Source organism: Catharus ustulatus, chromosome Z (assembly GCF_009819885.2).
Source record: "Catharus ustulatus isolate bCatUst1 chromosome Z, bCatUst1.pri.v2, whole genome shotgun sequence".
In the NCBI taxonomy this organism is placed as follows: domain Eukaryota; kingdom Metazoa; phylum Chordata; class Aves; order Passeriformes; family Turdidae; genus Catharus; species Catharus ustulatus.
Window position 1 is genome coordinate 17,697,175 of NC_046262.2, and position 65,762 is coordinate 17,762,936.

The window sequence follows — 65,762 nt, forward strand, 5'->3', positions numbered from 1 at the left end:
GACAACCTCCCCCAGCCCACAGCCCCTTTATAATCAGAAGTGGAGAAACCTCTAAAGCAATTGCAGCAAGATCTAGATAACAACCCTGGAAGCAAGCAGGGGCTGGTGTCTTTGTTAGCCTCTAGGAAAGGACAGTCTTGTGCAATGTTTAGTCAAAGGCTTACACCTTGTCAGGAACTTTTACAAGTTCTTGACTAAACAGCAGTCTAGTTAAATTTCCTCCAGTTCAGTGATCAAAGTGAAATAATGCCTGAAAACTCAGGACTCTGCAATCCTTGTTTTATGAAGATAACAGTACATAATGGCATTTTTGTCACTGAGGAGTATGAAGAATTAAATAAGACATAAATCTGTCAGTGAAATGAACAGTTTTGAACAGTGCATGCTAAAGGTCTATCTGTTCCACAGGAATTAGTGTTTCATTGTACATTTTACCTTGTTGAATTCACAAAACCCACAAATGTACAATTTGGAAAATGTGTGAAAAACAGAAACAAAAGACCTCAATTGCTAAAGTAGCCTTTGATTTTGAGTTTATTTTCTTAATCTTGAAAAGATTTTTTTTTTATGGCACACAGCATCAGAATCAGCACCTTTGCATTTACAAACTACAGAGAAGCCATGTCAATTTGTTTCTCTAGTTCCAACTTTTAAACATGCAGAAAACTTTACTCTTTATTCCTTTTTTCTATGAAAAGCTTAACAGCACATTGCTGCAACAAAATCATGTTATGAGGGTTCCATTCACAAAATTAATTTACTGCACATTAAATGTTTCATCTTAAATTAAAATTATAATGTAAATGCCTATATATATATATATATATATATATATATATATATATATATACACACACAGTGCAGCTTTTGTGATGTGCTATCTTGGTTTCTGTTATGCTCCAGTTCACAAGAGTATCAGTGGAAATTAATGAGATTTAATGTACAGTTATCTTTTAATAACCACTTAGACATATTTCAACTCATTTAGGCCAGTGTACTGAGTTAATTTTCAGTATCTGATTTGGTGAGTGATTTCTCAAGCTCCTCTACAGGATTAGATTTCTTCTGGTTTGGGATAGCAGGCAGGACATAGCTTGGTTTCAGATTCTCTCCTGATAGACCAGGCAAGAGAGAATAGAGGATATGACTCTGAGAATGTCCTGTTTTCAGAGGTCGGGAGATTGGAGCTGGTGGGAGAATAACTGCACCGGTTCGTAGGGATTTAAACTTCTTAGCATCCTGAGATGGTAGCTGAACTAGAGGAAATAGAAAAAAAAGAGAAGGTGCACAGAAAGTGAAAAGCATGGTGTTTTTACAAATGATTTCGCTTGAAAAATATGATCAAAATATTAATAAAAAATTGTATAGCCCTGGCAAGGCTTATCTTCATCTGAAGAAAACAACTCCCATGTTGTGATTTACTTTTGGTTTAGTGACCAGTAAGTCTTCAAAAGTTCAAAGATTTACTTTTGATAAGCAGAGAACCCATAGTTTGCCTGGAGGAGATTTGGTCTGTTTGGAAAAATTTTCACAATATATTTTTTCATCAGAAACCACAGGCTGACTATAACAGAAGTGTTCCAAAAATGCTCTATTGCTGAAGATAAATGCTGATCAAAATCTAAGGAAGAGGAAATGGAAAAATGTATGCTGTGTCTGGGTTTCTCTAGGCAATCATAAAGATAGATCCACACATGCTCTACTATTCACAGGCCACAAAACTAGCCCATTACCCTGCAGCACACCAAGATACACACCAAAAGACCTGAGAGGCACATCTGTTATGTATCTCTATTGTTGTCTTGCAAGAAACTGTGGATTTAGATCATCCTTAATTTCTACCTCACCAATGTAACACTGTTTGTGCTTTAAAGCTAATATTGTTCTGTATTTTCTCTGAATTGAAATCCTTAGTCTCCCTTATCCAGACAACTTTTTCCTGATTTTTTAAAAGGAGAATCAAAACCTTAATTGTAGACCTACTTTTCTGTGCTGTCAATTTATCGTGAATTGCATTACCTTCTTTTCATTTTATCTCCATTTTATTCACAAACTCTTTGTATGCAATCAATATGATTTTCTACAGTTTAAGCATATGAAGTGTTCTTTCTGGAGTTACACTATCTCTGTTTTGGCTACAGAATCTCATTGCAATTTTTTACATTAATTTTTTCTTTGTTGTGTTCTTATTGCATTTGTGATTTCCTTCCATCTGCATATTTGTGATTAATTATCTGAGAGGCTATTAACACTTTCCTCTGAAGTGTTCTAGATGGAAATTTTGTGCTTTATTTAATTTGCCCCATTGAAAACAAATGTTACCTTTCTACTGTCTGCAGTAGGCCCTCACTGCATATATTTGTCCATTCATATCTTTATCTATCTATTTTAACTATACACATGGTGCAAAAGAGGTTAAAGTTCTTGTCATAATCCCCTGTAGCATACACCTTATACTAATTTAATTATTGATTATTTATTTTTCAGGACCAGTACTTTTCTAAAGCTTACCAGGTAAGCTTGCGATTAAGCTTACCTTACGATTTAGGGCAAAGTGGGATCTTTTTAGAGAGGATTTAGAAACTTGGTAGATTATTTTATTTTTAAGCTAATTTCAATTACTATTCAAGTTATGATTACCTGAGCAGACAGTGTTTACCACAATGGTCTGGCCTCTAGCAGTGTACTGTAATTCATGGATCATATTTAAGATTCATTCATGTTCAGAAATTCAGGAAATCACTTTGCCTTTTCATGAAAAAACCCCAAACCATTAGCAATTTGCTCTAGTTGTTGTTGAATTTGTGTGAATCTGAGAGGGCTGTATACTACAAATGGGCCCATTTGCTTTCTGGCACATGGTAAAATGCTTTGAGTTCACTGAAATTTTGGTGTGCAAACCAAATATTGAGAGGCTCACTTGTGTCCCTCTTTGGAACATACTCATATGTTAATATATTCAAAGTTCATGTCTGTGTGAAAAATATCCATAAAGCTTTATGCACTTCATGTACACCATTAAAAGCCTTAAATGATGGATTTAAGTAGGCCAAAAGTGCTGCATCTTAACTACACCCCCATGACAGAGCATCCATCACAAACTCATGCTCATTCAAGGAACCCAAACATCAGTGCTTTCCACATTGTCCCACATGCTGTGCTCAGTTTAGGATATTCAATTCAGGATTTCAGGACTGGTACATGGATGGCTCTGAAACAATGCATAAAATGACTAGTATTAGTACATGTATTGAAACACATGAGCCTGGACCCAGAGCCAGGATCTGTGGGACGCAGAGCCCTTAAGGCCCCAGGAGCTACATTCAGCAAAAGCACCGTTAATAATTCACATGCAGAGGGCAGAGTTGACCACTGAAGACCCAGTGGTACAATAGGAGCTACTGGTTCAGGAATCCTTTTCTACTAAGCAGGCTCTGGAGTGACTGCTATTGCAAACTGCAGAGGCAAAAAATAAGGCTGTCAGAAAGGCATTGCTCAAGGATTATGGAGTCCAGCAGAAGAATGGGTATTAGACTCCCCTCCTTTGCAAGCAGTGGACCACAGTGGCCTTGTGCAGAGATGTGGCTTCTTCATGGAATGCTTTGCTGTTAACTTGGGAAAGAAGAAACTTTAAATCATGATGAATAATGGCAAAAACAACCACAGATCTCCAGAAAATATTGTTAAATGACCTGTAGAAATAAGAGTTAAAATTTGCTTTTAAAATTTGGTTGTTGTGGGGTTTTTCCAGCAAGTAACTATGTCACTTTTTTGTGCATCAGACATATGTTGCCTCCTCTGATGTCTCCAGAAACATCAGACCTTCTTAACTATATGAAGAAATGAGCAGCAGAGAGTTATCTAGAAGTCCCATATTTGTTTGAAAAATTATTCTGGCATTTTGTAAGGAGTGTGTTTTTCAGGGTTGTTGGAAGTGTTGCATGATGAGATAGAAAGAGTGTGGGGGATGACAAAGCAGCAGCATGCAGAATAGAAGATGCAGTCTGTGCTGAGGCTATTCAGGAAGATATGTGAAGGATCTCTGGCCCTGGGGATATCTGAAGGGTGAGAATTTATGGCTTAAAGTCACACAAGTACATACTCTTCCCAGCCTACTGTTTCATTCCTATTTTCCTCCTTCTAATGTGTATTTTAAAATGTTTTTACTGAGAAAATTTCTTCCTTCTTTTTTTTTATTGCCCTTCCTTTTTTGGGGGAGATACTTCTTCTTTCTGTTAGTCTCTGGGTAGTTTCAGTTCTCATTCTAGTTTTTGCTTATTTTATTGTTCCAGCTTCTTGGTATATTATTTTTTTCTTAGCATATTTTTAAAACACATATTGTGTATTAAAAATAGTAGAGAAACACAAATATTTATACTCAGTCTTCATTACTGGAGCACTTTGCCTCTATAAAGGCTATGTCCAACAGGGTAATATTTTAGGGCTAGATGGAGGATGAGTGAAATCTCATACTGGATGAGACTCTGGAACAGTTATTTAGAAAGCTTCAGGAGCAAATATGTCATTTGTGTTAACAAAAAATACAGTATATTTCGCAAATAATTTTGCTTTTCTCTTACTGGCTTGAACTAATGTTCAAGCGTAATGACACCTGGATAAATGTGCTGTGTTAGTTAATGAAACCATGGTTCTTAATTGTGACAATTATGTCTTATTTGTAAGGTAGTTTTTAGTATGAGATTAGAACTAAATTCTTGACCATTTGTATGAACTAAGGCAAGAACAACAATTATTATGAAAGAATTTTTGAAGGATCTTGCTTACAGCTATAATTTAGCTAGAAGACACAGAGAACATGAGTAGAAAGCTTAAAAAACAGAACACTTGGACCTGGGGTTTTAAAAGCAATTAAAAGCAATTAAATTATTTTCTTCCTTCTGAGCAGACAGAGAACACCACCTCAGTAATTCAAACACCTTTTATTCTTCCTGTCTGATGTAGAAAACAGCAGCAGTGCAGGATTCTGTCTATATCCCTACCCAATTTGATGGTCCCTGTAAGGCTCCCTCTGCCTCATTCCTAGTAATATTGTCATCACTGCAGAATTCCTTCTGACCTTCAGATTATACACAGCAGGAAATCTTAAATTTAGGTCTGCATGTTTTAGGACCTGGCTTATCCACAGAATGACAATCAGTAAACTGCAAATCCAGTATACAATGGAGATTTGCGTGTTGTGGAGCACAAGAATGTGGGGTTAGGACACTGCTGGGAGTAGGGCTGGTGTCTATGAAGAATACTTCAGTTGCTGGCTTGATCCAGCCTGGAACAACCACAGTCTTGACACTTTCTGGGACTCTGGGAGTGGGATGAAGCTCTCCTGTTCTTTAGGATCACTGCTTCCCCAAGCTGAATGAGACCAGCAATGTGCCCTTGCAGAAATACAGCCAACAATGTCCAGGGCTGCATCAGGAAGAGCACTGCCAGCAGATTGTGACAGGTGATTCTTCCCCTCTACTCAGCCTGGGTGAAACACATCTGAAGTTCTGAGCCCAGTTCTGAGGCTTGCAGTACAAGAGGGAGGGGGAAGCAAGTCCAATGGAGGGCAATGGAGATGATTAAAGGATTGGAGTGTCAGCCTTAATGGGGAGGCTGAAAGAGCTGGGACTGTTCAGCCTCAAGGAGAGAAGGCAGCCCAAAGGATCTTGTCAATATGCATATATGTTTGATTGTGGGGAATAATGGAGAAGGGGACAGACTCTTCTCAGTGGAGTCCTGCAGAGGGAAAAGAATCAATGGACACAAATAAGTAATAAGAAACTTTTTCCTCTCAGTGTAGTCAAACACTGCAAGAGAAGGCCCAGATAAACTGTGTAGTCTCAATAGCCATTCCTAGAGATATTTAAAACAAAACTAGGTGTGATTTCAGGCAATGTGCTGTAGGTGACTTCTCTGTGGAAAGAGGGGTGGACAGACAGTCTCCAATGGTGTCTTCCTACATCTGCCATTCTGTGATGCTATGAAAAAGCAAACATGAAACCTCTTTCAAGCCCTCAGACACCAGTAATTAGGGCATGCAATATGATACTGTAACTGACACTTGCCTGTACTTACTTTTGTGGGCACTGTGGTTGGGAATTGGAGCTAGGCTGTTTTGTACAGGAATAACATTTTTCATTTTGTGTTGGCCTATGGACATCCGCTGAAAACTTCTACCTGTGAAAGAAAAAGAAAATTATTATGGGAATAATTATAACTAGTGTGGTGCAGTGTGCATTTCTGGCTTCTAGAAAAGAACACTTACTTAGTATTTCTCAGAAATATGTAATAACAAGAAACCACCGGCTGAAAAAAAAGACGCTGTTGCTTAGTTCACTTTACACTCATAAAAAGGACTGATTGATTTAGTATAACCTCCACATACACCCTTATCACTTCCTCTCGGATAATATAGCAATAGATCTTAAAATGGGCACAGTTTATTAGGTCTCAGTAAGAATATTTAGACTATAAATCTGTAAAATTATTCAAATAGATTATTTGATTTCAGAATAGAAGATTTAGTTTGCAAAATGCTTCAGTCTTGTAAGTATTAAAACACAAAGTTCAACTGTTGGTTGGAAAAGAACATTGAAGGCTATTAGTAGTAAAGATGAGCTTTGAGAAGGGTTTTTTTTGCAGATGAAAGCATATCACAACTGATAGAAGGCCATACTGATCCTTATTAAACTATGTTTATGGCAGTATCATTTTCAGCAAGAAGAATATATGCTGGAAAAGGAAAGGTTAATTGGTTAATTCTGGTATGTCACTAGTTAAGATTAAAGTTAACTTAGGTTTAATACTATTGAAAAACAGTATGTTAGATGATGGATTTCATGACATAAAGGACATGTCTAATACTGAAAAAAGTAGAAACTCAAGCACCAAGTCAATGTTTTCACCAGATCTTTTTCCTGAGCTAATCTTACTCTGTGATGCTTGAGTCCCTCAAATTACTTTTCTTATCACCAAATCTGTGATGAGCTGTGTAATTAGTTGTCTTGGCAAGCAGCTGCTCATCCAACATGGCTTTGCAACATAGCTCACTGAAGAGCAGACATATGCTCTGTCAGCACACAGAGAAAAGGGGAGACATGGGGTGCATGTAGCAGGACATCCTAAGCAGGAGGAAGAGAGGGAGTCATATTAATTGCCTTTGTAGTTTTGCAGTTGCTGCTTGAAAATACCTATGTCTTGTTTGGCTTTGCAAGATAAAGCTGTAGAAAAATAGTTGTAGAGCAGTTTTCTACAGCTGCACTGAAGCAGCTGTCATGACTGCTGTAAATATGTTGCTGACTAAACCGATTCTGTGTGGAAGGAGTTACAGTGGTGTTTGTCAGACAATCCATCATGTCTGTGCAGCCTTCAGCTCAGCGTGGAGCAAGGTTCTGGTCCAAAAGCCACAACAGTAGATAGACATTGGATGCTGGATCCTGTGGTTAAGCTGATGTGTTTGAGCTACAGCATGAAGAATATCTTATGGGTGAGCTCTGCCTAATAGTAACAGACTTCAGTTTGCTTTTCCCGTGTTTTACTCGTTATCATCTCTAGTGTCTAGTTGGTAAATTTCTTCTATAGACTCTGCATCTACTTTGCACAAAGAACTAAATATATCAATTCCAATATAGAAGAGAATCGTTTGTTGCTCTCATTAGAACAATTCAATTTGTATTGGTTTCTGTGATGCTTATGCTGAGAACTAACGGCTTATTGTGTATGTACCATTATGGCTTTGATGATGGGAGGCTGTTGTTGCTATCAAGAGATATGTTCATTTCATAAATGGGGTATCTGTCAGAAAACAACACTACAAAACTTATCAGGTTTGCAAGAATGATATGACTACTTGGAAAAAAAATCCTTGTTAAAAGTTTTGGCATCAAATGGAAATATTCTACTTTTCCTTTCTATCTGTTATAACATCTGGAAAAATAATTTTTCTCTCTTTGAGACATCATCTTTGCTGTCCCCAAGAGCGCATTTATGATTGCAGTTATTTTTGAATAAATGAAAGGAAGCAATTTCATTCTTACAAAATGCAGGACTGCATTTGGATTTTTTTACAGCTTGTTTTTAAAATTTTTTCTTTGCGTTTAGGAAAGTGAACCACATAGTGCTGCACTTTGTGTAAAAGTTGGTAATGTTATGATGAATGTTTCAGAGTAAATTGGTTCTTAAATTTGAGAAAAATCAGCTGATCAGCTTTGCTCTGCTTTCCTAGCCAAAAAATTCTTCCTGTTGAACTACACCATACTGCTTATACTATTACAAACTTAATAATGACCCATTTTTCACGTTACCTATTCAAGCAAATAGAAAGTACTGGTCTTCTGCAATAAAACCTGTAATAAAGTATCAACTTACATCTGGAAATTCAGTAACCCAAAAGAGGAGTGGTTGATAGGCATGTCAGAGCTGTCTTAATACTTGAGACAGGCTTCTTGTTACCAGTATCACCTGTAATTTCTCTATTTCTACTATTATTCCCTGTAGAATGCAGATGACAAAATTATACAAAAAGCGATGATTGCAAAGCTTGTAAATACAAAATTTTTCAGATTTTTGATGGTAGCTCAATACTGCGGCTGGCAAACACTCTTGAAATTTTTAAAGTTTTTAGTATAGGCTGTCTTTGCTTTTTTCAGTGGAGGGCAGTAATTCCAGAGAAACCAATGATGCCATTGGTAGTAGTAAGGTAATTACCTTCCTCAATGCTACGCACAGCAACCTCCCCCCTTTGTGTGTTACTGCTCAGCTGGTAAATTGACTCATCTTTCAATCCCAGGAGCAGAGAAAATAGAACAAAAAACCTTCAAAGGCTTTGTGCCAGCTGCCTTTGTAGCAAGTGAGCACAAAAATTAGCTTTGACTTTGACAATAGACATTGTCATGCAAGACAATCAACACTGAGTGTCAACAGAGAAAATAATTTTCAATTTGAGTTTCCTTAGATTATTGATACCCAGAATCCTGGTGTAGGTATTCAGTGATTAGGAAATTACATCTAGTCCCCCCCCAGGCATGAAATGAGAAATGAAGTATTAACATTTCAGTGTTTTAAAAAACCAGATGTTTTTTCACCCTCAGCTAAGTCTCCTGCAGAAAGAAAGAAAAATCGATTTGAAAAAAAGACTCCCCAAAACCAAACCAAACCAAACCAAACCAAAAACCTAAACAAAAACTAACAAAAGATACTTTTCCTTAGAGAGAGGGCTGCCTGCACAGCATTGTTGGCTGTAATCCTGGGCTGGAACTAGACTTTGCTTCTGATCCCTGTAAGTCCTGCAGGCACAGCAGACTGGAGACCTGGAAGCCCCGGAGCTCATACAGTAAATGCAGTTCTAACTCACAGAAGGTCAGGTGGCTTCAATTACAGGGGCCAACAGATTTAAACCACGCACATAGGCATGAAGAGGAAAAAGCAGATCTTTTTATCACAAAGAAATGTGAGACAATATCTGTGTTGTGCAGTGCATTCCTGCCACAGTGCACTTCTCTTCCTCCTTAGAGGATTTTAATTCACATGTTTCAGAGGAAGGTTCTTTTTGCCAGCTACAGGAATAATTTTATTGCTGGAAAATGTTTCTAAAGGGAGTTAATACAAAGAAAACTGGGCTTAAAGAAGACTCAGGTTTTTTATTTTCTGAGAGAGACAGTAAACTGCCAGAAATAAGACGACTTACTTTCCCTTTGGGCATGCAAAGACGGCTCCCATTATAACATCTAGGTTTTTGTCATAGGATGTTTGCAGAAAGAGTTTTTCTATAAAACCACCTATCCTTCTGTCCAGAGCAGATGAGGATTTAACCATTTTCTTAGGACTGTAGTTAGGACTGTACTACAATATTAAGAAAAATCTGTAATCATATTTTAAACAACATGGTAGTTACTTCCACATCAAGTGTATTAACAGTCTATCAAATTCCAACAAGAAACTCTTCCTAGAAATAGTTGTCCTTCAGTTTGGTTTATCCAGTGTGAGCTCATTCCTTCTACTGCTGTCAAGGTCAGTGATCTCAAATATCTTAGCCTCACTGTACTGTATTATAGGGAGTTTGTAAAGTAGCCCTGCAGGTATTCTTGTGTTCCACATATGAGCTGAACCTTGCAGAATTTAGTGTAGAAGGAGTTGTGCAGAAGCAATCATTGCTGGGCGTATGGAGTCTGGGGCTCCTATGGTGAGTGAGTAGCTGAAGAGCGGATAGTAAAAAAGTAGTGACACCTATGGAGCAATTCTATTAAGCCTTCAGGAATGTGGCCTGATGTTCAGGAAGCAGCACTTTTAAAATAGTTCCTTTTTACACCAAAAAGCTATTTCCAGCCTTTATTTGCGCAATATATGTATAATGGCCTGTCATTCTGAAATTGCTGACTCTGCTCTAGTTGTCAGATGTGCAAAGATTTGCTTTTTTATAGTTTACTTCACTTATATTTCAGTACAGTTTACACTATCATGCAGCTAACTGGGGGCTCTTCTTAGGGTTTCTCACTCTTCTTTCCACTGAAGGGTAATGGCCCATGTCTCTTGGGTAAGTGTAGATTGACTTACTGTAAAAGTTTTACTCCTTTTAATAGTATACTGGAAAGTTTAGGGTTTGCTTTTGCTTGCTTCATTTTCAGTTAGGTATTGCAGTGGTTGGAAGGCATGCTAGATGTGTTTAATTTTGGCATGGGACTAATCCCAAAGGAGATGAATTTGGAGACACTGATATGTTAAAGTAAACTCCAGAATGCAGGCCAGCCAGGCAGATTCATTTAAACATGGACATGAGTCAAACAAAATACTAGATCTCAAATCCAGCCAGACTCTGTTCACCTTAGAATTCTAACACTCTGCTTCATTACTGCTGTATTACAATTTCCAGACCACAGCATAAAAGCATTTGTCCTGTCTGTGTAAATTTAGCAACCTGTATTCAGCTTTGGAGAAACCATAAGAACAGCACATCAGACCAAAGAGCTGGGACTCAGGGTGGCATTCACGGTGGGAAGGAATGCCACGGCAGCCTGGAGTCAGAATATACCTGTAGGGGTAAAGTGGCATGGCATAAAGCTGTCCAGTGTGTCCCTGGATCTGCCTGGATCCAGAAGCAGCTCTCAGCACAGTTACAGATTCGAGGGCAAGTCTGTTCCCTTGCACATCCACATCCAGGACTAACTGTGAACACAAGGCAGCAGGTGTGGTAATGGGTGTTAATGTGCAATTCACAAAGCACAAATATGACCTGGAGGCACTAATTGCTCAGGTGTCTTACTTGCTTCCTGGATACCTGCATTTTTGCTTGCTCATCAAATCTACTTAAATCTCCTATTTCCCACATCTTAGCACCTTGCTTCGTCTTTCAACTGATGTCCCACTCACATGCTGTCTGTGATGGCCACATAAAGAAACCAAAATAATTTTTAAAAAATTGAAATGTTATTGGTCCCTACTTTTTTCCTGATTCAGCTTGCCACATTGGTAGGTATTATAAGATTTAGGATATAGAGAAGGAAAAAATTACCTGATGGAGAACTGGAAAGTGAGGGAAGGCAGGGCGGGCACAAAAGCACGTGGTGAGATCTATCAGAGTTAAAGCCATTCATCAATTTGTCTGAAGAAGTCCTAGTACAGACTTTGTAAGACAGTCTTTGGTTAGAGTCTGTGTTCCAGGAATCATCCAGCAAAGCCTGGTAGCTGCCTGTGTTGTCCAGCAAGCTGTGTTCACTCCTACTCTTTTGAGATTTGTGTGGATAGCTACTGGAGCTGGAGGAGAAGCTTGACATCTTGCTCTGGGCAGCAGTTAGGAAGGAATTGCCTGCAGTGATTGAGGGGAAGCTCTGGGTGGTGATGGGTGGGAATCCCTGCCATGCTGATTGCTTCTTTTCTGCTATAAGGTACTTAGTGTCTGTGCTCTTTCTTTTAAAGTCAGGAGTGGTCTTACACTCTTCTGAAATGTCTTTGCAATTTTTATTCATAATGCAATCAAAACGGGTGATGATGGTATCAACTTCTGAGGTGTCTTCTCCAGGATATTGATCCCTGCTTCTCTCCTGACTGGTTTTTGGATCATCTTTCTTCTTTTTGCAAGAGAAGATCTGGTTCAGCATACTGAATCGTCCTTCTTTCTTTATAAGTCTGCTTTTCTGGGAGGGAAACTGATGAACTGACTCAGATCTACTGGAAATACAAAACAAAAGGTGATGTCAATATTACCAAACAATGAGAAAATACCAACTGTGTTACTCAATGAAAGAAGCAATATTCTGTCCAGATAAATTTGCATAGACGGTTCAAGAAAATTAGGATCCCAAATTGATAATTAACAAAACCTGAAAATGCTACTGTGCTACTTCACTCCTTCACTCTTTCTTATTGGTGAACTGCCATACAATCATCTTAATGTAACTTAGCACAGCTATCTGGGAAATAACAAACAAATTTTTCTGGCTTCAGCATCTACCAGATGTGAAGATCTAATGATAACGAGACGAATGTGCTGTGATCTTTCAAATCAGGTCGTCCTTGTATTATGTCAGATTTGGAAAAAGATATTTCCAGTCATTGCAAACATTGTAAAAAAAGGCACTAGTTTACCATTCCTATAATTCCTTTCCCCTTCCTGCTTTCCTATTTCCCATTTGCCCTTTCCCTTCTAGCCCCTTCCCTTGCCTTGCTTGTGCTAAAGAGGTCTGGCACAGTTTCAGATTGGTCAAGATAATTACCTACACTGGTATTGTTGCCTTTTCCAAACTACAAATAAAACCCAAGATAATTTTAATATGGGAGGTAATATAAAAGTGGATCTCCATTGAAGGCCCTCAGTTATGAGAAGGCAGTTATGAAAAGGTGTCCACAAAAGTCCACCCCCCATAAAGGTGAGTACATGTTTATAGGTTTTAGGAAATTACCATAATTGATAAAAGAGCATCAGTTAGGAGGACAAGTCATGATGGGATTCTCCCCCAGGTCTAGGTCTCCTTCTCTGGAGTTCCTCCCCTGGTACCAGCTGTACTTTGTCCATGAGAATGTATCTGGAAGAGTTGTTCTCAATCTTGGTTCCCAGGAAGAACCAGGATAGGATAGGACCCTTGTACCCCCCGGGGCTTGGAGCTATGGAATTTGTTTTGTCTGTCTTCCTAGAAAAACGCCATGGAAAATTACTGGGAAAACTGGCCACTACTACCATAGGCTGCAGAGATACAAATGTATGTGCAAAGAATACAGAGAGCATATAAAAGAGAAAAAAGCAAAACCAAAAATGGTATATAGTATTGCTGTAGTGGTTTTGAGATGAAATTTTGGCTCATCTCTGACCTTCTCTAATAGTTTCTGGAATGCAGGACAAATGGGAGAGGTAATATTACCTGTGTTTCACATTTGGAACATAGGACATAATACTAACTTCTGACTGGAAAGGAGGGGAAAGAACAAAGAAATTGGGATATAAATACAAGTGCATCCTTGAAGTAGAAGAACAGAAACTAATTACATAACAGCTGCTAAATAGGAAGAATACAAAGAAAGGAAGATTGCCACCAGTAAGTCTTTTGTTATACTTTTTTAAAGACAAGAACTCAGAAAAAAAATCAAGGTAGAGACCTAAAGAAGGCCAGGATAATACTACCAAACCCTTATTCTGAGGATGAAAACTTGAGATTTATTTTATTGTCTGTCACAACTGCTCTTGTGTTCAGTCTATCTGTCTGACTGGTTACATGAGCACACAGATAGTACACAGAGATTTCAAAGAAGTGGAAATTATATACATCTGAGGGCTGAAATTATTCTGTTCTAAGAGTTTTCCACATGGAGGTGTTTGAGTAAGAGCTATATGTGCATCTTCAGAAACCTCTGCTGCTTGGTAGACTAATACTGCAACTTCAGTGAAGAGTCTTCAGAAGAGAACTGATTGTTGCAACGTTGGTGAAACATAAAATGAGTATTGCTTGTGAATCAAGGAAACACCACCAAGGGCTCAAATGCTTCAGTAGCATTCAAAAAGCAATAAATTTGTTTTCTAGTCAGTGGCAACATGTGAACAAGGTGTGAACTTTTCTTTTACCTGCTCTCCTGAGATAGCAGCTTGATGCATGCTGTGTGCCCACAGTATATTGCATATGTCAGAGGAGTGTTTTCATTGATGTCTCGGGGGTTGCTGTCTATCCCCAGTTCTAGCAGTGTCTGCACACAGTCAGCTTTCCCTGCTGCTGCAGCCCAGTGCAACGGAGTCCTACAGGAATGGGGGAGTATCATTAAAATGGATGAACAGATTTACAATTGAAACCATTTATGACACAGTGAGGTGTGCACAGGTTATGCTACTTGCCCAGACTCATAACATACAATTTAAGAAATTCTCCAGCCAACTTATTCCACACCATTGTAGCTGCATTTATTTAGCTGCAGATAAAGTAGATATGGGGCTGCAGAATGCCTTTACATTATATAATAGCATCTCTTCCACAGCTGGAATTGTGAGTAGAAGTGGCTGAAGTTTTCGGAGCAGAATTTGAAAAAATCTTTCTAGTGTCCATTGCACAGAGAAAAACTCATCTTTACACCAACAACAGTTAGCAACAGTTGGCACAGGGCTCTCCATGAAGGTAGGTAAAAGAAGCCTCTCCCTGATGAATGACAAGGACTGAACACACCTACCAGACAGAAACTTTGCCAGTTTCTGAGTTCTATGATAGGCACAGAACAGAGCACATGTAATTGTTCTGAATCTCTGCAGGAGAATCAAACTGATTTTGTGCTTGGCAGAAAATTTGCATCTTGTATTTGGAAACTTTTGTCTAGTTTCCAAATTGTAGTATTTTGCACACAGAAAGCACAGCGAACACTGCAAGAGAAGTGTTTAAGAATAAAAAAATAAAATTGACATTTTTCTTTCTATTCCTTTTTCAGTCACACTGATTTCAGATTGGGTACAATCACAACACAATAGAAACACAATATAATGAAAATCTTATATATGTGTTTGTAGTGAAAAGATTATCTTTTCCCTCTCCAAGTATAACATATTCTGTGGAAATATCTGAGCACGTGAAATAGGTGGCTGTGTCTTAATGAACTTTGAAGTGTAGGCAATCTCCTCCGTTTGCTCTTCTTTCCATAGAAACACAGCCTTCTCAACTACACTTTAATGATGTTTAGAAACTGCTCCAGAACCCCATTCATTATATTTCTGTTCCATTTTATTGCACTTTTCCATGAAGAATGATATTATTTTAAGCACCTGAAGGCCTAAGCCAAGAAAACCTTGGCTTTTGCTTCACTGAGCAGAATAACTGATGCGAACAGCCAGCTGGTTCTCTTTGCATTACATAAATTTATGAGCAAAGTTCCAAGGAAGGTAGGTGTGAGGTGAAAAAGAGGAAAGATGGCTCTTCTGTGCTTAAGAAATGAAAGTTTAATCACGAAGAAATCACAGGTCTTTTCAGAACGGAAGATGAAGGTCCTCTGGTCCTATAGAAGTATAGTATTTTTCATCTTAAATACTACTAGAGAACACTGCCATTTCTTAAATACAAATAACAGCAGGATCCTGGCTTCAAGTTGCAGGAACTTGTTCTATTGTTTTGAAAAGAATGCTCATTTTGATTGAAAGAAACTTAGGTGAGTGGTGACAAAGTCATTACACAAATCTTTTTCTAGCACAAACAGAAAGCTAAATATCATTCCTTCTAGTTAGTTATCATACTAAGTATGATACATGTGAGCTGGACTAGTTTGCAGCGTTTCTGAGCAAGCACAGTTCTCTGTGGAGTGCAGGGCATTACTAGGCCATGGCCTGTGAAACAGGAAACATGATTATACAGTAAACAGAGCTGATGTCAGGTTATTAGAAAGGAAGCAGGAATTTCAGAGTTTCCATGGTTACCTGTCATCCACATCAAGGGCCTGCAGGTTGCACTTTGGGACTTTAGCCAGCTCACTGATGATATCGCTGTAGCCTGCAGCAGCAGCAATGTGCATGCATGTTTTGCCATCCTCATCATCATAATTTATTATGGATGGTCCCTGCCAGTGGTCCAGAATGATGGAACACAGAATCCTGTTGCCACTCTGGAAGGAAGTTCGGAGAAGGAAAGTGTTTTACAATGGAGCTCACACCAGGCTTCTAGCTTCTCTGCTAGAGAATGCTAAATACAGCAATGGTATTCTTCTGTGTGTATACCAGAATCTCCAGATGGAAACCAAAACCTTCCAGTCTCTAGATGGGAATTGTGCTTATTTATGAATTTTCCAAAACACTCTGAACTGTGGAAAAATAATAAATAATGAACCACTTCAAATATCTCCAGAAAAGTTATAGAGTGTAAATTATTTAATAGAAATTACTTGTGTTTTTTGCTGTTTTGCTAAACCAGAATCCAGAAACACAAGGTTATATTTTCCAATAGAAATTTAGGGCTGAAAAGAATCTCGGAAAACCAACTCATATCTGTAAGTCTGTCTCAGTACACTTAGAAAAGCCATGTCAAATATTTGTTCAAGTGCTTCTTGAAAACTTTCTTAGCTAGTTTGCTTCAGTGTCTGGTGTCTTATAGAAAGTTGACATTGTTCTCTAACCCACAAATGAAATGGAACATTTCATATCCCACCTTAGTGGAAATAGAGCAAAAAGAATTCATAACTCTTTTATAGCAACAGAAATACAAGGTTGAAAAGGTCTTTCTGTATCATCAAATTCAATCCCTGTAATCACTTGAAGCTATGTTGCATCATCTCTCCCACAAACTTACTTTGTCCATTAAGCAATTAGGGCTTTTTTGCCCCCATTAATCTCAAAGGAACACAGTTCAAGAACTTCTTTGCTATAATAATTTGTATCTCTAATTCTATTCATACTCAGGGCTGATTATATCCTTTTGTTTCTGTTCCAGCATTATTACTTAGATTAAATACTTCTTTCCTCTTACTGGTACTTGTTCTTCAGATGTATTTATAGACAATCATCACAACCCTTTTGAATTGTTCTCTTACTGCTCTGACCAATCATGGTCTTTTCAGGTTTTTTTTTAAAAGATGCTTTCTGTTTCTCTCATTAACCTAGTAACCCTTTTTGTGTTTTAGTTGTGTTTCCTTGAAGAGGGATGATTAAAATTGTGCTAGTTATACAAAGATGTTTTTGCCAGATCTTACACAGTGACACTACTCTTCCTTATTTGTGTTACAAATACCTCTTTTGGTATGTCATAGAACAGCGTTTGCCTCATTCACAGCTGTGTCTGATTAGAAGCTCCTAGTCATTTTGGAAAGACCCTTTACACCTCAGTACTTCTCTTCCTTAGCTGTTTCCAAGCATAGAGTTTCTCATTTTGGGGAAGACCTTCTGTTACTAGCACCTAAGTGCATGACTTATACAATTTTTCCTATTCAATTTTGTCCCATTTGTATTACTCAAGATTTAAACGTGATCCATATCCCTGTATGATATCCTCATTCCTTCCTGTTGGTGTCTTTCAGTTTTTTATTATTGTTAGATTTTATCAGAAAGCGCCTGTATTATGTGCCAAATTATTATGAAAATATTAAACAAGAGTAATATAAAGTCTTATCCCTGAAAGTAATTTCCTTCCAGCCTCTATTCAACATTTAATCATACTCTTGTGTTCTGGATTTTAAGACACAGTTTCTTTTGCTTGTCTGTACTTTTGTATATTATTTTGTAAGACAGCTATTTATTCTAAATTTATCTTTTAAAGATGGATAGACATCCATTATCGCAAGACTCTTCTATACACTTTTCTTCTCTGCTCTTGGGATTCAGCTTGCTGCCACATTTTGCACCATTGAGAGGATACATTCCCGGTCCTTGGATCACTCTGATCTCACAACTCCTTAATTCATCAAAACACGTACCCCTGAAATCAGGAATTTTGTTTTACATGTACTTTGTTTACTCAGATATTTAATTTAGAGTCTGATCTTGATGATGTAACCTAAGCTTATTTTATATGACTGGCATTTTGTACCTTCCTAATTAACCGCGTTTAAATTGTTATTAAGTTATAGTTGTCTGAATATCTAATAAAGAATTTTGATCCTGATGTTCAGGAATACTGAGGTCCTACGAATAATTGTTGTTTTTATTGTCCAGTCCCTATGCCAGATACCAATATCCTACATACTAGTGTAATTCCCAGTTACATATTTTCATCATTAGCATCAGTGAAATCTCTAGTCACGTTCAGAGCTAACTAAATTTAGAAGTCTATTACATACTTCTACTATGTAATAATAATATCTATCTGTTACCATCCTTCTCTAAGTCAGTTTTGATACAAAAAATAATTAGCATTAGCACCTTATTAGTTCTGCATTCATGTTCTAATGACTCTACTATTCATCCAGTTTTACACTGACTTGCTAAGTCCAAATTTCATACAGTTTCAGTCCCTCCATGTTCTTGCACAGCTCTTAACATTCACATACGAAATATCCCACTGTTCTTACTGGCATTTCATACTTTTACAGTATATTTGGTCTCCCACCAATCTTCTGTTTTCTAGACTAAACAAACTATTTCAACCGCCCGTGCAGGTCAAGTTTTCCAACCCACTTATCATATTGATGCTTGCTTGTGGCCTGTTTCAGTTTGTCTACAGTTTTTTTCAACCGTGGCACTCCAAACAACGTAATTATCCAGCAGAGGCTTCTCTCTTGACATTGAAAATTACTTCCTGTAGCCCACATGTACTATACTTCTGTTAATATGGTTAATCCCAGAATGATGTTTGTTTGATTTATATCAGCACCACAACTTGAACTTCTACTCAATTTAGTAATCTGCTGATTTATCATTCCTAATTTTGCACAAAAAACTTTAATTTTTCACAATTCTGTGTACAGTGTAATTTTATTAATTTCAGTTAAATAAAAACACTCTTATGATACAATCCTGGTTGGACTGTCTATGAGATAGTCACCCTCAAAGATTATTTGAACTATCTTAAATGTGACTGATAGAGAATATATTATATGTGATAGAAGTCATTGGTGGATTTGGATAGCATCCCTCCTTATTCTTCCCCTGTGGAACATCTTGGACTGAATTCTGTGTCTATTATAGCAGGTTGTGCTTATAAAAATTGTGCTATTAATGCCGGTTAATGTGATAAAACTTGCATGTACTGCTCAAATCAGAAAGATACAAAGAATTAAACTTTCAATGATAACTGTATTTGCCACATGCTTAGCAAGGCTTCTGTGCCATGTGATGAACTTTATCTTGTCACTTTTCCAGAATTTTTATGTTTTATTACGTGGGATTAAACGTGGGATTACGTGGGATAATGCCTTCTTATCTGAGGAAGCAATGATTGCTTTGAAGATGGCTACAAAAATTCCGCCTCATTTTAACAACTCAATCAAATTGTTACTTCAATTTTCTAAGTCATCAAAGAATATTTCCTAATATTTGAACCTTCTGCTGAATGAGATTTCTGGGCAAATGCTCAGTTGCTTTCCAGTTCTCTTTTCTTAGGAATGCTTTCTTTAAATTCATCTCGGCTCTTTTAAATTGCACTCAAAATTCTCTTAAAGTGCTTACAATGCCCTTATTCTTAGATTGATAGCTTTGAGTTGTGGTCACCAAAAATGTAGTATTCCTGTGGTAAATTTACCACAGTACTATTGTTAGACCAGGATGTTCTCTGGTAAATTTACCATAGGAAAATTATGTGTTTTTGTAACCTTACTGTATGCATCACTAAATTTAATCTTCCCTTTTTGTATTCAAATTCTTTTCAGCAGAGATCCAAACATTCTCAGAGATTATCAGTAATTTTTGCTATGGGTTTCTAAATAGTTTTGCAGGGCTTCTCCCCTCACCCACCCTCTAGCCCAGGTTTTGTTGCACTTTCGTCCCGTCTCACACTTTAATCTGTTTCTACCCATTATTGATTCTCCTCAGTGAAATTTTCTTCCTTAGGTCCCTCATCTCAATGAAACATACTTTGTTTCCTAACGTGACTTTAGTGTGCCAAAGCAGGACATTTACAAAGAAGAAATGTCCTAAAGCCTGGATCCATGAGCTCCTGTAGGAAAATCTCTTTGTACTTTATGCAAATTTCTGTCTGAGATTTGTGTCATCTCCAGACAGTGGCAAGCAGCCAATTCACTAACAGGGTATTTAACTCTGACACTTGATTACATCTCTGGTTTCTATAAGTTAGTTAATAAAAGTCAGACTTCTGAGACTTGCGTCTTTCAGTGCTTTCCAAATAAGAAAACAACTATTCAGAAAGTATCTATTGAATCAAGTACCATGAGGAGAATCCTGAACCTCTGGGACACTTTTCTAGTTTTGGCACTTCTTTCTGCTATGTGTGCTTAATTTATCCTTATTGTTGCTACAGCCACGGCTCTTATACTTCAGCTCTTTCTATATCCAACTGATAAGCAGAACAGTAATTTTACTTAAAAAGTTTCTTGTCCCTTACATAATATTCTACCATAACATTGCATTTTATTCTGCCAGATCTTCAGCCATAAACACTGAGATGTTTCATTTTGTTGACTGCACTATATAGAGGGTTATTTTTTTCCCCTCTTCAGAACCAGATAATGGGATGCCAAAGAGGAGGGGAGGGGTAGAGGAGCAAGCTATGGACCACTTACCTGTTCTCACAAAAACCTGGATAAAATATTTTTCTTCCAAGTAATTGCCTCTGGAGGTTGCATGGTTGGGTTGTATTAGTTCTATATTTCCTGCCTGTATGAGCATGCTGTTTAAGCCTTCCTATCTTTATTTAACCATCTTTGCCAGGTGGAAATTCCCCACTAGAAGCTCTTGATGTTTCTTCTTATCATTAGCATTGCATTTTAGATCTATCTGCCTGTGCTTTCCTCCTCTTTTTTATTCTCTGATCTTTTGATTCCACAACTTTGAACCCAAAGCTTTGGTTTCTGGAACAACAAACAAATAGCATCACCATTGCACTACTCTGGGAGGTAACTCACTTTTATAAAAAAGCAAAACTAATTATGTTTACATAAGTACTTCCAGCTTCCTCCTGGAAACCATCTGTGTGCATCATTGGGGGCTGTTTGAGTTTTATTTTAGAGAATCCAAGCCTTTTTGTCTTCCCTCTTATTCTTCACAAACAGACACACATAGCATACTTTAGTCTGAAATCAACTGTAACACCAGCAGGACCACTGGAAAATAAACCAGCCAAATGAAACAAAAATATTTTTATCCTTTGCTGAAATAAAGAAACATGAGCCATTTGAAGTAATTTTTGAGCAACCTGTAGCAAAATTCAAATAAATAACTTGTCTGTGGACTTTTTCCTTTTTATCTTCAGTTGAAACTATTATATTGGTAAACACATCTTTCCATTCAAAGTAATTTTTTAACCTTTTTCTTTATTCTGAAATTTGGTATTTACCAAAAGCAGAAGCCATTCCATATTATTTTCCACATGGATCTCTTGACTGGATCTTGAAAAGCCTTGATCTCTAACTCCAGGCTATTCTGGCAGAAGCTGTATGTTTAGTCACAGTTATACTGGCAAAACTCAATTATTCTTCCAATACATTTTTTCCCCTCGTGATTAATTTCACTGAAGTGCCATTTTCCTCATAGTCACATACAGAGCACTGTAGCAGTGAATCACACCACTACTTTAACAGTAATACAATTTAGAATTTCATCCTAGAATCACAGCAAGATAAATGTTGCATCAGCTGTGAGGATAAGTCAAGTTGCAATCAGATATTAAGGCAGTATCAGAAAAACATATGTCTGTCTTGTTGTAGGTGCCGTGTCTGCTGTTTTAGGGACAGAGAATGCCAGACTCAAAAACAGAGGCATGATGTTGCTTCTAGTCCGCAGCAAACAGTGCAGTGAGAAATGTCCTTTTTTAGGCAGTTTGGCTTGCTGAAGAGTTTTGCACACATCGGTGCGTTCTCCCATGTATCAAGGACTTCCAGCACCTCCCCCTAAGGACTGCAAACACACTCACTCTACCTTGGCTGCTGTAATTTCCTGGCTGCTAGATGGCTGAAACTGGCAGTGGAGAAGTGAGCAAATTTCAGAGCCACCTGTAGTTTTTCTACCCTGAGAAGACATGGAAAACTGATCTCTGTGATGAGGAAAGAATACAAGTCGTAATCTTCATCTTTCCTCCTACCAGGGAACTGCCAGAGATTCCCTGAATGCAGCCCAGGCACTTGACAAACCAATACAAACTAACAACTCCACTGACACTGTAGTTACACTGGTGAGACTCAGTGAGCCCAGAGAGAAGCTCATTTGTCTTCTAACCCTGGTGCTGAAGCTTTACACACCCACTGAGAAGCACAGCTGCAGAGTCAGAGTGACCCAGCTTGGTTTGACTTTGTGGTAGTCTTGGAAAGAGAATATGTTGTTGTACAGGAAGGTTTGTCCTATGATCCTCAGAGCATTGCTCCCTCTGGTACAGCTAGAGGACATAATAGTTTTAAAATATTTATTCTTTTAGTAGCCTTAAAGTGTGTTGGAGGCATGATTCTGGCCATCATATGTCCCTGCCTCTCTTACTCTACTCTTACAAAACACTGCATTAAACACTCTCTGAGATTTATTTTCACTTGGAGTCTAAGTGCATATGATTTATTGTGTAAATGACTATGACTAAAATCACTTGGCAACTTTCCCCTGCTTGCTATTGCATTGTTGTAAGAACTGATTTCTCTGAATGGGCTGTTTACATGCTTTGGAAAAGAGGTAATTTTTAAAATCTGCAGAAGAATAAGGATTTATTCTCTCAGAGAAATGGAAGCATTTGTCTTCAAGTGCCGTTTGTCAGGCATAGGAGACCAGGACATGTATAGATATGCAAGAAGTGTGTTGCATATACATTACTCATATTCTGGCATCCACTGTGTAGTTACATATAGGCTGTGTGCTGGGAAGGGGTCTGGCAATTATCCCGTACTTACCTACAGGCTTTGCCCAAGAGAAATTCCTGCTAAGTTCAGTGGGACTTCTGCAATTGATTACCTCAGACATTTGATTGGCATGAACAATTACATTGTCTATGGCATGTTCATACTTGAAGGACTACTTCTTAACATTCTATTATTTCAGTAAAAGTTTTTCTGATGATCAGGCTGTACTGGTGAGTCAACACTGCAAGTTTGTAGGTGATACAAATCTGGGAGGTGCTGTTGACACTCTCCAGGGCAGGGAGGCCCTGCAGAGACCTCGACAGATCAGAGGGGTGGGCAATCATCAACCGTATGAAGCTCAGCAAGGGCTGGTGCCGGATTCTGCGCCTGGGATGGGGCAGCCCTGGATGCACAGACAGACTGGGCAATGAGAGGCTGGAGCACAGTGCCATGGAAAGGGCCCTGGGGTTCTGGTCCATGGCACCAGCAGTGCCCTGGCAGCCAGGAGGGCCAAGCGTGTCCTGGGGGCATCAGGGACAGCATCACCAGCTGGGCAAGGGAGGGGATTGTCCTGTTCTGCTCTGAGCTGGGGCAGCCTCACCTTGAGTGCTGGAGGCAGTTTGGGTGCCGCAGTGTAATGAAGTTACAAAACTAATGGAGAGCAACCAAAGGAGGGTAGAGAAGATGTTGCAGGGCCTTGAGGGGAAGCCCTAAGAGAGCAGCTGAGGTCACTTGGTCTGTTCAGCCTGGAGGAGACTGAGGGGTGACCTCACTGCAGTTACACCTTCCTTGGCAGGGGAAGAGGAGGGGCAGGCACTGATCTCTGTGTGACCAGTGATAGTACACAAGGGGAAAGCCTGAAGTTCTGTTGGAAGGTAAAGGCTGGATATCAGGAAAATGTTCTTCTCCCAGATTGTTTTTGGGCACTGAAACAGCTCCCCAGTAGTCACAGCACCAAGCCAGACAAAGTTCAAGAAGTGTTTGGAATGCCCTCAGGCACACAGCGTGACCTGTGCAGGGCCATAAGTTGGACTCAATGATCCTTTTGAGTCTCTTCAAACTGAGCAAATTCTGTGATTCTATGATATCTTAAAGTGCAGAAATATGTTGCAGCTATATAAAAATTTAAATAGCAGTCAGGAACATCCTTCAGCACTGGAATTTTGTTGTCCGTACCAAGTAATTCTTAAAATCTTCCCTGATATGGTGTAAGTCAGGGTCAATTAATACTTTCCCTACCAGTTCCTGCAGGTGATATGGGTGACAGATCATTCTCAGTAGGTGGTGTGTATATGACCATCCTGTTTGGGAGGATAAGAGAGTATAGCAGCAGGGACACAGATTGTCCCATGATAGTTCGCCACAGTGCCAGACCCAGGACTCAAGCACATTTAATTCTCTGTTGCACAGTGAATTGACAGAGTCACAAATATTTAGGGCACTTTATGGAAAAACCTTCTGTTGGTATGAAACCAAGTTTATTTCTTACTCAAAACTATTTGCAAACTGCATTCCAACTTGTTTTGCAACTTGACAGCTTACTCTGTAGATCCTGTGGCTACGCAATGTTCCAGGCTCCACAACCAAGAGTTGCACCATTTCTGGAATGACAATATTTACACAAGAAAGTGATTTTTGAAGTGTATACTTTAAAAGTGAAAATGGAATATCTTTTTTACTTGTTTGTTAACAGTCAAAATTGTCTTTAAAGCTTAGTGACATAAAAAAGGAAATCACTACTCTTCCTTTCAAGCCATCTTTAGAAAACTGCATGAAACAAGGAGCATTGAAGGACAATTTTGCAGGGAAAGAAATCTGCCTGAAACCAACTAGACAGTGAACCATGCTCAGCAAATGCATATTTTCTGGCCAGTCCAACAACAGACATATCTTCAGTAGAGAAACACTGGGTATTAAAATGTTTTTGGAAATCCCTCTGAATTCTTCCACTGCATGTAGCCCACATGAGAAAATGGGGTGCTGGGCAGAGAGAAAGAGAGAAGCTATCCCTTGGGAGAAATGACTGACTTCCCTGGCTCCTTCCTCTGCTCTGGCTGGATAGCCAGCTGTGTCCTTGAGATGTCTTGTAGCAGCACAGACATTCTTTCCGAGAGATCCTGACATTTAAGTGTGCTTTCACCTTCCAAGTAATTACAGAGAAACTGCAGTGCTTGGTTAGCCAAACACAAATTAATACTTATTTATGCATGTATTTTACAGATATTTTTTATATATACAGATATTTCACTGTCTTTTCTGGAAACAGAGGAATAAAATAACTGCATTGTTGCTATGGAACAGATATGCTGGCTTCTAATTTTTTAAAACTGCACTCCAAATCAGCCTATTAAAAAACCATAAGCACACTTCCCATGGCAGAATATTATTTTGAATAGCTTCTTTCCAGTTGCTTTCTTTTTATTCCTACAGAATTTTATTCCTTCACTTAAAAAAAAAAAAATCTGGATTTTTGTTTATCCTTTAGTGGAAACATGATATTTTCACATAATCATGTGACTTTGGGACCCAGAGTCTTTGAGAAAGAGACAATGAAAATTCTGGTAAAAAAGTGACAACTGGCAAGGCAATGTGGCAAGATTCCAAATCTTCCCAGGCTGTTTCCAAGGTACTACTAATATTGTTATAGTATAGTACTATGTAGTGTGATAGTGCGTGCTGTATGGTATATATTATATTTTACTAGGATTTCAATAATGCCATTATCTAGAATTGTTAGAATGGTTTTACCATTTTCCCAGTATCAGTTAACAGGTTTGTATTTCAAATGTGTGTTTCCTTTTCATTATAGTAATTAATACTGGCTGAAGTGAGAGGAGAGAAATACCTCCTGAGACACTTCTAATAGGCGTGTCTGCACCAGCACACATAAATATTGCACGTGTCAAAAATGTGGCATGAAATAGTCTCACACCAAACAGCAATGATCAGTGTTTTTTTTACACTGATACATTTAAGATGTGAACCTGAATGGCAGGAGGTTTGAGCTTTTCAAAGAGCAGACCTTGGTGTTGGCAAGGTCTGTCTGGTTACACGGATGGGACTGATCATGCCGTGGTGCCTGATGGAAGACAAAGCCACAAACAGGCTGTCTTTGAAAGAGTCAGCATAGAACAATAATTTCATATGAAATATGCCCCATGCCCAAGAATTTGGGTTTGAGTGATGGGTAATGGTTTTCATATTTTGGTCCTACTGTGTGTTTCAGCCCAGTGTGCGTGAACTGTCTCTTTCCTGAAACTTCTGAAATAAGTTTCTGTGCAGTGTCTGGTCTTCCCCTTACTGCATTAAAAAAAAAAAAAAAAAAAAAAAGAAATTAAACACAGGGCCTTATTCAGCCAAAAATAACCCCTGCAGCTGTACTGCCTGAGCTCTGTGAGTCTCTTGTTCTCTGAAGATATTTATACAATTCTTAAAGGAAAAATATCCCTTTTCCAGCAGTCACAGAGGAGGCTATTAGACGATGATCCCATCCAGCAGAGCTGTTCTGTTCTCTGTCACAGCAGAGAAAGTTGTCCCTGTCCACAGTATCCAAATCTCCTGGGCCTAAAAGGGCAGTAGAGAGCACTGGCTGAAAGTGGTTTTTTTTCTGGTAAGAGTTTTCTTTCCTGAGTAAGAGAAATATGAACAGATCTATTTCATACTTTGGTATTTCAACTGCCACTTCTGGACCTAGTAGATGGAGAAACATGTGAATAGAAGAAGTAATTTATAAGGTTTCATGGCAAAAATCTCACAATAAGGGAAAAAGGGGTGTGTATGCGTCGTTCTGCACACTTCCTCTTGATTTCCAAGAGCAGCTTAAAGGAAGAGAAAAGAAGGTATTTGTGACTTCCTTCTACCTGAGGCCAAGTGGGTTTTGTGCAGTTTCCATTTCCCCATTTCTCAAGAGTTATTCTGCACATTTGTGAGAGAAGAGTGGAGGTGAGATTTAGCAGTGGAATTAAATAATGAAACATACAAAATACAGAATCAGGGAAAGCTTAACGAAGGAGGGGAGCTCTGAAGGTTATAAAGTGGATTCACTTTTGTCTTTCTGTTTGTTGGACAGTTTGTCCCCAGAGCTATGATACAGACCACTGGCTGTCATGTATGAGTTTGCATGAGATTCAAAGGTTTCCTCCTGGAAGTAGCTGGAACTGGAATAAGTCTGGTAAAAATGCACAACAGGTAATAGAGTAGATACCTTTAATCTCCTAAGGCAAGTAATAAGTCCAATTTAAGACTGATTAGGATTAAAGAAGAACAAAACATTTTTAATAATACCAGTTGCAAAGGTCAAAATATACCTCTAATTCAGAAAAAATAAGTTAGGCCTATTATATGTTAATCTTTGTAAGGCTGTGATCGAAGGAAACAGATTTTTTGTCCAGATGTCCTCACCCCATAACAAATATAGTATATGGCAGTTCAGAACTTCTAAATTTCCTTGTTGACACTTCTTTTAAAAGAACAAACTTAGACCAAAAGATGAGGATGCAAATATTTGGTAGTTGTATAAAAATGTTGGTGGATTCTTTTGTGAATTGGCTTAGCTGTTGTGCATGTGTTTTGAACATTGATACTGGAACTTGCTGTGGCAAGAGAGCAAGTAAAAACATACAATTTCATCTGGGCAGTCTTCTGCAGTAGACTAGGAAAATTATGCTATATTTTATATAATTTTCTAACAATTACATAATACAATTTTTAATGTCATATTAAAGCTGTATGGTTTGTTTCTCTAATGGTGGCCTGAGTATTTGACAATGTTCTTTTGCATGTGAGATAGGAACATACATCTCTGCAGGATATGTGTTTAGCTCCATGTGTCCTCCAGTCCCCATACAAGTAGTGTCTCAGGCCTTCAGCTAATTATTTCATAGCTGTAGCTCTTTAAATGTGTTTTAACTTGTGTTTACAGTTTTTATTCCCAAATGCCTTTGGCAAGTCAGCTGCTGGTTTCTGAAAACCTGATTTAGTGAAAAAAAAAAAATTAGGCATGAGTTCAACATGAAGCATACACATAGTCCCACGGAGATAAATGAAAACTTCAGGGCAACTGGACTAAACCTTTATTAGGTATGCCTTGGTCTCCAAACAAGATGCTAAATCCTTGATCCATACCCACTGGCAAAATACTGGGGCTTAGTGGGCCTTCTTAGCATTCAATTTCCTTGTTCCACAGTCCAAACTGTTTCCTTACGAGTATTTAGGACACCACAATAGTCAACTCAGTTCAATAAACATCCCACTGGGACTCACCTGTACTGCCCAGTGCAGAGCTGTTTTGAAGTCCTTGTCCACCAGAGTTGGGTCTGCTCCCTTGTGCAGCAGAGTCTGGGTGTGCTGAGGTCTGTTGTGGAATGCAGCCCAGTGGAGTGAAGTCATTCCCTGTAAGCCACAAACCCAGAGGGCAAATTATTGTCACTTGCAGGAGCACCTTTCAAGTGTGTAGATAAGCTAGGGAGCCCTGAAACCATTCAGGGTGGGCGAAATCTCCCCTCTTCACCATGATTTGAAATAGTTAGTAGCAGTTTCCGAATTGGTGGAGTCACAAGGGGGGACCAATCAATTAGCTTTTTGGAATTATTATAGAAAATGGATACAAATACAAATGCTTCCTCCATATGTGCATATGGCCTATTATAAATAACATGTGGTCAGGGCCATGATGGCTGGGGGCACAGCTCCTCCACCGCTCAGCTTGAATCCTGCCAGAAAAGCCTGATTTAGACTGATGCTTTGGCATTACACAGTGTGATGTTTGTGTTTGGTCTTTGATCCAAAATAAATATTATAAGCTACTACTGCAGCTGGCACTAGTCAGCAAGCTAAAGAACTGCTAGAGAGCTAAAGAGTGATGCCCACAAAATAGTCACAATATAAACATTTTATATTTACTCTTCAGGGAGAAAACAAAGCAAATGGTAAGCTATTCAGCTGCATTTTCATTCCATCTTCGCTCCATCCAGTCAGTCTTAATAGATCAGAGAATTCATACCCAATATTTGCACCTTCAGCATTGTTACACTCACCTGTATTTTAATATATATCCATAATAATTAATATTTTCTGTATAAGTTGACTGATTTACTATGTTTCCAACAAATTGCTAGTGTTTTTCAGCTGTAGTAACGTTTTCCCTTTGGACAGGTGTTGTTTTCTCTCTTACCAGAAAAAAATGCATTTTAAAAGTCTTGCCTGATTTCCAAAAGGATAAAAAGCATTAGAAAAAAAAAAAAAAGTTCAGTGGAAAAGCAATTAAAACTTGAAATAGAAAGCCAATAAAGCCAGTTGGTAACAACCCAGTAAAGTATGAGCTATATTGATGCAGACAATGTATCAGTGCATTAAAGTGTTTGCAGTGATTTTCTGACTAAAAGCCTGAATGCCTTAGCATTCATTTCTCTCACTCATCACATATCTTAGAAGACTTTTAAGCTCCCATGTGGCTTAAGTATGGGTGATAACAAAACAGAGCAGTTGAATGAGAGCAGTTTCGGTTTTACTTAGGGTTTGCAAAGCTCAATCATGGAGGTTTCGGTTTGTAAAATCAAGATTGAGGGTAAACTCCTGCACCAACTGAAATTAACAGGAGCTCTGCCATTGATGTCAGTAGGCATGAGGGACTTAGTACTGTTGATGGACAGACATTATCTGTGAGGCTTCACTGAAGTGATTTCCAGCTGGGAAATGACTGCTCGTAACTAGTCTTGGAGAGCACGAAAATCACTGAAGAAGGGGAAACCACAATGTAGGAGGCTGTCCTTCTGTCATCCTGTCTCAGTGCGTTGATATGGCTAAAAAAAAAAAAATCTTGGAAAATCAACTTTCTTTCTGGTTCTATTGGTGGTAGCCAGCAGAATGAGCTGTAATGTAAGAGGGTAAAACTGTGGATAGTTTTCAAAAATCTATATAGTGTAGTGACAAAACTCAGAGAGGTCAGTAGCAGATGCTTAGTGCAAAAATATAAGAAACAAGGCTTGACAACATACTGCTACCAGATATTAAGTAATCAGACTAAAGACTTTGTGTGACACCCAGCCCTCTAAAGGGTGATGATGCATTTTCTGAAAAAGGATTTATTTTCATTTTCTTTGAAACTATCCACTGAAAATTTTTGTAGAAGTCCCCATATTTTTATACGCAAAACCTCCAGACTAGTTAATAATTCTGTTTTCATTTCTATGCCATTGATGATACCACGGGTTTGTATCATCCCTCTGATGTAGTTGTGAAGCTGAAAGTCCTGTCATAGTTACTCTGCTCCAGTTAGCCTGCCCATGTAAAGAAGGTGCTCTATAACTATTATCATCATCTTTGTAGTCCTTTTTCTGTTCCCTTTCTTGTGTATCTTTTTTCAGTTTACTCTTGCAGCCATGTGGCTGTACAAAGGATTCAAACAGAGCTTCCTGTTTTCTTCTCCATTTCCTTTCTAATACTTTGTACATTCCACATGTCCTTTCGGGTGCCCAACTGAGCAAAGAGCTGTTTGTGGCATCAGCTCACTCGTGTGGACTATCTGCAGCAGGCAATGGCTGCCTAGCCCACACCATTTGCACCATTGTGCTTTGAGCTACCACTCTTGAGTGGCATCTGTAGGTAGACAGACTACTGTTTGTGAGTGGAAGCATGAGAGTGGTATCAGAACTGCCAAAGCTGAAGGTCCAACAGAAGACAATCTTAGGGGTGAGACAGCCACACAATTGCACATTCATAAAAAATAAGGAGCAGTACAGGACATAAAAGGACAAACGCCAAGAAATGGCTTTGAGAAACATAGTGTGGCACTTGTTTTGCTCAGATTCAAGGCTTTTACAGGGAATGTTTCTTCACATTGTCATCTCACAGGCTTCACTAATAAACCCACAGAAAGACACAGTTGTGGAAGCTATGAAACCTCCAGATGTATTTCTTATTGTTTACGTGTTCATGCATTAATCAGGGTGTTTTTTTCAAGTGTCAGATGGGAAAACTGAAGTGTTTTACTTATGCCAGCAGAACAGCTCTGTTAGTTGTAATCATTTATGAGGATTCACATTTTTCAGAAAACATGAGTATTGAGGGCTCAGTACTGACACTTGAACAAATATATTGCCAGTGCCACATGACAATGAGATGGACTAAAAGTTCTAAACTGCATGTAGCAATGCATTAAAGCAAAATATGTGGCTTTAAATGATGATCCACTGTTCCATGCAATTCATTAGCAAAATAGTTCTACATCAAAACAATACATATGCCTGGTTTAGGGTTTTGTAAGCAAGGTCTGAAGACTTTTCAGTGGGAAACGAAGAGGAAAAATTTGGCCATTCTGGTCATTCTGGCACTGTGGAAAAGAGACACAGCCTTAAGCAACTGCTAGAATTAAGAGAAATATATGAAAAGATGCTCAGTATCTCTCTTGTGTCTTGGCTCCTCTATTTCTAGAAGGACATGGGAAGTCTCTCAATGTGGGAAGTTAACTCTTTCCTAAGTACAATTCCACATGGAAGACAACAGCATAAATTTTTGTGCTTCCATGACTGTTCTCTGTAATGCCAGCTGTCTGATACTTTTCCTGAGACCAATAGATGAATGGTGGGATCAAGGAATCATTGAGTCATAGAATACCTTAAATTAGAAGGGATCTCTGGTCCCAACCTGCCTGCCACGGGCAGAGACAACTTCCACTACACCAGGTTGCTCAGAGCTCCACCTAGTCTGGCCTTGAACACTTATGATTGGTAAAAGTGAAGATTTGGTCCAGTGTCTAACTTCGGAAGAATCGAGGGCAATTATTATCTTGACAAATGATTTAAAGAGATTCAAGGTACCTCATAGCTGGCTGAATAGACAGAAGCTTTATTGGCCTACTAGGTGCATAGTGTATAGAAGGCAGAATAAGATAATATTTTGCGGAGTTTGGCAAAAGCATTATAGAAATTTTTGACTAGTGCATAGCCTTATGGTACAATTGAATGGCTTCTACGCCCCCAGTGCCGGGGACTGTGACTTGTAGCACAAGCTCACTCACCTCATTGTCCTGGTGATTAATTTCACTAAGATTTGACTGCTGCAGAAGCAAGCTCAGAAGCCTGTGGAAGCAATGATATAATCAGTGTGCTGTACTCCTGACTAAACTTGAAAAACCGACAGTTGTTTAAAAAACAAAATGTGCAATTTCATGAAAAATCAGAATCTTAGGTCTGAGCTTTGTCATGTGAGCAAAACAAATAGGACTTTATGGCTTATGGTAACAACAGAAGTTTAGAGCTTGGAATTACAGAAGATCCACTCAGAATAACTCTTGTGCTGACTGCTAGACTAGAATCAGAATGTATAATACTGTACATGTGTGTAGTTTTTGGTAGATTAGCAATTTGCCACCAACATATTTTATAATGTCCTAAAGTAACAAGAGATGCCAGTTTCTGTAAGAATATTTCACTCTATTTAAGTCTCGGACTAATGTGATGGAATGTACACATTTGTGTGCATATGTGTGTATACAATGCTTGCTGTATGTTTACACACACAAACCCCAATATTTTATGAGGCCTTACAGAATGTCTGCTGGAAGGGGACCATTATTATGGCATAAGACATAGTAATGCACATTTTATAGAATATTGGACTACAAACACTCCCCTCTGGTGGAGGGAACAATAAAGTAGTTACATGAAATATTATTCAAGTACAATAGTATTTTTTAACACTTCCTTTTCCTTTTGCTATCTTGTGAAGATGTTTAGCAAAGATGCTTGTGTTTTATAGCAGGATGCTAAATGTTTGGATCATGTACGTGGCTGGACCATGGAAATGAAACACACCATCCAGTCACATGCAGTAACAAAGCCAATCTTAATATGAATGTACAGGATGTTCTTAGGATTCTAGCAAAAGGAAGGATGTGTCCTCAGTGGATCATTGTGCAAACCTGTGGCTTATCTGAAGGTGTGAATTTGCCAGAAACCTTCAGAACACGGACATGAAGAAGACATGCTGTTTAGCAAGGAAAGTAAAAGATAATGAAGTATAAAGGAAGGAAATTTGATAAATTTAAAGGTAACACAGAAACAAATGTATAAATCCTGTGCTTATTCCCATGCAGAGGAGACTGAATGAAAATATTTTGCTGCTTTTTACCTTCAACCAATTCTAGTGTATTTTCTGGACTGAACTATGCTCAGGTGTGTGCATTAGGTTAAGCTGAGAATATTTCATGTCAAATTTGTTGTTTCCTACCAGTAATAAAGAACTAGCTATCTAAATTATTCAAAAGATAAATTCTTGTAGAAAAGAGGTGTCATACCTTTTCTAAATGGAGTCATGCTGTAGGAAATCTGAAAATGATGACACTAGGATTGTTGTGATTGGTTTGGTAGAAGTTTGTAAAAGTAAAAAAGATTCTCTTGCCATTTAGCAAAATAACTCAGAATCTCAGAAATTCAATGTCTGAAAGCAGGTCTTGGTAAATATCAACTAATGAGGAAAAAGAAAGTGAGATAAATATAGTATGCTTGTAAAACCCATTCATCACATAGCTTTATAATCTGATACAGGGGTTTGTGGCTCAACTCCAGATATGATCAATGACACCACTGTATGTGAAAGAAATCTAACTATTTGACTAGAGTCTTTATCATCAACAAACTTTGACTCAGTTACATCATTAGACAATCACGGCAACATAAGGGCTAACATTTAAATGTATAGATACCCAACCAAGCAGCTAAGGTTTCTCTGTCATCCACTCTTAAAGGCATAGATCAGGAACAGACTCTCTTTCCACCTTGCCTGTTAGGCTCTGTGGAATGAACTGGAAGCACATAGGTAAATTATCAAATCAATACATGAACTGTCTCTGTGTTTCCATGCTACCTCCAGCATGTGAAGTTGTAGCAGTGGACTGCCAGCTTCCAAATTTAGCTGCAAAAGTATTTCACAACTGGCCACTGCATATTGTCTTTTGGCAATGACATAGGATTCAAGGGACTGACAATGACCATGATGGAAAAACGTCCCCATCAGTGCTCCAGGCCTGTGTCTGGGCATGGGGCAAACCCAGTGGGAAGATAGAGGAAAAAGAAAACTGTGCAGAAGAAAGGTCTGTCTGCGTCCTTGGAGAACGTGAATAACATTCAGAAGATTAGTGTTCCCTTTCAAGTAGCAACATGTGTGCTGTTGTACAAACATTGTCTTTCTTTCTTGTGTTGGCTTTGTTTAATGACGGTGACTTTTTTTTTCAGAAATCTCAAATTATTCTCTCCAAGTGATGCATGAAGAGCAAAGACAACATGGAAAACGAATAAAGCTGTTAAAATGTGGAGAACAAGATCAGCAGAAATGGTCAGATGTCTGAGCTGGTCTGATATGGTTACAGTAACAAAACTGTAGACTCAGTGATTAAGTCACATGAACATATTGCATGTACTGAATGTTTTACCTGTTTCTAATGTCTTCCTATACCTTCATACATGATCTACTCAGGGGAGTTTTTGGAGTGAATTTATTCAGATGTACAAATCAAGATTTATTTAACCTTCCTATTGTCACAGGCTGGAATCAGAAAAAGACAATCTTTCTTAAGAGTTCTTTTGAACACACTCTGTAGCTGTTACTCTACCTTCAGCAAAAGTAGCTAAAAATGAGCCAGACCACCAATCTTTCCCCTTTATGGATGGGGATTTTCAGAGAGGTTGTCTTGTGGAAAACTTTTCTCACATTTGCCATGCTACTCAGAGGAGAAGTCCCGAGAAGGAGTCTTGTAATACTTCATGTGGGTAGCACAGAAAGGTAGTTGGGCAGGAGAAACACAACAGAGGGTTTCAACCTCTTTTATAATTATTTTCCCTCCTCCAGCTATTACAATATTAAAATAGGCTCCTCACTTTACTTGGCGATCGATCTCTGGTACTCAAGTATTGCACAATGTTTGTCCTTCTCTCTATCCCCTTCACAGTAACCACTAAACAAAGACACAGGTCACAATGTTTAGCTGTCACAACTATTATTCCTGCTGTGGGCTCTCCTTGGGTTGCCGGCTACCTGAGAGATTCTCCAGCAAGAGCTGTGGGAGCCGGGCACATACCTCACGTCAGGCTCTGCGGTGGCAGCGTGCAGTGGCAACCTCCCGTTTTTGTCAGGTATGTTCTGCTTAGCACCATTCCTGAGCAGGCTGACACAGCCTTCCAGCCAGCCCTAAAAGAGAAACTGGAGCATATCAAAGAGGAAAATGAAAAGTATAAGGCCAGATATTTTCTTGTTTGTGATGGCCATCACTTGTGACTCTGTTAGGAGAGGAACTGGACTTTTTTTCTCAGTAGAGGTTTCTCAGCACTGAGAGTAGTTCCCTGTTGGAGTCTGGGTCTCCAGTTACCTCAGTTGTGCGTTTCTGTAATGAGGTGTTTCGTTTACACTGTATTTTTTTGTTTGTTTTTGTTTTGTTTGTTTTCCCTGCAGTTGTGTCAAGCACTAACAATGATTAAAAACCTGCTAATTCCTTTATCACTAGCAAATGCTACACATATTCTTGCATGTGAATTCAATCATGCCAGATTAAACTCAACATGAGCACTCAATATGATTTTGTTTGTGAGATTTTAGCAAAGATCGCAAATCAATGGTAAAAAGCCTTAGGGTGTGGTCTTATAAATGTTGTTGCAGAAGTTTGTATTAGTGGCAGTGTTAGACTGAAAATAGCACCAAAACAGATGGAATTAATCTGTTTTTGGACTAAAACCTTCTATTGATCACCTCAACATAAAAGCAAGTAAACAGTCTGGTTGTGACTGCATAAATATTTTAGCACATACTTAAGTCTGACAAAAATCAAGCATTAGTTGAAGTGTTTTGTTAAAACCTCAGCAGGCAATTGATAAAGACCCATATGAGCTATTTTGGATTGGCATTATGAGCATTTCTGGGGAAAATGTGTGGAACGGTGGAATCAGAACACTCCTGTTGGAGCTCTTGGTTGCAGTACAAGACCACCAAATGCCACACGCAGTCTTGACTGTGCAACTCTCCTGAATGCATTTGTCTGGACAGACATCACAGTTGAATTCTCTCTGGACTTCTTGTTATATCCCTCACAGAAACAGAAATGGAAACTTAGAAGCCTGGGTGGTTTAAATCTTTTCCAGTAATTTATTTTTTCCAAAGAATAGGTTTCCCCTCCGGGAAAAGAGGAAGAAAAAAAGAAGCGTGACACTTATTATGGGATTTTTTAAAAATATCTTGCAGAGGAAATGTTTGTTCTCAAGTAAGTGGGGCATGCTCTTTGCACTGGATCAGACTGCCTGTTTTGTTATTTCTACACTTATTTTCTGGCTGAATATTACATAGCTAAGCAGGAACATTGTTTTTGTCCTGAGTTTTCAGGAAGAAACTAGGTGCAAGGGATGTCATTTAATTAGGCTGCCACAGTGCCTGTTTAAACGAGCTGGCAGTCATCCAGCTTAACTCATACTGTGCAGCCATGGCTGGACACTCCTTCCTTTCTATCCAATTAATATTGGAAACCCAGTCTGCTCAGCTAACTTGGTCCCCACTTTCTCTCTGAAACCTGAATTATCTCCTGCAAGGAGTAGAAAACTAGAGAAGAGGACCTTGTTGCTTCAGATAGATTCTGAAGTACAACTCCTTTCCCAAATGTCTTAGTGGGATGTCTGCCCTCCTGTCACTTGCATGTAGGTTGATCAGGGGACTGGATTGTTTATGATCTGAACATGTGTACCAGTACCTGCAGCACCTTCAGTTGTCAGCCTGGCCATCCAAAGTCCAGCACCACACTGAAAAGAAGCAATGCTCTGGTTCATGTGGTGTGCAGGAACATATGTCAACTGAGAACCAGATTTTGATATAGGAAAGCCCTTACTTGAGCATAAATATCTAATGCTGGCTATGCAAGGGGGAGAAGTCAATCTGCACATTAAGAACAAGAGGAGACTTTCAGGATGCAAAAGAACAAGTTATTTTCCTGTGAGATCCTCATATCATGCACTGATTTTATGAGAGAGAAAGAATACTCTGACAGGAGTCTCTGACAGGAGTCTTCATCTTCTTGTAATAATCACTGTTCCAGCTTTGCATAGTAGAAAAGTTTCAAAACCTATTCCACTGCTGACTAGAACCAAATGTTTTGTGCTTTTTTTCTCTGTAGTATAAGCAGAAATCTTATTAGGTCTGCACATTACTCCCTTCACTCCATCCTTGTCCCCCAAGTCTTATTACCAGATAAGTTGCCAGAGATAAACTGGTACGTCCACAGGCATCTTGAGTATTAATATTGGCTCCCATCTTCAACAGAAGCTTCACTGTGTCAACCTGGCGTCCTGACACAGCATGCATCAAGGGTGTGCAACCTAGGGAAGAAAGCCAAATTTATTTTACAATTTCATTGTGTCATGTCTATAAGATACAGTTTCTTATTTTCTAATGTTAACACTGGCAAACTAACAAATCCTTTCCCTGGTAACTGTCCAAAGTTGTACTCAGCTTTTTAAAGTCAGGAGACAACTATGACAGTCACTGACCACTGATTTTAAAAAGAGCATGACTATATTAGCAAAAGCTTTGCCTCATTAACTCTGCTTCTGGAGGAGAAAGTGCTTTTCTGTTGATAAGTTCCCAAAATGAACCCTTGTCTTTGTACAGCATTTTGGAGGCTGATGTTCTTCAGAATGACTAGTAGCCAGATAGTGCTTGTCTGCTTTTCTCAAACCCCAGCTTCATTCTGTCTGTATATGCAAAACACTTAATTAAAAATGAAGTTGTGTCCCTTAGAAAGGTATGTAAGTGTCAGTTGGCCCTTTATGCAGAGAACAATTTAATTTGAAATCTGGATTTGCTCTAGGATGTTTTATTTCCTGTTTTTATAAGAACTTTTTTAATGTCCTGCAAAAATTTTCTGTTTTGTAAAACCTCTGAACATTTAAACCTAATACTCAAATTTATTTGTGAAGTATTGTATCATTAATTGCTTCCTCTTACTTCCATTTTGTTAACTGTTGAAAAACAGCAAGAGATTTTCCTTCAGAATCTGACAAAGGTTGGGAATAAACATTAGTATTAAAAACCATAAGACTATTAGAAACTTAATATATAGTTGAGGAATAATTATTCTTACTAGACTCAATAAGATTGCTGAGCAAAGGTACAGTAATTTCACGAATACAAGCTGCACGGACTATAAGCTGCATCTCTGGGTGTTGGCAAACATTTCGTTCTTTGTCCATAAATAAGCCGCACCTGAGTATAAGCCGCTCTGTTGTTAGCAGCGAGGACCCGTGTGCAACAAAGTTGTCAATTAGTAACAGAACCGCAGCAGGGCGGGGTTTACTGGCTCGGCTCGGGCTGTGCAGGCTCGGCCCGCTAGGGTCTGCTGACAGGGCCAGGTGGCCCAGCCTGGCGCTGCCGCTCGGCGGGGCAGCTCGAGGCCGGCCGCTGCCTCTGGGCTCACTCGCCCTGGCCTGGCACTGTCCCGTGGTGGCAGGCAGGGATGGAGCCCCCTGTCTCTCCCCCGGGCTGTGGCAGAGGAGGGAAGGAGAGAGCTCTCCCGCCTCTCTCCCGCCCCCCGTGCTGCCTGCAGGGAGCCAGGCTCCACCTGCGGCACAACAGAGTAACAATTTGTAACAATCACAAAATGCCGGCTTTTACTGGCATGTGCTCGGCTCGGCAACCTGGCTGGCACTTCTGAGGTTGTAAATGTCAGAAAATTATTCACATATTAGCCGCTCCTGAGTGTAAGCCGCATTTCCGGTGTGGGAGCAAAATTTTAGTCAAAATGGTGCGGCTTGTATTCGTGAAATTACTGTACTACTTAATCTGAGGTCATGCAGAGGCTGACAAATGTGCAGGCTGTGAGCTCTATGTTTTGTGCTAGAAAGCTGGTCTTTAGTTACATTTGCATGGACAACCTAGGAGACAACTTAGTTCTGGAGCTGAAGTACTCCTGGCCAGTCCATCTCCACCTACTTCACCCACCATTCACACCTAGTCTTTCTCCCATTAATGAGCAGATAGGGACTATTTTGTCTTGAGTAAATTTTCCATACTTACTAGTAGATGTTTTAAAGATATCTGTTAGAATGCCTAGTTTAAAGTATAAGAAAAATCGATAGCTTGGAAAAAGCTGTTAAAGATTAGAAAAGACAGTGTTCATAGGGACCCTTCATAAGAAACTGCAATTAAAATTATACTTCTGACAAAAAAAACTTGTCCTTGAGAACAGCTTCCAGAGGTCTGTGGTTCTTACTCAGGAAACAGATGCATATAAAAGCCAGCCAATGTACAAGAATTTGTAATAACATTAAATAGTAACTTGAACACAAAATAAGCACAGCCTGACAAATAAAACAGATAATTTAGATAATTGCACATTCTATAACCAATCCTTTGGAAAAAACTACTTGACAAAACCATTCAAACTGTGACCGTACACATACTAAAAGCTCTGCTTTAGAGATGTACAGAATTTTTATCATTTGGCATTGGTAAAAATATTCTTTTTCCTCCCCTGAAATGTCAACAGTTTCTCAGTCATCTCCCTAAATAAGATAAACTAAATAAATGGTAAACTACTGTCTAATTATAGTAAAACAGCTTATTTGTAATCATATAAAAAATCTTACAAGGGGAAGGAATTATCCAAACTCTATTTCCAGTGGATGTTCCAAAGAAAAACTCAGATTTCCCATATTCTGCTACTAAATATAATTTGTTGAACTAAAAAATCAGAATAAAAAAATGGAAAGTTTAATTTGCAAGCCGAAGCAACAGATCTCCTGAGAACATGCTGTGCCTTCATTTACCCTCTCTGTCACAAGATTCCAGGATGGAAGGATCCTCTCGGATCACTGCAGTCAGGGTGTTCACATCACCATTAGCTGCTGCTTGGTAAACCACAGCCAAGTCGATTTCTTCGGCTGCATCAGCTGCAGAGAGGGAGCACATCCATGAGTAAACAGAGAGCAAGTACAAATGGTAAACAGCAAAGTAATGACACTTGTCTCACTGAGTTTAAATGAATTGGGGTGGGACAAAGTGTGTCTAAACAGCACTGTGGTTTTTGTTAGTCATCTGAAACTTGCTTGCATCATAACTTCTTCCAAAAACTTTCAAACATAGACACTGAAAGGACTTAAAAAAATTCTGGAAGAAATCATACTAACATAACATGACTTGAGAGAAAATGTAATAACTGAACTAGTTCATAATATTTCCGGCTGCACTTTTATGAGATAAGATGAAATCAGGACTCAGGTGTTTTAAAATTCAGTATTATCCTTGCACAAGTCAGAAGACTGAGGCTTTTCACTTCCCTACAATGTCCAAAGGAATTATATTCCCGGGAGAGTAAACTTCTGGCAGCAATGGTTTTTCTTGATAATTCCTGTGAAAAGGAAAAGTGGACTATTGCTTGGAACCGAGGAAAAGTTAATTTTGTCTGGCAGCTACAGTGTGAGTTATTATTTAAAGCAGATGCCTTGAAGGACCTGTTCTGGAACATTCCTCAGACTTTTCCTTCTAAAGAAATAATAGTGATGATTCTCTTTGCTTCTTTGCTTTTCACTTCCTTTCAGACTGATCATGCCACGCTCCACATGCAAACACAGCCTTTGGCTTCAAGTGGACTATTAGCCTCCTAAGTCCAGTAGTCAAAAGAGTCGATTTTTTGGTGAAGAGTCAAATCTGATGTAAAATGTTGTATTGTTGTTTTCATGTTTTTGATCCCTATTAACTCAAAAAGAAGTACAGTTGCAGTGAGCTGCACTGTTCACAATGGCTGAGGGTCTGTTGGGATTTAACCCCACGTGCCCCCAGTGTTCAGTCACCCCTATGGGGTGGGAAGGAGAATCAGAAAATGGCAAAATTACTGGGTTGAGAACAGTGTAATAATTGAAATCATCATCATCATCATTACCATCACCACCACCAGAACAAAAAGAACATTATTAATACATTAATTTCATGACCATAAGGCGCACCGGACTATAAGGCTCTCCTCCCGGGAGTTGGCAAAATTCACAACTTTGTAGATCATATAAGGCACACCGGACTACAGGGCGCACTTGTTTTTTGCAGCGAGGCTTCTCCCCCAGCTCCCCCCGCGCGGTTGCTGGCCGAGGCCCCGCCTCCACCCGGCAGCCATGGGCCCCCGGGCCTGCCTGGACCCGACAGGGGCCGTGCCGCGGGCCCCAGGGCCCACCTGGACCCAGGAGGGGTGGCGCTGCGGGCCTCTGGGTCCGCCCCCAGCCGGCAGCCATGGGTCCTCGGGCCCGCCTCCACCCGGCTGCCGCGGCACTGCCAGCTCCCCCCACGGCTCACAGCTCACACTTCCGGGGTGTCAAATGTCGCAACTTCGTCCATCATATAAGGCGCACCGGACTATAAGGCACACTTCCGGGTTCAGGGCAAAATTTTAGTCAAAAGGGTGCACCTTATAGTCGTGAAATTACTGTAATTGTAATAAAAGGAGAAAAAGAGATGAATAAAACTGAAGAAAAGCAAGCAATGCACAATGAAGTTGCTTGCCAGCTGCTGACTGATGCCCAGCCTGTTATGCTGCAGCTCCAGTTCATCCCCTGGCCATGTCAGTCTGTATATGGAATATCCCTTTGGCCAGGTTGGGTCAGCTCTCCTGGCCATGCTCCCCCAGACTCTTGGGCACCTGATCACTGCAGAGCACAGGACACTGAAATGTCCAGGACTTAGGGTGAGCACTAACTAGGAACAACTAAAACTGTGTTTTCAACATTAGTCTCATACTAAATGCAAAATACAGCACTACAGTACAGGCTGCTGAGAGGAAAATTAACTCTGTTCCAGGCTAAACCAGGACAGAGTCAGAGCTATAGAATAAATCACTTGTCCAGCCACTGCACTGCAGTGTTAGCTGGATAAAACGCCTAAATCACACTACAAAGCTGACTGAAGGAAAGACAGATTAAGTAACTGGTTACTTATCTGTACTGTCAAACTTCTGGAGATAACATGACTATGTAAGCTGTGCAGATATGCAGATAAAAAGGGAGATAGTTTAAAGAGCATTGAAAAGTTATTATAAAGCTGTTATCATAATCAAATATTACATTATTCGTAACACATTGGTAGAAATTATATTTTAAACATTGTCATTATATTTTTTGAGTGATAAAAGATCTTTAAATGTTATTGTAAATTATTAGCCACACTACTCCTGTTGTGATCGGATGTTGTCTCAGATGAACCTGTGTGAGTTCTATGCTGGGCTTCACAGCCTAGCCTAATTCTCCACGTGACCTTCTCTCACTGGGTGCAATCAACACTCTGGACTTCAAAAATTTGGCTGCCATGGAAACACAATCTACTTTTACGCTGGAATAGGTTAGTCTGTCAAAGCTGGAATTCTGTTTGAAGGCTTGGAAAAATTTAAAAGCTGATATTAATCTGCCTTTGCTACGGATTTCCTCTCCATTTCTCCTCAACTAAAGAGAATATTTCTTCTTACTGGTATTTTAAATTACACACTTCATAAAGTTTGTGAATAAAAATGTTAACTTGATTTTTATTCTGCTGAGGGGTCTGTTGCTGAGGCAACTGTTCATTTGGCTCAGAAAGTTTGTCCTGTGGGCCTGGGAGATAGAGAGAGATGAGGAGTCATTGCTGCTGGAGAGTCATCATCAGTGACTAGGAAGAAAAAGAAGTGACTTTACTACGGGTCCAGTTAGTAGTATTTCCTTGTTATGTCAGACCTGAAGATGCCTCTCACAATTGGTACACTCAGCAAAAACATCAGGTCTGATTGGTTGATAGCTGGTGTTGCTTCTCTTGTTCAGCCTCTGGAGGTACAGAAGGTGCCAGCCCTGAGCATTGACACAGCTCTTCTCACAACTGCTGTCGTGCAAATACTCTGTGGGTATGATACAGAGAAAATGCTGCTGGCACTGGGAAAGAAACTGCTAGATGTACTGAGGCAGACAGTGAATCAAAGGGGCTCTCACCTCCTTTGATACATTACACATGTAAATTTTGTGCTCTTTTTTTTTTTCTGCTAAGTACAATAATTTCACGACTACAAGGCGCACCTTTTTGACCAAAATTTTCCCTCGAACCTGGAAGTGCGCCTTATAGTCTGGTGCGCCTTATCTGATGTACAAAGTTGCGAAATTTGCCAAACCGGAAGTGTGAGCTGTGAGCCGTGGGGGGAGCCGGCAGCGACACGGCAGCTGGCTGGAGGCGGGCCCAGAGGCCCACGGCACCACCCCTGCCGGGTGGAGGCGGGCCTGGAGGCCCATGGCTGCCGGGTGGAGGCGGGCTAGGGGGCCAATGGCTGCCGGGTGAAGGCAGGGTGTCGGCCAGAAACCGCGCGGGGGGAGCTGGGGCGGAGCCTTGCTGCAAAAAAAAAGTGCGCCTTATAGTTCGGTGCGCCTTATGGTCGTGAAATTACTGCATTCCTGTTGTCAGGAGCAGAGAAATCTAGCCACAAAAGGGCAATCTCCTGGGTAGAGCAGTTCCTTACCTGGAGGGTGCTACGGCAGGAAGATGAGGACAAGGATGCACTCCTTCATGTTGGTCTCTGAATATTTGTGCCCTATTTTTCTTCTAGGTAAAACCTGGACACATTTCCTTTGCTTCTGCTGGCCTCAGTCTGCTTTCACGAGAGCAATTATCCTTTTGCATGAGGAGGGAAAGTAAAACTATGGATGGATGGATGGATGGATGGATGGATGGATGGATGGATGGATGGATGGATGGATGGATGGAGAAATGAATGAAGTTTTGCTCCTGCCTCTTCTTGCAGAACACAGGCTCCATTCCTGTTAAAGGATGGTGGCATGAAAACACAAAGATTCACACTTCGCCCCACATAAGTCCTAGCTGCCAGAGCAAGGACAGGCAGGTGGAGCAGGCTCCCTGCCTGGGAGCCTGGGCCAGGAGGAATGGATGAGTGCTCATGTTGGTACCTGAATAAAGATGACTGACATGAATTCCATTTCTGTAGAGTGACACAACTTCAAGTGGGGTGTCTTGACCTGTGTGATTGTAGATAGGGAGTGAGAAGGAAGACAGATAAATGATCTTTACATAACAGAAAGCAGAAAATGCTGGGAGAACTGGGATGTCATTTGTCCTGGATGCACTTGGCTCCAGGTGAACAATATGACTACTTCATCTTCCTCCAGATTACCCTGTCAAGGAATGGAGAAGTATGGGCACAAGCTAGTAGGACATTTATTTTTGAAGACACCTTCCGGGGTAGAAGAGGAATGGTTCAGAGAGTGGGTATTTTGCAGAAGTATTGAGTGCTTATGTCCCCTGCTCTGTGAGCTTACCCTGCTGGGGGCTTGGCTGTGGCTTGGGCACAAGCACCATGCGACAGAAAGGGATTGTGAACCATCAAATGCCTGATTCTTCGTCTTCTAATGTGTTAGAGTTACTCTGTTATTATCTTGCAGTTCTATAAATGCCAGTAAGTACTAGTCCCATTTCAAACACATTCTACATTTTAGAGAATTGCTGTAATACTGGTGAAAGGAAGCTGTCAGTCAGATTCAGAAAGGCAGAAGATCTATTTAAGTGCTTGGGTACAGAGAAAGACAGGGGGAAAACTGCAGGCTGACAGTAGTGGTGTAGAAAGATCTGGAAGAAAAGACTAAATGACATACAGGGTAATGCTAAATCCTCAGAAAAAATCAAAGTTAAACACCAACCTATCTGAAATAAGCTGCAGTGTGTTAAGAATGTATAATTTCTTCAAGGCAAAGTAGTTTTCTTTTGGCCAGAAAACAGGGTATATAAAAAGAGATACAGAATGATCACAGGATTCAGAGCAGTGAAATTGTGCTTCTTATTACATTAATTCTCCTCTGACTGTACTATGAAGAATGCATGTTTTACATGATTTGTGATGTTGGCTGATGTGTTGTGGTACAAAGTACACATTAGGTGTACATAATTGCATTCTTTCTAGCCCATTGGATTTTTAAGTTCTAAATAAATTTGCTGGAGCTTGGTATACAAGCTCTTGACAATGGTTGATTTTGGACTTGCTAAACCACAAAATATTAAAAACTGAAGACAGAATAATAGGATAATTCACGTTTATTGTGAAGAAGAAATATTTATGTGTGTAATTTACTACCCTCTCTCTCATAATTCCTCTTGTCCCCACCACTAGCCAAAGGCCATATGTAATTTCTTACATCTTGCTGTCAGGACACAATACTGGGCAGTTTATTTGTTTTCAGCATATCAGGTGGGAAGTGGATGAGTGCAGTTTTTGAAAACTGTAATTTATTCTCTACTATTGCTTTTTTATTGAACATTTAACGAAGTAATAATCCCTGTGTGTGCCTGGCAATGCAAGCACCAGTATAGGCCTTTGTCTGGTTTCTCTGTTTATTTAGTAAATATCTGAAATTAGGAACAGCCCACATTAATTTAAATGGCACCATGCAATGTTAGGAGGGAAGGGGTTTCTGGTGCTGCTTGCCTTCTGCAAGTCTCATATTCCTGTTGCTATTGTAAGAATTATAAGATATTACTGAGCAGTACCATAATATGTGCTGCAAAGAGACAGTATGCTTTTCAAACTTTGAATGCTGGGTATTTATTTTTATTTGTAGTTGGCAGAGTCTTCTGATGTGCCGGACGGCGAAAAAAGGGTTTGTGGGGAGAGCTGTATTATTTTTTGGAACAACAGAGAAATGTAGTGTGTTTAAAAGATAGTTTGAATTCTACCATTGTTATAAATTGCTGCAATTGCTGCTTTTCCTTGCTAAAAAAAAAATATACCTGCTTAAATCAATAATGTGCCAACACATTTAGATGGTATTTAGACAAAATCCACTATATACTGTAAGCTTTGAATAGAGTGTTCTTTGCATGGTAACCAGTGAGCTCCATATCCCATTACTGTGTGCTTTGTGTTCCTGCTCCTCATCCACCTCCCACGCAGCTAGGAGGGAAGGCATGCAGTAAATCACAAATCACCTAATGAGCAAGCATTCCTGCAGCACTGGTGAAGCAGAGATGATAAATGTATAGTGAGGGGACCTTCTGGCAGGGGAGTTTATCTAGTTGGAGGGTGACACAGGCTGCAGGTGATGGACAGAAATTAGGATGGATCAGTGTGGAGAGTGGCCTGGCAGCAGGAGGGGGATGCAGATTAGGAACAAAGGGAGGTATAGGCAGATGCTGCCTCCCAACTCTGTCCCTTCTATCTGGATAAACTGGTTTGGGTCCATGGTCTCCTGCATTGCTTTCTGCCTCCTAAACCATCTGGAGACCTAACTTTGCCTTCCCCAGCCCTAGTGGTATTCCAGCCTCAGTCTTGGCTCCACTTCCATTGGCTCCCTGGGAGCCATCCCCATGTCTCTGAGCATGCAGAGTTTTACCTCTGCCTCCCCTCTCCGAGCCCTACTGGGTCACCATGTGGCACAAAGGACACTCATAGTGCTGCAGAAGCAGAAGGAAGGGCTGTTTGGGGCTGCAGAAGCTCAGACAGCCCCGTGCCTCAGTCCCGTTGGGAAAAATGCTCCTTACGTCATTCACATATGATTTAGGAATACCTGTCTCTTTTCCTCCAGTAGAGATCCCCCTTCTACCACTGCACTTCCCTTTCTCCATTATACTTGTTGCTAGTATTTTTTTTTCTCTCCTATCACTCAGTTTTAGTTCCCACTTGTCCCTCACTACATGGAGGTAACAGCTGGGTTGATGTAGACCAGCACTCCCAAGACTTGCTCAGGCTTTGAGTGCTGCTGTGGCTGAAAGGCAGCCACAAACCCACCACTTCATATGGGCTGTATTCACTACGGGCTCACCAAAGAAGTGTAGCCAAGCATAACAGTACAGCCTGTAGCACTCAGCTGCTCGAAGAGCAGAGTCTTGTCTTCCTCCTGCTTTCATTTTTGTTTCACACTCAGCCCCTTTGCTGAGGGGTCTGCGCGGTCATGTCAGCTCAGATATTTTGCAGGTCTGCACTGGAAACTGTGGCCACTGCACACATATTGTTTGGTAAGCCAAAAGAGAAATTTGTGGCAACAGGCATAATCAAGCAACGACAGTGTCCTGCTTTGGGAACATAAAAGGAATGCCGCTACACTTGTAGTGGATTAAGCTGTAAGACATAAAAGCTTGTATTGGCAAATAAAGACATGAAATTTAACATATAACTTCAAAACAGACAAAAAAAGAGACATTTGTATTTCCATAGCAACCTTACAATGTAGGAAATCTTCATGCTGGGGATTTTAGTGACATCTCAAATTTGCAATTATGACAATACTCACCTATACAGACAAATTTCCTAAAGCAAAGTATTTCACTTCTAGTCCTTTTAGGGAAGACTTACAAAACCCAGCTGTTCTTAAATTTTTCACTCCATTTTAAACTGCTCAGTTTGCTAGTACTGCAATGGTTTTTATTATATATGACCACAAGAAGACCAATATACAATATAAAAAGATATATATATATATATGCATCTTTCAGTGCTAACCACAAGAATGGCCAGACACTGTTGCTATTCTGCTGAAAATTAATTTTTAGAAATGCTGTAGCAATAGACTGAAATACCAATCCAGGTCTAAAACTGATGGAAGAAATTCCTTTACATAAAACCAAAATAAACCTAATCTTTGCCAAAAATTAATGTTATTGATTCTGTCAAATAATCTCAGTACATTTGCATGGGACACACTGGAGGACCAGAGGATTTTGAAATCAGTAGCACATGACTTACCTTTGTGCTGGTCAAACACGGACGAGGAACTGAAATCCATTGTGATCTATCTCATTATTTACAACCAGACCAGACAAATGCCACCTCCAGGGTTTTCACAGTAGAATCTCATATATTACAGTACGCCGTGAAACGATAGCTGCCACCCGTCTTCCTCTCATAGAATTAAACTCGCTTTACGGCTGCAGGTTGTTGCCAAGGCAAGAGCCTGATGGAAACATTCTATTCTGTTATGGACTCTCTTAAAAGGATGCCCCGGGAAGCTTATGTGGGATTCCGAAAAAGGCCATGTCTTCAGCTGTGGCAGAGCCTGCGGGCAGCCTGGAGCTGCGGCAGCTCTGTCACCGGCGAGGGCAGCGCGAGCGGCCCGGGCTGGCACACGGAGCATGTGCGGGGCCCGGCGGTCCCGGCCGGCCCTGCTGCCCCCGCGGTCCCGGCCGGCCCTGCTGCCCCCGCGGTCCCGGCCGGCCCTGCTGCCCCCGCCGTCCCTGCCGGCCCTGCTGCCCCCGCCGTCCCGGCCGGCCCTGCTGCCCCCGCCGTCCCTGCCAGCCCTGCTGCCCCCGCGGTCACGGCCGGCCCTGTTCCCCCCGCGGTCCCGGCCGGCCCTGTTCCCCCCGCGGTCCCGGCCGGCCCTGTTCCCCCCGCGGTCCCGGCCAGCCCTGTTCCCCCCGCGGTCCCTGCCAGCCCTGCTGCCCCCGCCGTCCCTGCCAGCCCTGCTGCCCCCGCGGTCCCGGCCAGCCCGGTTCGCCCCCGCGGTCCCGGCCAGCCCTGCTGCCCCCGCGGTCCCGGCCAGCCCGGTTCGCCCCCGCGGTCCCGGCCGGCCCTGCTGCCCCCGCCGTCCCTGCCAGCCCGGTTCGCCCCCGCGGTCCCGGCCAGCCCTGTTCCCCCCGCGGTCCCGGCCAGCCCTGTTCCCCCCGCGGTCCCGGCCAGCCCTGTTCCCCCCGCGGTCCCGCCGCTCGCCACGGCCCGCTGAGCGCTGGGTGCCGAGCGCGGCCGGCCGGAGCGTGGCTTCGGGCAGCACCTGAGTGAGCCCAGCTCAGAGCCTGCCTTCCTCGGGCACAGCTCGTTAAGGGACAGTGGAGGGACGGCAAACTACTGCGCTGAAGCAGGGTTGGCTACAGCAGCACAGTGCAGCAGACACACGGTGCCCAGCTGCGCTGGCTTCTGCTAGGCTAGAATTTATTTTCTTCAAAGCAGTGGTATGGGGCTGTGGTGTGGGTTTGCTGGAAACAGTGTTGGTAACACGGGGATGTTTTAGTTACTGCTGAGCAGTGCTCACACAGTGTCAAGGCCCTTTCCTCTCCTCACCCCACCAGCGATGAGGCTGGGAGGGGTCACAAGGAGCTGGGGGGAACACAGCCAGGGCAGCTGCCCACAGCTGACTGCAGGGGTATCCCATTCCATATGGTGGCATGTAAGGCTGCAGGGAGGAGGAGCAAGGAGGGGATGTTCACAGTGATGGTGCTTGTCTTCCCAAGTCACAGTTGTGTGTGTTGGAACCCTGCTGTCCTGGGGATGGCTGAACACCTGGCTGCCCACGGAAAGTGGTGAATAAATCCCTTGCTTTGCTTTGCTTTCCCTATTAAACTGTCTCTAACTCAACCCATGAGTTAGTTCACTTTTACTCCTCCAGTTCTCTCCCCCATCCCACTGTGGGCTGCATGGGGCTGAGCTGCTTGCTTAGATTAAACCATGGCAACAGGGGATGTCAGACCCAGGGTCCTTAACTTTAAACCCAGTATCTGCCAAACTGTCTCCACACTTTGTTTTTTATCAGACCTTTTACTTTAAGGGGAGAGGACCTTGGTAAGCTTTGCTTTTTGTTACATTTTTTTCTGTGAAAGAAATAATGATAAATGTACTGATTTGGAATTTGCCTTGAACACTAGATTACCAACACTGACTTGTGAAAGGGAGGGGTATAATAAGTTTACTCAGCACTGGTGCACACATCCTTACTGCTAAGTAAGACAAAGAAATACATGAAGCTTAGGAAAGGCAAGATACTTTGGGTTCAAAAATGCAGACAGGACTTACACTAAAGCTATGCCTATGCTTGTTCAGCCTAAGAAGCCCCTATGCTTGATTTACTGTACTTATTCTGCTCTGGTGTTTCAACCACTTCCTAGGACTACAGCACATCCTAGAGACATATCCTACATGTGGATACAACATGGTCCAGGAAATATGGTAGACTCAGCAACTTGAAATGGAACACCAGAGCTGAAACTCTGGAGAATGTGGCAGTGTGATCTACTGATCTCATTAACTGTGAAGAGGCTGTTTCTCTATTCTCTACTGCTAATTGTTTTGTGGTTTGCCTTGCCTTGTCTCAGGCCACCTTTGTTATACTGAGGAGTGACCCACTGTGTGGCAATTGCTGTCTGTGCAATCTGGGAGCCGAGTATTTACTCATGCAGCTGGTCAGCTCCTGATTGGCATCTCCTTGGTGGGAGGCTGGCTCCAGGGGTGGCACCAGCAGGTGAAGTCCAGTCTAGCCTAGCCTAATACACTGACTCTGTTCGAGCAGCTGCCATGGCTGCTGACTTCATGGAGGAGGCACTGGAGACATGTCTCTGATTAGGAATTTTGACTTGCAAATTGTTTCCCCTAGTTACCTTTGAAAGACCACAAAAGTGACCTTTGTCTTCTGCATGTGACAAGAGGCCCTTTTTCCTCTGTGTACACAGGATTTCTGACCCTGGGCACTGCTGCTGGATCCCCAACCCTCCTCTACCTAATTCAGTCAATTAAATACTCACAGTTTTACCTGCCCATTTGCTGTTTTGGGTCCCTGTCCTTTCATTCTGCTCCTGAGATGAAGGTGGTGGGCTTTGGGGATTACTGGTTCAGTCTCACTCTTGCAGTACATTAGCTGGGGAATGAGGTGCACAGCAGGTATGCAGGCAAGGAATCTGGGGGAGAAACGTGGGGCAGCAGATTCCTTCTGTGTCCCATGCATGGCACAATATTCCCTACAGCACTGTGTTCATTTGCCTGGGGCCTAGCTTGCCTTCAGCTACGTGAAAGCCACACACCTCCTCTGAGATTGGTGTCCTCAGCTGCCATGCATTGAAAAACATGGTGCCTAGTGTGTTTAAGAGCTGCACCTTCTCCACTCTACATCTGTCAGAAAGGAAGTAAGGCCAATGCTTTAGCAAAACACCTTTCCCCATGTAGGTCTGAGCACCAGGTGAGCACAGTTCTGTGCCTCAGCTGTGTCAGATATATCACCGCTCAGATGCTGCCAAAAAACCCCTGAGATTTAGGAGGTGGGCTTGAGTCACTGACTTTCTGTGTTGCTTCTTTAGAAGAAATAAATGTCTCAAAATTCCTCATGGCCTCTGTGTGCAGTGCCTATGAAAGCAGCTCTGGCTAAGGACAAAAAAGCCTCAAAAGAGTTAGAGGCTAGTATGGGCAGCAGATAAAGATTGTAGCTTTGATATTGTTAATTTACACTATTTTTTAATTTAAGCAAAGTATTCCTGACTCTTTATTCTGTCAGAAGTAGTTCAATTTTTTGGAAAGTTTTCTAGTGGTCCAGAAAAATGATGAAGAGAGAGTGTCAGAAACACAAGCATTCTTTTTGCCCACATTTGCATCAGTGTTTTGCTTTATGTAGGGTAGTTAACTCTCCTCCTTCTAATTGTTTTTCATTAGGTGAGTACAAAAACTGTGGTGAAATCACAGAGAGTGGGTGAAACATATTCGAGTGCTATGTAAATGTCATTTACTGGGGTGGAGAGCAGAGCTGAAAACTGCCATGATGAGCTCATGGGTGCTCATAGCTGACAGCTCCTGCTCTGTGCCACATCGCCATCTCGAGCAGAGACTCAGCTTGCAGATCTTCTCTTCTTTTGCCCCTGCGGAGGACGCTGGCAAGTGAGCAAGAGTTTTGCATCCATTTGTCGCAATGACACAGCCAATGCTTTGGAGAAAGGATGAACCTCTCCCTTTGCCAAGCGCCTGGAGCAGCAGTGCCCCCCTCTGTAAGGAGCTCTGCCAGCAGCCAGCACTGCAGAGGCAGCAGCTTCAGCCGTAAATTGTGCTTCCCTGCCTTCTTCACGGGTGTGTCCCAAGCCTGGATGTTCGCACCTCAGTATTGCTTGGTAAGCATGCAATCCAGAGAATGGAATCCAAAGTTATCATCAACCTTCATTTCCAGTTTCTATTTGAAATCCACTAGAATTAATTTGGTCGTTAAGCTTTTAAAATATGCTTCATACTATTTAAAGTACCATACTAACTACTTGTATGATTTTGAGCTCCCTCTGCTTCTGTCTGGAAGGTTAGCACCAAGCTCAGATGTGTGGAGAAGTCAGACCACTAACCAGGCAGAAGGAGTCAGCGTTGCTCGCTGGTGAGAACTGATCTAGGATGCTTCAAGTGAATAAAACCTCACTTGTAATGTCAGCAGATAAACAGTGACTAGGGGAAGAAGAAAAAAGTCACAGTTGTATCTTAGAGGTACCCACATGGAATGTAAACCAGAGAGCACCTGCTCTACTTTGCTCCCTGTTTCTTGAGGTGAAATACATCCTCTACTCAATCAATATGACTCCTTGCCCTTGAATTGAATGGGATCAGGATATCTCTTATGGTGTGACTTATTGGGATATCGGTAGCACCCTGTGAAACAAATTTACTAGCAAAGCCAATACGCTTGAAAGTCCTCTCTATAGACTGTTAAACAGTTACTGGGTTTATGGGTATTGTTTCCCCAAAGGATTATCTGATTACAATTAACTAAATGAAATTAATTTTTTTTTTCTAAGAGTGATTGTTGTACCTACTTCAGAAGGAGTGAGGAGTCTCACTGAACTTATCAGCCTAACCATGCTCTAGCTTTGTCTTGTTACCCACCAAAAACTTCCTCCTGATATTCCAGGTGTAAAACTGCATTCAGTGCCTCTGGCATGGTGTAAGGCTGGTTTGATGAGCTTGTCAGAGTGCTTGATCCAGACATGCCTGTGGAGGACCAGATGGGGTGGGTAGGCGGGGAGACCTGCTGAGTCACGGTGCTGGTGTGTCTGTCCTGGGTACACTCCCTGTCTGTGACACCAGGGAGCTGGAGATGGGGCATGACGCTTTGGTGGTGCTACACTGGTCAAGAGGAAATTCTGTGCAAATCCTCGCTTTCATATTTATTATTAAGAAATTCTGTTGTTGTTTATTCTACAGAATAACATAAGGAAAAAAAAATTTTCTATTCCAGGTCAGATCAAATGTTCTCCTAGCAAGGTAACCAGTGTTTGAGTGGCACTCACCAACAGTTTTCTGGCCACCTGCAAGACAAGCGTGTAGTGAATGACATTTCCTCTGACCACTCCCTGGGTCTCAGTCCTTTTCAGACTCCTGCAGAGCAGTCTCCAAGGTGGTGCGATTCTGCAGAGTTCCAGAAGGTGGTGGTCTGGGATCAGTACTTGGCTTCAGGAACCAGCAGGAGCAGCTCTTAAGTAGAAACATTTATATTACTTGCCATTAAATCCTTTTACATGGAGGAAGAAAAGTTCATTTGTGGGAAGCTAGTAATCTCTGCCCTTATGCAGTGCATTAAGAATGCCTGCAAATTAATGAAGTCCCATTCCAGTATCAAGTAACAGTATAGAGCATGACTAATCATCTATGAATGGTAAGCTTTGAGAGCCTTGATGAAAACCTTTGTGATAGTAGATTTGCACTGGCAAAATACAGGAAAAGCTTAACATGTTTTTACTTCCTTGTGTTTGGGATAATTAAAGGTATGTGTCCATTAAAGTCTTTGATTTGCAATATTTTACATTTCCCTGCCAAAGTATGTCGGAGCCCCAGATATGAGAAACAAACAGAAAAAAGGTGTCTGTAACATGCAAACTGTAAATTATGACACAAAGGATTTGGTCCTGCATTCCTTGCATACCTGGGACTCCTACTGGTATCTTACCCAAGATTATGAGCTTTACTTCAGGTTTGCAAGGTGACAAGTGCATTAGCAGTAATGGAGCATGCAAGTCTGTGGTTTGGCATTGTTGTACTTACACAAAGTGGCAATTTAAACATGTGCTGATGAAACTCAAACAAAAAATGCAAACATTTAACTGGTATCTTGCTATATGTAGTGCACTCACTGTCACAAGTTGAAGTTAAGCAGCTCAATAGACAAAGGCTGATTCAAGAGAAAGCCAAGCACACTGGGCTAAACAACCTGATCCTTTAGAAGACTCACATTATGACCACAGCCCAAGGGGCATCAGGTTTGCAACCCATGAGGACTCCAGATTGCAGCAGCGTTTATTATTGCTTTGATGTAGCCATAACAGTTCTCAGACTCACAAGACCTCTTTATGGACAGCCCCTTCACCTGCATGATTACTTCTGTAGTCATAGTGAAATCATGGGAGGGCCAAGCAGGCGTTGTGCTCCTGTGATGTCTTGCAGGACTGAAACCCAGCCTGAAAGCCTTGAGGTCCCAAGATTTTCCAATCTACCTAGAGAAGAACATACAAAGGTTAGGAAAAGTGGCCAAGGTCAGGCACAATATAGAGGTCACTTGGAAGGCCCTAGCAGGGTCACACACCTGGCTAGCAGTTCTGGGGCTAGCCAAGGGCTTTCAAATGGCCATGACTGGTGAGTGCTCTGTCACTTGATATCCTGGCTGTAGGAGAAAGTGGCCTTACTGGTTAAATACTAAATTGGGAGACTGCTGTTTTGCTGCAGTCTACTTGCACAGACTCTGCTGTTCCAGTATACTGGAAATAATAATACTGTAATAATATTCGTTGGTTATTAATAGAAAAAGCCTAGTGTACAGAACTGATGTTTCAAATACTTGAGTGGATGTTTGAAGGAGGGTTGTTGTAAAGTTTGCTGATTTCTCACTGTGGTATCTAGAATGAGTATGCAACAGAAATTTAGAAAACATATTTTGGTGCTGACAAGTGGTTTTATATGAAATAATTTTTGAACCATAGGGGACCTTTCCAGAGATTACACAACTATCTAAGTGGGTCAAAGAATGGCCTTAAAATATGTGGATACTTTAATGGCAAAAGAAACAGAAAGCTCTTTGGGACCACTTGAATACTTTGTATGTGTTTATTCTGCATATGATGGACAGGCATGAACTCCCTTGATTTGTGCTCTGATACAAAGATAAACCTGATTTTTTAGCTCAAGCCTTGCATCGTACTCATGCAATCTCACATTTTTCAGCTTGGTGTGTCTGTCCACTATACACAACATATATGTACGGGAAAAATAATTGGAAAGAGAAACTTTTCTACTACAAATGTGACAAAAACCTTCATATACATTAGTCAGAAGTAATTAATGATGACATATATAGATGTGATACAGGAACAAGAGCATGAGAGCGGACAAGAGGAGGTGCTGCAGCTGAAAGGGATGCAGCACCCACACAAGATGCTGTGCCACATGGTCTGAGGTGCAGCACAGTGCTGAGATGCATGCCGGGTTTTCTGTGGCACAGAAAGTTTGAAAAGCACAGGCCTTCCTGGCAAAATTGCTCCACTTCAGATATTTTTCAGAAAGAGGGAAATATTTTTCAGTCTAGTTTGGCAGACTAAGGAAACATGCACAGCTTCTTTGGAGACATAGCTTGTGGGAAAATGATGTTGCTTTGTCTCAGCTGGTTGAAAAGACAGCTTTCACGGGAGAAGCTCTCAGCAGCGGCAAGGACTTTGCATGTCCAACCTGGCTGGGGTACACCCGTGGCTGCAGGCAGACCAGCAGCTGTCTGGTGTCAGGGAGGGTCTGTGCCTGCAGCTGCATTTCTGTACAGCAGCCTGAGGCCAGCATGGCTCCTCAGTTGGCCAGGGCTCCCAGCAAGCTCCCCACCAGCTCCCAGCAAATTTCCATGCCTCTGAGCCTACCATCATCCCGAGTGTCAGCCTGGGGTTATGCTGAATGTGCTTTTTGTAGGAAGGAGCTGTGGAATCACCTGTGTTTGCATGCCTGCCCAAGTTCTTCACCTAGACAAGGCGTCTGCAGCAAGCTCAGGACAGCAAGAGAGAATATACAGGGAAGAAGTATTGCCCATGCAATTGGTCCATCCAATTATTAACTCTGTTTTTCCTATCAGACTGTATGCCTTTTGATATGGGCTCTCTCTCACTCTTCTGACTGCTGGCTGTGTTTGCTGCTGGCTGGTGGGTGGGATACAGGGATGAGAGATATTCCCATCCTGTCCAGGGTCTCTGCACCATGCTCTGCCCTCACTGCTGGGAGCAGCTGCCAGGTGCAGCCAGCTCTCACCCAGCCAACATCCCAGCAGCAGGAAGGCAAGTGCAGTGGGAAGTGCTCAAGGGTGGTGATGGCCGACTTTTCACTAACCTCAGCCCTTAAAATTAACAATCTGCAGACCCATCCCTTCATCTCTTGCAGGAACTTTGTGAAGCAACTTGAACAACCTCGAAAAAAACATGCCAAATTCTAAAAATGGTTTTGTGATTTGCTGTGTGGCGGATTGAAGACAGAAGCATTTTGAAGTTCCTTGAGGATGTTTCTGTTTTCGAATTATCCTAAGTTATAGCATTTTTACTTGTTATATAGCTTCTTTCTTTTCCAAAGTAACTGGAGTCACTTTGGCAGTCTCAAATTCCTAAGCTAGTCATTGTAACATTACCAGGGCTGGATAGGGTGGTACAGAAGGAAGTACACAAGGACTTTAATTTTTGGAAGAAGGAAGTCTTATGGAATAGGCCAAGATATCTTTAAGTATGTGAAAAAGCAGGCTTGGTTTGTTTGCGCTGACATTCAAGTTGACTTAATAGTAAAGAAATTCTTTGTAAATAATATTTTCTATTTCACGTCTCGTTTACTATGAGTTGTGGGGTGGGTTATAATCCACAACTGTCTTGGCAGCTGCATGATTATGAAATTGTTGTGTCTGCAAACCACGAAAATGTCATGAGTCTCTATGGATGAGTGAGAAATTTTAGCTGGTCTTTATTATTCTGTTGTTATAAAATTATATCCATTATTATTTCCTTTTTGAAGATTTTTTACTGCTTTCTTTTCCACCCAAAAGAGGTAAGTATGCATAGATCTTTTCAGACAATTCTGACTGTGCAGAGATTTAAGTTTGTGCAAGCAAGGCTGGAGCTTTACAATCTTCAGAAAACATTGTAGTACGTAAATTTTATTATACATAATGCCTGTAGATGATCATTCAAACAAGATGAACAATAGTTTACAGTTACTTGGCTACTGAGATTTGTAAATCCAACACGTATGCAGACACAAACACCTTGGATTTTCACACAAACACACTATAGGGCCTTTACCAGTCTTTAATAGAAAGCTAAGACAGATTATAAAAGTTGACCAAAAAGAAATTGCAGAGTTCTCAGATGCAGAAAAAGAGAGAAAATATGTATGAAACAAAGCCAGATAACAGACAACCTTTTACTGAACTTGCTTAATCCAGGAGAGGATTTGCTGGCGGATGGTGGGGAGGGGGTAGGAGACTGTCACTGCTTCTCCTAAGTGGCACATGCTTCATGTCACATGCAAGGAGAGCAGCTGTGCAGGCCTCCCCAATCCACTCCATGGCTCTGCTGATCTCTGTGTAATTCATGGCAAATTTATAACTCCGCCCAGGTGGGGCGACATGAAATCACTTCATTAAAACTCTACAACAAGGCTACATGATGACAGAGGCACTGGGGACATTTATCTTCAAAGATACTGCAGGATCTCTAATATTTGTGGGACAAATAGGAATCTGGCATAGCTTTGTCTCCAGCAACTATAAGCAGCAGGTGTTTTCAAATGTAGGAGCTCTGTCAGTGGTTCTCAGGGACCTACATTCCTCTGAGGTTTTCTCTCTGGCTCCTTTTATGTAGTTTTTACTGAAGCCAGTAGCTAGTGCAGTTGTTTTGAGTTTGGTGGATATCTGCCACAGTGAAAAAAGAAAAATGGTGATTTATTCGTAGAAACAAATGCATTTTTTTCTGTCAGATCTTTGCAACTGAGCACTGTGAAATGAAATAAACTGAATGAAATAATGAAAAACTTCCCTGGAATAAATATCTATGTAGCAGAATGAATGGGATGGAGATACTTTTATGGGCATTTTCTAAGGACCTCATTGTCAGTGTAGAGTTGAGATAGAATATGCACAGTGGCCACTTAAAATTGAGGGACAAGTGCTATAGGATCTTCTGCTGAATCAATGGATTTTTGGCAGTGATGAATTTAGACCTGTAATTACTAAAGCAAATTAAATATAGTAGGCAGTGGTTATAGTACAAAATACCTGCCAGTAGTATTTTTCATGAGGCAGAAAGGCTATGAAATAGATCAGGTTTGCTTTTCTTCTGGTAGAAGGCTGCTCAAGAGAGAAGAGACAATAAAGTTCTTACTTAGACTGTAAAGAGGCTAGAAAGATTAGCATGCTTACAATTGCTTAGCAAACACTGGCAAACTCTAGCTTGGAGTAAGGCCATTTCTACTGCAATCTGCTGCAACATTTTACTTTGAGTAGGGAAGACAGTATTTCAGAGAGTTGTCGTCAGAGCTGGAGCAAATACCCCTCCAGGACTGACTGGGCCACACACTGTGTAGTAGAAAGTGTATGTGAACAATGCCAAACCAAGGCAGAGTGACAAGAGGAGTAATAGGTATAGGTAGGGATAGGTACAGCTGTTGTTTCATGAGACATAGCACTCCTCAAGATTTGGTTCTTTTCTTTGTACAAAAGATAGAGCTAATTTGGTGGTCCTGTCTGCCCTTCTCTCTTTTAGGTGCTAAGCATCCCATAAATACAACAGCCAGTCCACACATCTGTATGTACAAATATCTGTAAACAGCACCCCCATTCACATTTACACGCACAAATATAGGGGCCAGCCTAATATATATGTACCACTGATGTCTGTTGATACATAATGTGCTTATTTAAAAAGGTACTGATTGTGCAGTTGACTGAAAACTCTTGTGAAGTCTCCTGCTTATTTTTAGTTAATGTTATTTGTAAATAGCCTTCAGAATTAGAACCCAAGTATTTTATTGAGATCAATTAAAACCACAGATTTTCTTTAGATGCATGTTTTTGCTCATCCCATTAAATACTGGTCACTTGGACATTTTAATCAGGATTATGCTCTCTAAGGAGATTAGTTAGATAACACTTCTTGTTAATTAGGGTGGGTAGGCACCCACCCTACCCTAGATTTTTTCTGAAGGGTGTGGGGGTGCATGAAGCAGAATGCTTTGGAAGACAAGTGACTGTGTGAGACCAAGATCTGAGGTAGAATGTTGTGGAGCACATGACAGTGCAAACATGACTGTAGCACAGATGTACTTTTAAAACAGTCAATTAAAAAGACATTATTAAGAAAACTCCACAATAGACACACTTTTGTAGAAGTAACTGTGTCTGTTCAACTACTATTCAAGTGTACCTATTGCATTTGAATGGAAAATGTGTGCAGACTGCAGTTTAAACCAAACCAGAGCAAACCAGAAAATTGCAATGAGAAAGCTCATTTTGTAAAAACTATTAGAAAAGAGCTAAGTTATTTCTTGCTCTGAATAGTTCTATGGTGGACATGTTTGTGTTAATGGTGAGCACCTTTACTGTTTGAGAGAGTTTCACTTGTACACGCTTGAGACCCACTTATATTTTCTGTCTACTTAAGTCCAGTATTCTTTGCACTTCCTAAGAAAACAGAATGCAAAGAAATCCTGATTCTTTACTTAGAATGAAGGACAACAATTCAAAACTGTGGGATGAAACACAGCATAGTAAAATGTAGGCTGAACATCTGGATAGATGTCATGATAGTAAGATAAATTAGATGGTAAAAGAGTCTGATGAAAACCTGAGAGTCATTTAAACTAGAAAGAACAAAGCTGCCTGACATATATTGTAGAGAACAACCTTATGATCAGGGGGAGAGACAAGATGATATCATAGGTCTTTTCCATAATTTATTTTCTAATGCCTATAACCTGTGATAAAGCATACGTTTCTGAAAAGCAGCCAATAGTTTTAAGCCTAGCACTGACATTTGGATCTAGTTTAAAGAAGTACACGTCAAAATCAACCTTTTCAAAACTCTAAGACATAATGCAAAATGAGCTGAGATGTTACTGTGTTTAATCAACAGACTGCTTAAAAAAGCAGGGTCTGCCTAGGAGTGCACACCTGTACAGAAGATTGTTTTGCAGTGCTCCATCTGCAGTTGACTCCTACATATTACAATAAGAAAAACCATAATGGTTACAAATAATAGGATACTGGCTTTATGATACCAATAACTGAATCCAAAACCTCTCAAGAAACCTACATGTAGATTTTACAAAGCATGGTGTGGTTTTGGAATATAGATATATTTTGGAAAAAAAAATTATAGCACTTGGGTTTTATCTATTCCACATTACAAGGACGCATATCCACTTTTTTCCTAGCATCATAAGAATCAGCACCAAGAGCTTGAAGTGAAAGTTATGGCCTCTGACTACTGCGTGATGGTTTGTGATTGTACTGGTGATCTGCTGGCCTTGAAGATGCAACATACATGAACACATGTAATAGCCTTATAGTTTTTGTAGTCATAATATTACTGCAGTATTTTCCTCTCAGCATTACAAACACCATAGATGTAGCAATAACAAACACAAAAGGTATATGTATATATACCTATTGCAAGCAACTTCATCGATTTCCTTACATGCTTTACATTGATCGCTTTTAAAAATAAAAATCTGTGTATGAGGAGAATATAATTTAGAAAAAGAATAATTGTCTTACCTAAAGCTAATTGATTTTGTAAAATTTATTTGAAGAATGGCAAAGAAGAAATTAAGATTAAATATAATCTTAGCAGTTAAAAGAAATTGAAAATTCCAAGTATTTATAGTAGAACAACATGACACAGTGATAAGGTGGAATCTTGCAGAGCATTCAGCCCATGTTCAGCCAGCTGGGTAAGCCCAAAGCCCACCCAAGTCCTTGCCAACTCTACTTGTAATGCGACAGGCTGCAAGGGAAGTGGTGAACTCACCAACCCTGTAGTGTTCAAAAGGTGTGTGGATGTGACACCTGGGGACATGGTGGATTAACGGTTGGACTCAGTAACCTTAGAGCACATTTCCAACTTTCATCTGTGATTCGGTTTGTTGGCTTCAACTTAAATGCAGTTCTGGTCAATTGAATTTGAAGATCTTTCTTCTCCTACTGATACCATTATAAAATCTATGTCTCTTTGAAAGGAAGTTATAGAATATGCTTTCTAAAATTCCATTTATGGCCCTCTGTTGCTTTTTTGTTTGAGTGTTTTGGTTTTGGGTTTGTTTGTTTTTGTTTGTTTGCTTGTTTTTCACTCTGAAATATGAGGTCTGGTCCTTTGAGGAGACAGTATGAATGGCCAGCAGTGTTTCCAGGCATGGCATCCCCAGTGGGTGATGGCACACGCCATCAGTTCTGGATAAATCCTCTGCTGTATGATGGCATAAATCACAAGTTGCTTTCTGAATCAGCCATTCTCATCTTCATCTGGGTAGTCCATTTGGAGTCAGGTCATAACACTTATTTTTCAACTTTGTGAACTACAACGGTAGTGCAAAGTAGCTGGCTAGCATTTCTCTGTTCTAGAGCACCTAATAAAATCTTACATAATAAGAACTGTAAAATAAGTTATAAAGAAAACTTGAGCAGAAAAGAGTGACCTTCATCATCTTTGAGTTATCTAAGGACTGATTTTGTAGATCTTCACCGTATTTTAGTTTGAGCATGTGAGATACCTTAAATGTTATAAGTTATAATTAAAAAATTGCATGCTCATCTGTTGTTAATTTCCCAATAGAAGAGTAGATCCAGAGTCAAATGCATTCGTATATTAAAGGAATTTACAGGTGTTTTCCTAGTTGATCTGTCACAGCATAGCCAGACATAAAATCTATGTATTTCAGTTGATCATTACTGCAGCAACATTTACCAGTGACCATGTTCTAGAGTGGAGAACCCCAGGAGTTGCAGCTGATAGAGAATAGAGACAAGTAAATAATGCCAGACTTGGGGGACATTTGACAGACAAAATAGCAGATGTGAAGCCTGGGCTGAGTTACATCGGTTCACCTTTCAAATGTTGGTGATCCCTTGCTGAGGCTCATGTGCCAGGCTTTGAGAGGTGCTTGAATTTCAGTATGTGCTGGTGGCCTCAGGTCTTTTCAGTTTTCGTCTGAGGAGGGTGAGAAATATTTCAGCTTAATTTTATCTTGATAGGGAGGATCTATACCTTTCCTGTATTTGCTAATGTGATTTGCACAACATTTCTGGAATCTGGCTCACACAGTCAGAGTCAAGGGTGATTTCAAGATGTCACGATACATCAGTGAAAGCAATTAGAGAAAGAATGTGAGCTGGCACGTGTATTGATACTGACTAGTAATTAACAGCATAGGTCAATCTTGCTGGATCCTGTAAACATCTCCAGGCTTGAGCCAGAGTTTCTGCTTTCCTTTCTTTCTGCCTGCTTGACCTCAAGTAACTGTGGCATCCCACCCTTCTGAGAGGTTGTGGAGGAGACTATTTTAGCTGGTATTAGACAGCCCCAGATGGTACTCTAATGCTCAACACCTGCTATGACTCCTTCACTTCTTGTTATCTCTGCCACAGCTTTTATATACACATTTTTGCAGTTTTCTCAGTGGAACATGGAGAGGCAGGCGAAGGAGTGAGGGAGGGAAAGAAGGGAGGAGGGAGGAAGACTGTCCAGTACAAGGTGATGCAAGGAGGTGGTATTTGCTTGGTGCTTCACTCACACACCAGTTTCAGCACAGTGAGCCATGGGCAGTACTAACCCTGTCCCCTGGGTCATCTTTCTTGTGTGCTTATCCAGGAGAGTTGGAACACTGACATCGCAGGAAAATACATTATCCAGCTACTGTGGCTCTTCAAACTAAAAAATTTTCCATGGAGGTTTTTCCTTCTCCCTCCATGACTGCAGAGCCACCATTCCTGAAAGACTGCCAAAACTGTATTGTGAAACAACTCTTTACTTACGTTAATAAAAAGACCTTATCTTTACAGCCCTCTCTTAAAACATATGAAACCTACTTGAAGGCTCTTCCTGGATAAGTAAATATTTTCCAATAGCTGCTGAGGACATGCCTGATATTACTGTGTCTCACAAAGGGAGACTGGAGTCATAGATCAGCTTCTTTCTAAGGCAGCCACAGAAGGGAAGATCAGCTTAGTGTACTAGACTTGTAATTAAAATGTTCTATTGAATCATCCTTTCACAACACTAGCTCCCATAGGGCAAATATAGATCCCTGTCTGGAGCTAATAAATGGCAGAATATCAGTCTGGTCCTCCTGATAGGCTTGGTTAATCACCAGATTGATTTTATTTCAAGAGGATTTATCATTCCTCCTGATCAAACAGTGGCAACAGAGCAGGGAACATGCTCAAGTGGTGAAAGCCAGTAGCATCACTGACACCATTTTACCCAAAAAGAAAAGTCGGGCTAACCCTAGGCACTATGTGTTTAGCACACAGAAGTTTGTGAGTGTAATATACCCTTGATCTCTGGACCTAAAGCAGTCTGAAAAGGACCATGCCCTCTGCAGGCAGTTCTGATTGCTTCCTGTGACTACCAGCAAAAAGGGAACAATCCACATTACTAAATAGAATGAAAAAAAAAAATAGTGGGCAAGGGGTCAGAAGGGTGTGACATCTCATTGGAGATGCAAAATTTTTAGTACATGTTGTCTGATTCCTTGATAGCTGGTCCAAGTATCGGTTTGCTGGAGACAGCTCAAACAAGTTCTAATCAATAATTTAAGAAATGTGTTTAGAAGAAATTTGGCGTGTAAACCTCAGTTTCATCAGAAAGCAGTCATTGTCTGGTTTCAAGATTCCCGGTATATGAGAGGGTGTGTGCAATGGTAGCATATCTTATATATCCAGGGTGAAACTTCAGTATCAAGAAACATTAACAAGTTTCAAGGTCTGCTAAGGGTAAGCCTCTTTAGTCCATGAGTTTGTTATTTTTGGTCATTTTACAAATCCATTCTGGGAAAAATATTTTCCCTCTATACATTATAGCTCTAGATAAAATATTCTACACAGGCGAGACTATTTAATTCAGTATATCTGTATATGAAACAGAATAGTCATGAAAACATTGTCAGATTGTATTCATTCAAATTTCCTATCATATTTACCTCAAAAATGACTATAACATGCGGTTTTAAGTCAGAGATGTTGTATTTAATAAAGGTTACTCGTTGATGAGTGCAGATGCACTGTGAAGACAAACAAACAAACAAACAAACAAACAAACAAACAGCTCAGCTAATTTACTGTGTCTCTGAAATTTTGACCATGGAAAATAATTGACTCCAATAATTTATTATGATGCAAGAAAGCATCTAGCTACTGGTGCAATAGAAATGTTTACTTTCCTGTAAAAGATAGCTGGACAAGTTTGGTAGTTTTTTGTTATCCTTGCTGACCAGGGTAAATTCCCAAGGCGTGTAAACAGGCATTGGTTTTGGACTGAGATCCTAGAAGGAAGAGATTGCATTACATAGTTTGTAGTCCTCTTTCTTTCAGAATAAGTTTGTACTTGTAAAGAAACCACATTGTGCTTAGAATTCCACAGATGTCTTCTGTCTGACTAAACTATGCTGTGGATATTTCTGTGCACTGAAGATACCAGGTTCTGAGCTAGTCACTCTGGAGTCCCTTAGAGCCAAGAGCAAAACTGATGCTGCTAGCACACAACTAACCTCATCCTCAATGTCAGATGAATGGCATTGTTAATATGCAGGATGCATGAGAAAGACACGAAATGGAATTACAGTTGGAGAAACAGGAAATAGTTCATGTGCTTCTTTTGCAGGATTTCAAAGAGAAGTGAAATTCTGAATTGTCAGCAGAAGTCTCAGAAAGTACTCATGGTCCTCTAGGGCCCCTGGAGGTGTCTTCACACACTCTTGCACTATGACATGGTTCCTAAAAACTTCTGTGGAAATTCCCATTGTTAAGAACTGACATTGGTGTGATATCAGATTTTTTAATGATTCCCAAGCTGCTGTCTAATTACAGCAACATTGCCCAAAGCCACTGAAACAAGAAAATATCCTGCATTTTTGCAGACTTTGTCTTAGACATGTTTCATTCTTGTGCTATTCCAGTTTCTGTGACAGAAAAAAAATCCATGATGGTGGAAAATATGGGTTTGCCTTTCAATCAGGATGAATCAGTTAAGCAAGGTGAAGATTAATAGAGAGAGGGACACATTTAAAGGCATGATCTCTCTAATCACTGAAGTCACATATGTAAAGCAAGTAGTTACTTGAAAGTCTTTGTGAATTTCTGAACAGCTTGATAAAATTTACCTTACATTTAGCTTGCAATACAAGCCAAGATAACCCTATCTCTTTGGAGGTGTTTCTTTTCACACTGCTATATATACTTCACCTTTTTGCTTTGTCATGAATTCACTAAATTCAAGTATCTCAATATCTGAAGACAATGTCCACAATGTTGTCATGCAAAAGCTAACCTTGGCTTATGCCAGTAGATATCTGGGAAATTATTTTTAAGTTTGCTCAGTTGCTTAATTTTATCACATTTTTGGCATGTTTTAGCATTTATAACAAGTATTGTGTTTTTAATTACGGTATTTTGCTTTTCACCCAACAAAGACTTCAGATATCTCAATTCTCTTCTAGTACACCTTTTTTTTTTTTTTTCAGCTGAGGACATACCAAAACCAGATTGCTTACTTCTGCATTACTGAAAGGTCTGTTAGTAAGCTCATTGTGATATACCCTTATCAACATGCAAAAAATATTTCTTAATTCTTCTGTGCATTATGCGAGCACCCTATTTTATCAAAACTTTTATTGAGCTTGATTTTGCTAGATACCACTGACAACTTCAGCATATCCATATAATATTTGTATTGCTATTTTCCCTATAAGTTCTGTGTATCTTTATTTGTGCTTTCTGTCCTTCCCTGGTATAAGGGGGAGGGGTGATGGAACAAGAAACATCTATAAGTTCACTCAATAAGTAGTTCAGTGCTCACTGGGTTGATGAATTAACTGTCTTTCAGTATATTTGAAACACTTACAAAACAAAGCATACCAGCTTGATCTAAAGCACTTTCACCTGTGGTTTGACTTTTCAGAAAGTAAAGATGTAGAAACTTGCAAAAAT

The 65,762-nt window shown here is 40.5% G+C and overlaps 1 protein-coding gene across 13 annotated transcripts; it reads right to left on the reverse strand.

The window, feature by feature from the left end:
* Window positions 1-512: 512 nt before the first annotated feature.
* Window positions 513-48,704, reverse strand: ANKRD55 (ankyrin repeat domain 55). 13 transcript variants are annotated; one of them, XM_033085300.1, is made up of 13 exons: window positions 47,582-47,988; window positions 43,800-43,868; window positions 43,355-43,483; window positions 39,666-39,788; window positions 37,087-37,217; window positions 34,943-35,052; window positions 31,886-31,946; window positions 28,132-28,260; window positions 15,869-16,053; window positions 14,048-14,215; window positions 11,507-12,162; window positions 6,076-6,177; window positions 513-1,256 (listed from the first exon to the last, which is right to left on the reverse strand). In XM_033085300.1, the coding sequence occupies exons 5-13, from the start codon at window positions 37,201-37,203 to the stop codon at window positions 1,003-1,005; spliced, it is 1,782 nt and encodes a 593-aa protein (XP_032941191.1). In that variant the 5' UTR covers window positions 37,204-37,217; window positions 39,666-39,788; window positions 43,355-43,483; window positions 43,800-43,868; window positions 47,582-47,988; the 3' UTR covers window positions 513-1,002. The 13 variants fall into 13 exon arrangements, with proteins under 13 accessions (XP_032941191.1, XP_032941189.1, XP_032941183.1 ...); XM_033085298.1 differs by having other exon boundaries at window positions 43,355-43,652; XM_033085292.1 differs by lacking the exons at window positions 43,355-43,483; window positions 43,800-43,868 and adding an exon at window positions 48,603-48,704 and having other exon boundaries at window positions 47,582-47,789.
* Window positions 48,705-65,762: the final 17,058 nt, after the last annotated feature.

Bases quoted from the DNA above. Each gene is read 5' to 3' on its own strand.
- ANKRD55 (XM_033085292.1), bottom strand. From the start codon at position 47,621: ATGGATTTCAGTTCCTCGTCCGTGTTTGACCAGCACAAAG. The intron at 35,053-37,086 runs GTAATAAGACTT...TTTCTCTTTTAG, and splicing joins TATCTCTGGCAACTTATCTG to GGCTGGCTGGAAGGCTGTGT. The intron at 6,178-11,506 runs GTAATTTTTTCC...TTTCTTTCACAG, and splicing joins ACTTTCCAGTTCTCCATCAG to GTAGAAGTTTTCAGCGGATG.